At 36.2% G+C, this 66,226-nt stretch overlaps 2 protein-coding genes and 1 non-coding gene across 4 annotated transcripts; 2 read left to right on the top strand and 1 right to left on the bottom strand.

The window, feature by feature from the left end:
• Positions 1 to 5,811: 5,811 nt before the first annotated feature.
• Positions 5,812 to 44,058, bottom strand: Taf7 (TATA-box binding protein associated factor 7). The gene is made up of 9 exons (XM_081752617.1): positions 43,846 to 44,058; positions 35,933 to 36,064; positions 31,861 to 31,941; positions 24,844 to 25,017; positions 22,190 to 22,394; positions 19,499 to 19,650; positions 15,603 to 15,837; positions 13,307 to 13,479; positions 5,812 to 7,916 (listed from the first exon to the last, which is right to left on the bottom strand). Exons 1-9 carry the CDS (start codon positions 43,945 to 43,947, stop codon positions 7,881 to 7,883), a joined length of 1,290 nt encoding a protein of 429 aa, XP_081608743.1. The 5' UTR covers positions 43,948 to 44,058; the 3' UTR covers positions 5,812 to 7,880.
• Positions 19,316 to 19,388, top strand: TRNAT-GGU (transfer RNA threonine (anticodon GGU)). Its single transcript has one exon. It is a non-coding gene; the product is annotated as a tRNA-Thr (tRNA).
• Positions 44,059 to 45,307: 1,249 nt separating the features above from the next.
• Trs20 (trafficking protein particle complex subunit 2) lies at positions 45,308 to 62,265 on the top strand. Of its 2 annotated transcripts, none has more exons than XM_081752615.1 (4): positions 45,308 to 45,477; positions 50,283 to 50,403; positions 55,458 to 55,691; positions 61,917 to 62,265. In XM_081752615.1, exons 2-4 carry the CDS (start codon positions 50,314 to 50,316, stop codon positions 62,013 to 62,015), a joined length of 423 nt encoding a protein of 140 aa, XP_081608741.1. In that variant the 5' UTR covers positions 45,308 to 45,477; positions 50,283 to 50,313; the 3' UTR covers positions 62,016 to 62,265. The 2 variants fall into 2 exon arrangements, with proteins under 2 accessions (XP_081608741.1, XP_081608742.1); XM_081752616.1 differs by having other exon boundaries at positions 45,332 to 45,351.
• The last annotated feature ends 3,961 nt before the right edge of the window (positions 62,266 to 66,226 follow it).

The following is a 66,226-nucleotide window of genomic DNA, read 5'->3' as shown; positions in this document are numbered from 1 at the left end:
ATTTCTGGACAGAACGCTTCCCGTTCTGTCGCATTTTGCTCCATGCTAATTTGTCAGACTACTGAGCACAATCATCATTGTTTAAACTTGTCAATCCAGTCAGTGTTGCCTAGCACGTTTTCAAAGTCCAGACGTTATTACTGATAAATATTATATATTCTTTTCTCTCTTCGAACTTCGTTATAAATCTTAAGACCCGTTCAAAAATTTGATGAACATCCTTAGCGGGGATGAGAGGAAAAAGAAATTTTATCTCTGCCCTATCTAGAGGTATACATGCTGCCAATCACTGGAATAGGATTGTTTGTAAAGGATCAAGATCATGTCACTTATTCACCGGTTGAACGAAATAATAAAGGTATAATTAAAATGCTACAATAGCAATTAAAAGCGCCTGAGCTCGAACCTATAACTTTGGCTTTCAAATCTTTCATTTACGGTCGTGTGCGATTTCACGTTTAACAGAGACAAACATTTTGAGTATTTGTACTTTAAATAGTCTAAATTAGTTAACTATATCTTTTTCATAAAGTTTATGATATAAAATTATTGTTCAAAGCCTTTGTATTTTAATAAGCCTTCTCTTACCCTTTCGGGATCCTGGGTTTTTGGGGTATTTTTTAGACTTTCAGTCAAGCAGGTACTGCATCGTCACTATTTATCCTAGGATCATAGTTCATACCTCATTCTCTTCAGAATGGAGCTGGCTTTCAAATGGTACCACTTGCATGCTCATACCATATACCAGGAGAGGGAAAAGTGATGTCAAAGGGATTTTTTTCACACTTTGGGCCCCTCTGGAACGGCCCTGTGTGAAAGTAGAGATCTCAAAAAAATCTGATAAATAGTACTTGATATACTGAATGTGTGTGCCAAATTTCAAGTATCTATCTTGAATACTAAGGGCGGGAGAAATTTTATCAAGAATCCCCACAATGCCCCAAATTACTTTAAAACACCATGATCTCAGGTAAACAAATTTCTGAGACATCTCTATTTACCCTAGGACTATAATCCGCCAATCATTCTCTTCAGAATAGAACTGCCTTTCAGGCGGTACCATTCACGTGTCTCCATCATGTATCTAAGGGATTTTTTGGGTCTAAATATCCTTTTTTTCAACTTTTAGCCCCTCTGGACCCCCCTGTTTTAACGCAGAGATCTAAAAAAATCTTATAAATACTACTAGGTGGGCTGAATGTTTATGCACAATTCCAATTTTTCAGGTGCAAAAGTAAGCCCGCCAAAAAAGTATATACCGACAATATCCCATATTCCCGTATACAGAGGGAATTTTTTAAACATTCCCTGAGACATCCCTAATTACCCTAGGATCATGGTTTGCACATCATTCTCTTCAGAATAGAACTGCCTTTCAGGCGGTACCATTCGCTTGTCTCCATCATGTATCTAAGGCGGGAAAATCCCGTGAAAGGGATTTTTTGGTAAAAATTTCCTTTCAACTTTTAGCCCCTCTGTACCCCCCTGTTTTAACACAGAATTACGAAAAAAAATCTGTTAAATACTCCTCGGTGGACTGAATGTTTGTGCACAATTTCCATCTTCTAGGTGCAAAAATAAGCCCACAAAAAAAAAAAAAAAAAACGAAAATGTCCAAAATTCCCCTATACAGAAGTATATTTTGATAAAGATTCCCTGACACTTCCCTAATTACCCTAGGGTCATGTTTCGCCCATCATTCTCTTCAGAATAGAACTGCCTTTCAGGAAGTACCATTCACATGTCTCCATCATGTATCTAAGGTGGAGAAATCCCGAAGAAAGGGATTTTTTGGCAAAAATATCCCTTTTTTCAACTTTTTGCCCCTCTGGATCCCCCCCTGTTTTAACGCAGAAATCTGAAAAAAAAAATCTGGTAAATAGGCCCTACTACTCGGTGGACTGAATGTTTGTGCAAAATTTCAATCTTCTACGTGCAAAAATAAGCCCACCAAAAAATAATAAAATATATGTATATTTTAGAATTATGACGTCATCACCTCCTATGTCTCGACGCAGGAAGGTGTGAAACCATACGTAAGGTCTTCTACAGTGCCTCTGGACTTGAAAAATAAAAAAATTAAAAAAAAACGGAGGAAAAAGCTCAAATAGGAGAGTTATAACGCAATGTACCATGAAACACCCGTATGGTATAAATTGTTACCAAAGGGCTAAAATTAATGCACGTGAATTGTGCTTCCATCTTCCGAGTTCTTTTAAACTATATATTGAGGACGTTTATATGTTTGTGGTCAATCCTTTCGACAATGAGATCTCGGAAACTACAGGCTCTAGAAAGATGACGTTTTCACTGATTGATTGCAAATTTTGCATAGATTGTCCAGTTCTAATTGATTAAAAAAAAAAACATGGTCATTATTTTTTATTACATTTTTAGGGCACATTGAAAGCGTTGAAATTAAAAAAAAGCAAGCTTCATATCCTATGCATTATACATTCCAACACCACATTGTTGTATATTGGGGTTGTATATGTCTCAGGCGTTTGTTTCATGGCCAAATAATTATGAAAAAGGAAGGATAACCATTTCTCGAGTCTAAGATAAATCTTTATTTTTTGTGTGTTTTGCCCAATGAACACCATATACAACTGACATTATAATTAATTGTGTATGTCAGGGGTGCCCACAAGGGGGGGTTATGACGCAAACTGCGTCATTGAAATATTTGGGGGGGGTTAAAAATCTATATAAATATGTTTGACGGGGGGGGGGTAAAAATTAATCGAAAATATTTTTTTCATGGAAGAATACCTATGGATAGACAATTGCGGGGGGGTGCGTCATGGACATAAGGGGGGGTGGGCACCACTGTGTATGTAATGTATTTGCTTATTACATACAGCATGCAAGAAGAAGGAAAACACTGGTCATATATGAATTAGAAACTCCAACCGGAAATAGGCTCAAATCTTGCAAACGGTGCGAGATATTGAGAAAAATAATCAAAAAAATCTCCCCTTTGATACCTCTTGCCGATTTTTTTATTATTATTATTATTATTATCAAGACGTCTTTCACTTGTGCCTGTAAAGGGACATATACATATGTTGTGAGGAATGAGAAGGAGATTTATGCTCCTATGCGAATGATGCGCTGTGTAGAGAGCGCAGGTTCAGCTAGTAAAGGTATAAAAATAACAGGACAATGGAAGTTAGTACACAAGCGCGTGTATAATGTTAGAAGAGACATCTGACGTAACCATACTGATCGCAGTCCCTGGGAATAACGTCAAATCTGATAGCTGAACTAATGGCAAATCAAACTTCGATATCCTGCTTGTCGGGCGGATGATCTGCGAATCAAACTATCGGCATATTGTGTTTTTAATGCTTTATTCCCCAACAGCCAATCAGCCAGCCACTTGCTGGGAAGTACTTAATGAAGGCAATGGTTTTTAGCAGGTGCACAGCTACTTTCTGTGCTGTCTTCCGAAGGTATTGCCACATTTCTTATTTAAGATACCACAAGATTGCGCAGCTAGCTTTCTTTGCTGACCAGTTTTCTTTCTCTTCTCAGGTACATCTTCCTGCACGGAACCAGCTTTCCAGAATCAATTTTGTTCTTTTGCGAGATGTATGCATTAATGTCCTGCACTTGCCTGCTACTGCTCTCGTAAACATTCATACCGTGCAATTATTTTACTGTCGCATGTCCAGGTCGTAGTTCCCAACTTCAGATCGTTTCTTCGTGATTGCCCACCATCCCTATCCATATTTTCTACAGTCAGTTCCCATCCAATCCGTTGCTCATGTTTTCTCCTAATTTGATTCAAGTATTGGATATTTTTCTACCCGAAACAAATTAATTGTATACAATTGACAATTTCTCGTCGCTTTTTTTTTTCTTCAGATGTGCGAAATATCCTATTTTTCTTTGGGGGCTACCCTTGCTTCCAATAATGAAATCTGAGGTACGAATATTACATATTGTCCTTGATCAGACCATTGTCCAACATTTCATTCTGGAGTTATGGCCATTTTTATCCCATCTACGTCATTCATGAGGTGGAAGAGTGTTTTAAAGCACAATGTACAGACTTCTATAATAACGGTATTCGTAAAGTGAAGGAATGCTGGGGCAAATGAGTGAATCTGAGCGTTGATTACACCGAGGGGGGTTAACACCTACAAAATCCCTGTATCTTTTTTTTATTTATTTTTTTTTAACTATGATAATTAAAACTCTTGGATACCCCTCGTAAAATCAACGAAATTTTTACTAATTGTACTCGCTAATACCTTTATAAATATTATTTTTAGTAGCCTCCCTTTATTCTAGTTTTCATGTGCATTTATTTTCTAAAACAATAGACATTGCACTATTTCTTGACTGAACTCAACACGAAGAGTGCTAAAATAATAAATTCAAAATTACTTACCTTACGAACTGTAATAATAGTAATAGCAGCAATTAAAACATTTCACACTTAAAAGTCAAACTTACTTAACGATATAATAATGATAAAATAACTAGCACTTACTTATCACTGCGTCCATATTGAATATTCTAAATGGTTTCGGAACGTTGTAGTTTTTTTCAAGAAAAGAACTTTTTGTTTTCAAGTTCTTTACAAGAATGTGCTTTTCATTAGAAAAGTTGCTCAAATACAAGGAGTTGAGTTGATTTTGAGTTTAACGTCCCTTTCAGCTGCGAGGCTATATGAGAGGGAACCTACTGACTAACGTGGAATCCGAACCACACATGAGCTCCCGCCGGGAATCAAACCCGGGTCTCCCACGTCAAAGGCGCGTACGCTAACCGCTTGCCACGAAGGAGCTCTCAAATGCAAGGACTTCCTTATTAAGTTTTGTTGACTTATTTTTGGTTCATTTTTCAACTATACACACACAAACACACTCAAGTGCAAGATGTCATTGTGAGAAGGAAATGATTTACCAGTAAGTTATCCAACTCTACTGAAGAAGGTAGCAAGTGCTACCGAAACCGTTTACAGTAGAATATTCAATATGGAACATAGTAAACACATTTTTGTCATTTTTACCTACAATAATTTTGATACATCTATCTATCTATCTATCAATAGAGGTAAGCTCTTCAACAGTTCCTTGTTGAAGTTTGGATTTCTTTCTTTCAAGTTGCAGTGTTTTCTGATTTTTGGATCAAAAGATCCAATATATTTCGGGCAAAAATTTTCTTCTAGGCCTTATATCTCTAGAACTACATATAGTGTAGTCAAACCAAAACTAATAATTTACTCAGTATGGTGTGCTTACTCCGTAAAATATACGAAAACTTGATTTAGGGGCCGTTCAAAAATTTTTTGGCCCCTGATTCAAAAAATTCAATATATTTCATTCAATCAAACATTTTTTGTACGCCCCATATTTTGAAAACTACGCATCTTGTATCTAAACCAAAATTAACAATTTACTCACTATGATGTGCTTATTCCGTAAAAATAAGAAAATTCGATTTAGGGAACGTAAAAAAAAATGTAGCCCCTGATCCAGAAAATCCAATATATTTCATTCAATTAAAAATTTTCTTGTACGCCTCGTATCTCGAGAACTACATATAATGTTGTCAAACCCAAACTATCTCTTAACTCAGTGTGATGTGCTTATTCCTTAAAAAAAAAAAAAAAAAAAAAAAAAATATGAAAACTCGATTTAGGGGCCGTTCAAAAATGTTGTGGTCCCTGATCCAAAAACTAATTATTGGCCAAGTTCGCAATCTTTTGATGCATTTTTTGGATCATTCCTAAAATTTTTGTTTGTTTCGCTAAATTCCACTGGAGGAAGGAAAAGAATAATAAATAAAAAAGAAAAATACAAAAATATCATTACTTTAATGCCCCAAAGTAGAATCGATTTTTCGATACAAACGATAAAACCATGACATAAAAGGCAAGTGAAAATACAATGCAGGGTGAAAAAGGCAAGATTTATTAAGTAGGATCTATTATTATTACTGCAGGGTGTCCAGTCGCCTCCTTAATATCACGTTGCTCCTGCTGACGGTTAACTTTTTCCCTAACCCATAACTAATCTCCTAATCCAGAGCTCCTTCGTGGGTATATGGTCAGCATATGCGACTTCAGTTCGATTCTTGGTGAAAGCTCATATGGTTTTGCTCTGATTCTATGTTAAGCTGTAGGTCTATATCATACAGTCTCGGTACTGAAAAGGACGTCAAACTTCAAATGAATTAACCAATTACAATGAGTTTTCTTCATCAGTCCTTATCCAGGTCAACTGTGGTATTCACTGCACAGATTTCCTTCCTCAATTTAGCATCTGAGCACAATGCCATGTAACCAGCAAGGTGCGCCAATACCGCCAAAGCCTCCATACTTTTAAATCTTTAAGTTTAGCATCCCATTCAGTAACGAGGCTACATGAAACGTGGACCTACAAATTAACGTGGGATCCGAACCCACGAATGAGCTACCACCACGAATTGAACCCGGATTTCCCATCATGCCACAGGCGCGTACGCTAACCGCTTAACCACGAGGAAGCTCTGCTCCATACTTTTGTATAGCCATCTTTCACAATAACAAAATTAAACGTATATTGTACCGAGTGCAAATATGTATTTGGAATTATATATAAAAATCTACACATTAAACATTTTGTAGTACTCACATACCAGTCACATCTTTATCTACTTACAAAATATGTACATTATTTACAATAAATAAAATGTGTTGTACCCATTTCTTACACAGACACATTAAAAAATATTGCAATTCTCTCTTAAAATGAGAACCCCTTTATACTACCCCAATGTGGACCTCCAAAAATACAATGTTGTAATATCTTGTATTCGTAAAATCCACACAAAAGGCACAATATAATTATACGAGGTTTGTTCAAAAAGAAAACGAAGTTTAAAATAGTGCGTCAACCGGCAAAGGGATCGCGCTCCGGGTACTGAGCGCACTTAGCGGCGAGTTGACACTACAAACTGCCTCGTTTCGCTATGATGGTTAGTCGCTGGGCTACAGCCACTGAAGTGAGCACGTGTACAAGCTGTTAGTCGGATTAATGATACGGTGGCAATGAAAAAAGTTGAAGAACAACGTGTGTGTGTGGGAGTTTGTAATTTTGGCAGATCATTTACAGATACATTTCAATTGCTTTTTAATTCGTTGAGGGTCTCCTCGTCCAAACAAAGCACGCATGAGTCGGTCCAAGATCAAAGTGATATTCTGTACTGTACCATGTGGTCAGATGATAAATCAACAATTTTTAGCGTGATTGAGGGATGTTCTGCGCAGGAAGGGGCCTAAATTGTAGGAAAACCAGACCTGGATGGTGCACCGTGTCAAAGCGCCTACTCACGCAGTTATCTGGCAAAACATCAGACTCCCGTTGTGTTCCATCCACCCTATTCTCCGGACCTAGCCCGAATAGACTTCTCCTGTTTCCCAAACTTAAAACCACGTAGAAAGAACGTAGTTTCCAAATCACAGAGGAGATTTAGGACAATGTGACAAGAGACCTGCGTATCATCCCACAAAGTGCACTCCAGAAGGCTTTCCAAAACTGGCAGAAACGTTAGGAACGGTGTAATACCATTAGAGGGGACAGTGCTTAAAATATTGTGCAATGAGCAATAAATATGTTACACCGAAAGTTCAGTTTCTTTTTGAACACACCTCATATTTTCGAATATTACTGTACCTTTAGCAAATAATTACATCTTTATATGTAATATACATTTTATACACATTGGAGATCACGGAGCACTATTCTTTTATATACATTATAGATACAGCTCAAGTCCAATGAATTACTTTCTTGTTCTCGTAGAAATAATACTTTGTCTCATCAGAGGAGAATTACTTCGTTATTCTCCTCAGATTCCTTTTGCTATTCCTTGTCAGCCGTTAGTCAAGGAAGATGCAGCAAGGAACTCAATTCTTGATACTGAAAAATAAGTTAATAAATTAATCTAGTAACATTTGAGGAAACAGTACCTTAGTCAATTTTGTTACTTCCTAATTGACAATTAAAAGAAATACAAATACAAGAATGGTGCATAAGCCAGACTCAAAAAATAATGACGAAAATGTATAATACCAGAGTTTGCCAAAATTGTAAAGAAAAAAAGATGAGCACTATATACGGGTAGTAGTAACTTTGTATTTATATAAATGTTTTAAGGTCCAAGATGAGCAATATAAACAGTACTTATGTTTTGACGCATCTATATATTAAAATTTTAGGTTTATATGTTTGTGTCTAAAAAAAAGTTTCTATGTTTCTCTTCAATTCTTTCGACAATGAGATTTCGAGAACCACAAGTGCTAGAAACGTGCCGTTTTCACTGGTCGAGTTCAAATTTTGTGTAGATTGTCCAGTTCTAATTGAATATTTAAATACGTGGCCGTTATTTCTTTATTACATTTTTAGAGGTACTCTGGAAGTATTGAAATTTTAAAAAAGTAAAGCATAATACCCTACGAGTTATACATTGCAACACTACATAGTTATATAGGGGTTATATGTCTCTCAGGTATTTGTTTCATGGCCAAATGATAATGAAAAACGAAAGATAACCGTTTCTGCAGTCCATGATGAATATTGTTTGGAGCGTTTTGCCCAATGAACACCATATATCACTGACATTATAGTTAATTGTGTATGTAATGTATTTGCTTATTACATACTGCATGCAAGAAGAAAGAAAACACTGATCATACATGAATTAGAAACTCCAAGCGGAAGTAAGCTCACATCTTGCAAACGGTGCGAGATATTGAAAAGATAATCGAAAAAATCTCCCCTTTACGGTACCTCTTGCCGACTTTTATCAAGACATCTTTCACTTGTGTCTGTAAGGAACATGTACAGATGTTGTGAGGAATGACAAGGAGATTCATGTTCATATGTGAATGATGCGCTGTGTAGAGAGCGCAGGTTCAGCTAGTCTTTATACAATTTTGAGTGCCCATTGAAAAATGGGGAGGAAGGTCTTGTTAATGTAAATTCCTTGTATTCGAACAACTCTTCTTTTGAATGATCTACTACTGCTAATACTTTGCACTGCAAAATAAATTTGCAAAATGAAAATCTGAGATGAAAAAAAAAGTTACATGTGAGTTTCCCAGACCTACTGACAAAAGCAACAGAGAGTGCTGAAACAGTTTAGTGCAATTAAAATCTGGGCGCAGAAAGTTGTCATACTTTTTATAAAAAAACATAAATAGTATGCCCGTTTGGCCTTAAGCCGAAGTTTAGCAAGGGTACATTCTGCATCCCTGTTGATCCACCTTCCAGCGCTTATGGCATTTCTAGGGAACATGTTTGGCACTCTCTTTAATTTCGGCATGGATACATGGATTTCGGCATGGATACATGTTCCCAGAAGCACATAATTGGCCTCTTCAAATCTGTTCTCTTGCATAGGTTGTATGTTTACACTGGGAACAAACACAAGTGAGAGAGATCTAGTTAATGAACAGAACAGAACTACGGTGATAAGACCAGCATGAATCCTTGCACGACATCCACAATCACAACGAGGTACTCAAGATAATGATTAAACATGTAAAGCATTAGGAGAAGCATTACAGGGCTCATAGTTGTCTGGTCTCTTCTAAATAGTTGAAAAGTGACTAAAAGCACATGAAAAAGTTACCAAAATCTCATCAAAAAGTAACTTTACACCTTGCTGCCAAACGCCATAAATTGAACTTTATTTTTTTAATTTTTATTTATTTATTTTATTTATTATTATTTTTTTTTTAAAGCAAAAGAGGGCCGGTTGGATCATAGCTGAAATACGTAATGTTTTAACATGTTAAGATTAAAATTATTTTACTCAACTTTGTCGGCTAATAAAAAAAATTTGGATTAGTTGTGTTTAGAGGTTCGTTATTAATGACATACTTTGCATGGTTTTGCATTTCAACTTTGATCTGAATGGGGTAAAGCTAAATTGCTATATTTTCATTATGTCCAATAATACAAAATTAAAATAGTGTATTTAATGCATACAATCTAGATTACCATTAACTGGCAATAACATTTTGTCTTGTACGATTGGTTTGTTACAAATTTTGTTTTGGTACCACATGATTGGTAGTAAATTGCAAACAGGTAATATATGTCTTCTCCTTTAACACAATAAGATCAAAGCAAATAATGTGGATTATGTTTATACCCTTATTATGAATTTTTAAAATAAATTACAAATGTTAACTAAAAATACAGTTGCATACAAAATTAAATAAAAATCAGTAACAAGAATGTATGTCCATAACGTACGCTAGAAAACTGTCAATGCAAAACATAAATCACATGAAAAAATTATTTTACCTCCCAAAAAGTAACTTTTAGTGATAAACTTGAAAAAAAAAAAAAAAATAATAACTTTTAGTGACCAACTTGAAAAAAGGTAACTTTTAGTGCCAACTTGAAAAAAGTAACCTTTAGTTAAAAAAATGACTTGCTAAGAGCCCTGGCATCATCTCGCGGTGGGGAAACTACCTGCCAACATTCCTACCTGCGGTGCAGAAATAGTACAGAGTGAAACGATGAATTTAACAAGGATTAACCGCAGCTAACAAAGCAACACGAGCAAATGTCTATTTCGTTGATGTCTCGTAAAGCAAGGATTCATTTCTGGACAGAATGCGGACGTGCGATGTGAGAAGTGGATTCTTTACGATACTTTATGGCGCCATCATTAGTTGGCACTATATGAACCCACAACTGAACACCAGGAAAGATAAAAACTTCCCAAACTGGTTCTTTGTTGCTATAGCAAGTAAAATAAAATGCTTCATACTTACCACAGTAATCCTATAAATTAAAAAACATTTTTGAGGAACAGGGTCCTTATCAGCATTCTTAAATCTGAAAATTGTTTTAAAAAGGAAACACATGTGGGAAGGAGAAATGGATTAAAAATGATTCTAAGTAAATACTCCACTTTACATAAAAATTACATGCGAATGAAACGTCGTAATACTAAGAACCTATCACTGTTCGTTGTTCATTCCATGATTATTGTTATTCCTTTTTCTTTTCAACCAGCGGCAGAATGAGGTGAAAAGGTAACTCCAAATCGTATTAATTTCCTCTTTGTCCAGATCGACTGCAGGGTATAATTTATTCATGTAAAGAGACTCCTTAATTTTGAGACCAATGTAGTTTTTGCTTTATCCATTAAACGCACATTAGCAATATTAGGTTTACTTTCCCCAAGATGTAACGACAGTTCATATAATTGTTGAACGCTGGAGTCCTGTAGAGGTCATTTTCACTTTCCCACATGTTTTTACGTTTTTAACCTCTTTCAGGATTAACAAAGCTGATGATAAATATCGTATTGCTCGAAAACGTTCCTTAATTCTTGGGATTATTGCGGTATGAATCGTTTTATTTTATTTGCTATGTATCACTGCTCGCAGTTTATGCTTCCATGGTAATTTGTTGATTGTTGAGCAGGGCTTGGCAATACTATTTCAGTACTAATATACTATGTATACATAATCACGATAGCGCGAGATAAATGCAATAAGAATATACGCCTTGTACACTCATGTCCAAAATTATTGTCGCATGTCTATAAATATGTTGTTTTAGGAATATAATTTGATAACGAATTCGAACGATATTTCTTTGTAATGATAGTATGTGTATAATCGGCAAAGACGTGTATGTGGTAAATTTCATGTCAAAAGAGCGGTAAATAACAATAAAACGAAAGTAAAAATTTCTCGGCCATTTAGCAACGTTTTGTTTTACTTATTCTAATTTTCGTATTTATAATTATTTTCCTATGAAATTTACCACAAATATACATTTCCTGATTATACACATAGTATCAGTATTAAAAGTACCCTGCAAAATCATTATCAAATTATATTCTAACAAAAAGACAATTATAGATATGCGACAATCATTTTGGACATGAGTGTACATATGCAGTTTTCCTTCAATCTCCCCGAAAACACATGTTCAACCCTTAGCAGAAGAAAGGGTCCTTTTGATTTATATTTCTCGAATCTCAATGCGAACAAGCAAAACCGGTTTCTAGAAAAACCGGAAACTGACACTGTGTGTTTATCGTATACCGCCAGTTTTTAGGTTTACACACACACACACACACACACACACTCAAAAACTACGCATGCGAATTTACACTCAACAATATAGTTTTGTTCAGCTTAATGAGACCTATGAATTAGTAAATGTGACATCTTCCGACATTTTTTTAATTATACGGTATTAATATTGTAAAACTTATATCTTTGATACTATTAGGCAACTAACAGACGAAAACCATATTCACGAAGAAATTAAATGTCGACTAAAAGCAGGGAATTCGTGTTGTTATTCAGTTCAAAATCTCTTGTCGTCGCGAATTCTGTCGAGGAATTTGAAACTTAAAATATATAAAACGATAATCATGCCTGTTGTTCTGTATGGTTGCGAAACGTGGTCTCTTACTCTGAGGGAAGAACATGGACTGAAAGTATTTTAGAACAAGATCCTGAGACGAATATTCGTACACAAGAGGATCGGGAATGGGGAATGGCGGAAACTTCATAACGAGGAACTACATAATTTATACGGTTTACCAAACATTGTTAAGGTCGTCAAGTTTAGGAGGCTTAGGTGAGTAGGTCATGTAGCCAGGGTGGAAGAAAGTAGAAACGCTTTCAAAGTCTTGACTGGAAGACCAATCGGAAAACGACCATTAGGAAGATCTAGGCGCAGATGAGAGGACAATATTAAGATGGATCTCGCAGAAATAGGAATACAAAGCAGAAACTGATCCAATTGGTTAAGGATAGAAATCAGTGCGGAGCTTTTGTGAACGCGGCATTGAACCTCCGGATTTCACAGGCCATAGAGTTAGTAGTTAACTATTATGTAACAAAAATCATATTACAGATTATTTAAATTACAATTGAAGGGTAAGGGGAAAAAAACAAGGAATGTCCATGTATGTGCTTTTTCAGGTGTCCATGTATGTGCTTTGTCCTATATGTTGGTGACTCTTGGTACTATTTGACTGTATATGCCATGCATACGTAGATGTAAAAATGTCCATGTAAAAAGGAGCAAAAGATGTAACTAACCCTATTCTTCTTACGCTGTTTTCAATATTAAATCGCAGTTTTCTCGAAAATGCAGTTTTGTGACATTCCTTCTTTTTTCCCCTTATCGTTCAATTACATACTCAGAGGAAGGGATAGAGTTAAGCGATGAATTATTCCATTGTAAGCAACCGATTTTTAAAGTGTTAAGAGAGGTTCTATTGCGCTAAATGTAAAACCAAAAGTTAATGGAGTCTCCCTTACCTCTTGTTCCTTCTGGAGTTGTTCATTCAAGAGAGAATCAAGAATCTCCTGGAAGCGCTGCCTCAATGCGAGATTTTCAATATTTAACATTTCCATCTCTTTTTGCTGTCGATTGGCTCTCAGTTCTGCCAACTGTTGTTGCAACATCTCTAATCTGGCTCTAACCATGGTAGCTGAAAGGAAAGAAAACTTCTTAATAACCATCTCTATTTATACATTATTAATTTAACTATTCCATTAAAACAAAAGTACGTATCGTAGAATTACAAACTAAAACAACTTATTTTTATTAGCAGTAAAATGGTAAAAAGGAATTACCCAAAAGAAACCTAACTTATTATTTTTAACTTATTTATTCAAATCTTCAATCACCTTCACTCTCCACTTACACTAATACACCTTTTCAATATTTTATTCCATTTTTCAAAACATTGTTTAAATTTATCTTTTGTGATGCTTGACAGCGCCTCCATCGTTGTTTCTTTCTTTACCTCAGCAACATCAGGAAAACGTTTTCCTTTCATATGTCTTTTCATTCAGAAAAAAAAGTCTAGGGGTCATTCCATATGAAATCACCAAATTTGAAATTAAAATGTGGCTCATATGTTTTAAATTTTATTCAAATTTTGTGGTACTCGAACATAACACACCTGTAAAATGTTACAACTCTACCTCAAAGGGAACTGCTGTAGGAGCCATTCGAAATTTGGGGGTTTTGTGCAAAAAACCACTTAAGTCCGCCTTCGACTTAAAGTACTGAAACTGCTAGATCTCTGGAGAGAAACTGCTAGATTTCTGAAAGAGGCTCACCTAACACCAACCTCAAATTTTCAAACTAAGTAGCTCTGGTGTTCCTCTTTAACATAAAAAAAAGGAAGGGAGGTTCAAGTTGGTATGTTCAAGAAAAACAAATTATGACACAACGTAAGTTGAGGGCGGATTTAGGCACTTTTTGCTCAAAACCCCCAAATTTCCAATGACTGTTTCCAATTTTCCGTATTGAAAATGTTTATAATTGTCAAGACTGAAGTGATTGAATAAATGAACTGTGTCAGAAATTTGAAACTTCAAGTACCATTGCTGAAAAGACTCAGATTCTGTCATTAGTTCCAAAATCATGAGCGACCATGAAAACTGTTGAAACATTTCAAACCACCGAGTATCTCGTTCGTAGACTCATCCAACCAGATGATAGCCTTTCACTGCTCCATTGTCCAGTTTTGATCGGCGTTGCACTACTGTCTCCGTATAGCAGCATGGTCAACAATCATGTGATTTGGGAATTGCCATAAATAGCCTGCTTGTGGAGTTCTCTTCTGACTGTTTTAATGCTAACAAGTTTTGTAAGCACTGTTTTCAGCTTAGCAGTGACTTTCGGCGCCGTGGTGATCTTCTGCTTGGTCACAATCCTACCCAATGTGCGTCTGTCTCTATCAGCCAACATACACTTGCGTCCACGCTGGTGCTTCGCTGATGCGGCTTTTCCGGAACACTTGTAGACAGTCATGATCTTCGAGACTGTGTCTCTTGATAAACCAAATATTTCCGCTACTTTCGTTACGGAAGCTCCCACTATACGCACACACATAATTTGCCCTCTTTGAAACTCGGTCAGCTCAGGACGATAACCTGAACGGACCGGTCGTTGAACTTAACTGGCTGGTCCATCTGTTCGATTGGCAGGTAGTATACATCATAGGATGTGCCAGTGACCACAATGATACCTACCATTCAGACGCAAATCGTGTTTAAAATGGCTACCTTTTTTATAGCAAGTGTTTCCATATTTTTGTCCATTCCCTGTACTTGTTACTAATTAGTATTTCCATGTTTATATTTAAATTGCAACATTTTTTGTATACGAGGGTAATCCCAAAAGTAATGTCTCCAAAGCGCTGAGGACGCAAAAGAAAAAAAATGTTCGTGAGGATGTTGGCAACACTGATGAGTTTGTTGTTTTTCTTCACTCCCATACAAGACTGCGCTCAGTTCTGGTTTGACAGCCACTTGTAATGGAGCTCCCGCCTGGCGTCAGCACCAAGTTTGAAGTTCGCGCAGGTATTCGGTTTTGGAACGTAAAAGATGTTAAATCGATTGAAATTCATTGCAAATTGACGGAAGTGTCCCTAAAGGTATAATAATTACAATTTGAAAGAGTAAATTAACACTCTGAAAACATATGCTTGAGAACACTATGAATTTCTTTAAGTGCTTTCGATTTTTTTTTTTTTAATTCTAATTTTTGTATATCTACAACATAAAGACACATCGATATAACTACTATATATTGCCATACCTTTAGGCACTTGTCCAGAGTGGTAATCATCACCTTCCGACATTTCATTCTTAATTTCAAAGTCAATTGCAAGAGGGTCTGATTTCAGACTGTAATTGGTTTCCATTACCTCCGATGGTTCTTGCTTCACGGAAGATGTACTTGGTTTAGGAGATGGCCGCTCATACGGTGCTCTGGAACTAAACATTTCTTTGCTGAACTGAGTCACCAATGGTGGTCTTGTATCTAGAGGATCCTACAGGGTTAAAAGAAAAATATTATTAACGATAACCAAAACACTCGAATAATATGATAACAGTATTTCTCTATGATCATTCCTATATATTATACAAAACAAAGATTGTCTATTGCAGTGGTTCTCAAAGTGGGGTCCGCGAGACCTAGCCAGTGGGTCCGCGATGCCTAAAAATGGAAATGTGTTGTAATAAAATGGAACTCACAGCTGTACCTACGTTTGTAAATTCAATGTTTTCCTACTTTACTAAATTTCTGCCTGTGAGTATGAAGAGTTATCTAAAAATACATTGCAATATTTGATGCCTTTTCCTACCAATGTGAACAGACCTTTTCTGCTCTTTGCAGTATTAAAACCTTAAAGCGAAATCGTCTTCATGTGGAAAAGGACATAAGATTGATGGTTACGAAACTTATTACAGATGCAATTATGGAAAAATAGAAATAATTTAATTTCTCACATTAGTGACCCCACATTTGAGAACACTTTTATCAAGTGGATTACTTAAAAAAAAAAAAAAAAAAGTATTGAAAGGTACTGTATTTTCAATTGAAATTTCGTTCACTAGGAAACAATCATGTATCTTTAGAGTAAATTACTTATTGCATTATTTTTCTTGATCTTTTTCTTGTCAGTGGTAATTTTAATTAGTATATTTTTTAATACCATACGATATTTCACAGAGCGTTGCAGGGGGTCCGCAGATCACTTTCCGAATGATAGGGGGTCCGCGTTATCGAAAAGTTTGAGAATCACTGGTCTATTGTATTACTATAATGTAAGTCGCTAGAGGAGCAATTTTATAAATAAACATACAAAGTATTGTCTTACCTTGCTCTTACCTCTATCCTGTTAAACAAACAAACAGTTTAAACATATATTTTTCGCAAAACATAGATGTAAATATATATGGGACTTACAACACATTTTTCTTAGTTCATATTTAGCTCCTGGCGAACTGAACTCAACAGCTCTGTCAAGTATGTTAAAAAGATTGATTTATATGACTACAAATGGGAAACTTGAGGCTTGTTCGTCATATCTGGTTTTGGCTAGATACATCCCAGCAAATTACTCGTTGTTGGGAATGGATACTTGTATGGCACGTTCAGATAATTATGACTTGAAAAATACACTTCTGGTATAGTCTATACGTTGTCTCAACATGCACTATTGAAGTAATGAAACATAGTTGTTCAATCACGTTATGCAAGAACAGGGATCTTGCAGGTTCAATTATATATATATATATATATATATATATATATATATATATATATATATATATATATATATATATATATATAACTTGACTTCAGAAGTATTCTATAACAACATGAAATTCTTGTGAAGTTGGCCTCCTACAGTCGACTCTTCCTCACCAAGTTCACAATTTCTCTTCAGCATATTTTTCTTTACTGATTTCGGTTTTATTCTCATAAATATTGCCATTTTTTTCGCTTTTTAAAAAGATTCCATAGCTGTCTGCGAACAAAATTACGTATTTCTACATAAAACACGTATAAATATGGTCAAAGTTTTCAAATAGGAAAAGGAAAACAGCAGTTTATTTGAATTAAAACTAATTAAACAAGATTAATGCAAAATCATGACCAACACTGACCTTCGCGCCCCGAAGTTACTGAAATTTACAAGCAAACCGTTTTCTGCTTTTTCACGTTCGGTTTGGTATCAGTGGCTAGCTCGTTTTAATCACTTTTCTGTTTCAGACGTATGTTGCTTCAAGTCTCTCAGTTACGCAACCAACATCCTCTTCTCAGCTTCCTTTTTGTTGTGCTCACTTATCTTTTCCTTCTGGTGGTTCAGGGACTCTTCGTAGCGTCTCCTAGAGCCTTCCATATAAAGCATAATCTTTCTGTTCCGCGTGTTTAATACCTCCTGCCTCTTGTACTTGGTCATGAATATGCCTTTGTACTACAATAGTCTTTACATGCATATTTTCCTTAAGAGTGATTATGACGGAAAACACTCCTTCGACCGTTGAATTTCCATGCGACAGTGACAGCCCAATTTTTACTATCTTTCTTAAATATCTGTATTCTTTAGTGGCAGCAAGACTCTTGTAAGCACCATCAAGTTCTAAATCGTTCGAACTCTGGAAGCTGAAGAAAGAGATGCATTCTTTCGTATAGATTCCAGTAAACACACCATCTATAATATCAGACATATGAAGTTCGTCTAGAAGAAGAGAAAACCTCTTGTGACCTAGATGGGATGAATATTGAATTACCTGAGGATCTAACGAAGACAGGTTCTTAACTTCTTTGTATTCTAAAGAACTTACAGACTTTTAACTGTTTTCTATTTTTAAAAAAAACTTCTGTTGACGTTCGACAATCACTGAGGTTAGGATCAAGTGGCAATCATGTAAAAATTCACGTTTCAGTTGTTTTTTTGGCCTCTATTTCTATTTGTGCGAGAAAACGTCTGGCAGCAAACCTAATATCAACATTTCTGCTTACAATAAGATTTTACGTTTCTGTTACATTCAACATTTAATACCCCTATATGTGTTCATTTCAGCAGTATTGTTTTCACACATAGGATCATGAGATCTTGTAAAAGTTTCCCTATAGCATCAAAGACAAACGGGGCCATTTGTCTTAAAATCTAAAACGCATACACGAAAGGCTGGCTTCAATGGGTAACATTTTGCAGAAAGTCAGTTTGCATTTTATAAATGGATCGCTTGCTACCCTCTTCAGTGTTTTTATAGGTCTTATATGTTTGGCAGCTTTTGCTGTAGAAATTTAACTACTTAGATCCAAATTTCCACTGTTCTCTGAGAAAATAAATAAATAAATAAATAAATAAATAAATAAATAATAATAATAATAAGCATAAGCATTTTCCAACCAACGAACGCCGCAGAACTTCACAGGAAATTCTGTACATCCCGTGATCTCAGTAAACTTTCCTCCTGGAGATTCACTGAATAACAAGTTCAACTGATATGGTAGGTTACACATATTCCAGTCTACCGATTCATCGTTAACACCAATGATTCATAACATTATATGCAAAGAATTGTGAAGTTACTCCTTGACCACCTTTATTAATGGCTCTAACATCACTTACAGAATGGGGGTGGCTACCAACTCGGATTAAGCGCCTATTGTCTTGGAATTCCTAATTCCCTAGCAAAATGACAGAACTGATCGAAAATTTATCAATATCAACGAAATTTCATAAACCAGCACGATAAAATTTCTTAACAATCTAAAATACTCACCATTCTGCAAATTGAATTTCAATAAATTTGAGTGTATTCAAAAGCACCAGCCATCTTTAGCACTCACTCAAATATACTGAGATGCTGGTTTATAAAGTGTGGGATAAAGATCAACATAGATTGTTATCACATATGCTTCATACGTTTATTTACATGATTTTCAACATTTCCAGTGGAAAGTCCCGACCTCGAGAGTGAAAGAGTGAATGGCTATTCTAGGAAGAGGACTGGGTGGCATAGTGGTTAACGCATCGGCAGGGTATGCCGAAGGTTCCGGGTTCGAGTCCCGGTCTAGTCGGTTACTTTTTCACTCTTTGTGCGTTTCCAGTTTAGTTTCACTTCAAAGCTAAAAAATAAATAAAAAAAAGTATATAGTTGTTTGTTATGCTTAGAAAATACTGTACTCACTTGTAAAGATGTCGCTACAGTCGAATCTGACATCCTGCTATCTTCTGCGGACAAACGACTATTCTCTTCTTCTAGCTCCATTATGTTAATATTGGTATTCTCCTCCTCCTCTTCAGAATCGCTCACAGGTTCTCCAAATATATCGTGTTCAGCTATAAATAAAACATTAGAAATTTATTACAATGTGTTGTTGCAACCATGTCTAATTTATTGCGTCTCCACATTTATTAACCCTTTATTGGGCAGTGTTGCTCTCAATCATTTAATTGGCATTATTGCTTTCATACAATATTCATATAAATGATTTGCGGGTCGCTTCTTTAGATACTTCTAATCTTTGTCAACAGGAGACAGTCAAATTTAGTATTGTAGAAGCTTTATCTCTTACGTTTCGCGAAAATTCTTTTTATTTATTTGTTTATTTTTTATTTGTGGTTTCTTGCTCTGTAGGAAAATATTTCAATGAAACTGTTGGTAATTACTGAGAGTATTCTTATGATATTTTACCATAATAGTGCAATGCTGCTCAGTAGCTACACATAAGACCTATTTTATGACAATGTTGCTTTAAAATAAACACCCTGTATTTTGTAACCAAAGTACAAATATACTTTAAAAATTACGAAATTATGCTCAGGAAGACATGGTTCAATCATAAAATCAAACTAAATATTTTAATGGTAATGCTATTAATGTTGTCCATTAAAGGGTTAAAAAAGGCATGAAAACGCAACTTTAAAGAACAAATAGATCAAAGAAATATACATGCAGCGACATACATTTAAAAAAACTTGTAATTGAGGCCTGCGGACGAATAACGAGACAAACGCCAGCAAGAAAACTGTGCAAGGAGACAATTAAAAGGCTTCAACTTATTTTCCACTCATCTATGACGACAGAAGAGGTAATTTAAAACTCTTCAGCTCATTTTGCACCCACCTAGGGCGACACGAGAGCCAATTTAAAATGTGTCAGCTCATTTTGCATCCACTTACGACGACAGGAGAGGAAATTTAAAGAGCTTCATCTCATTTCGCACCCACCTAGGGCGATAAAAGAGGCAGGCAATTAAAAAGGCTTAAGCTCATTTTGCATCCATCTTGGACGACAGGAGTGGCAATTAAATAGGCTTCAGGTCATCTTTCATCTAAGACGACAGAGGAGGCAATTTAAAAGGCCTCAACTCATCTTGCATTTACTTAGGATGGTCTGTACATATGCCTCGTTGTTCCACTCAACTTTTCACGAATAAAAAGGTTACAGTAATTCATCTCCTCTCATCAGTTTTTCCAGTATCTCGACGCTGCTCTGACAATCTCAAATTTCGTCGATTTGGCGCTTGTCGCTTTGCTCGTCCGAAGGCTTCCATTGCTGAAGGAAAACAAGAAACTTCAGTGCGCTTTTGTTCTAACAGAGAGGTCATGGATACTACTCAGAAACTGATTAAATTTTTATTTATATGTTCTCTCTTTCGTATCGTTTGTGGCCAAGTGACTAGTGAGCATGCTTTCTGTACTCGTGGCCCTGAATTCGACTACCTCGGATATAAATTCGAGTACTGACTCGAACCAACTTTAAACAGTTATCTCTATCGTATAGATTCAATACTGAAAAGCGGCACTAAACTTCAAACGATCGATTTTCAATCTCTTCAACATCAGTTTCACTTAATTCTGATGAATATTATTCTTCGGAAGCAATTCATTCGAGAAAACAACTCGATCAGAGACTATTATACTGATTTGTATATATATATATTTAACGCCTTAGGCATAGAGCTCTTTGAATCTTATTGTATTCATAAACAACCGAGGATGGGGCATGAGAAAAAATGGCTGTTTCCGTATTAATTTTTCGGTTAGGCTCAGAGACTATGAAGGAGCATTTTGTTTTATGATGTGGAATTAGTAACGTCTCCTTTTACATAAACGCAAACTGCCCGACTTTTAATTGTGAAGATTTTATTAAATAACTATGGCGTAAATAGTTATGACTTTTTGGAGGTAGATAATAATTAAAGGTATAAAATCTGCTTTTATATATATATAATCAATAAAAACAAGTTCATGGAGTGACTGTGGATTGTTTTGTGAGGAGAAAGGATTAAATTGAACCTAATGTGAATTCTAGTAGTATACCAACAGTTTCTCCGTATTTTAGATCGACCAATGAAAGCAACAGAGTGGCTGTTGAAATTACTTCAACATTGAACTTCATAGAAGCATGAACCACTTAATGAAATATTTACCTAACTATTGAGAGAACGTTATTTTGACTCATTATAGTAAAGTACTATTTTGACGTACTTAAAGACAAAGAGATTAGCGGAAGACCATGGCAGAATATTTATGATGATGATAATGATAGTAAAATATGATTTTCATACTCGGAGATACAATTTCCTTCAGAGTGGAGAGTGAAGTATTGAATCTCTTACACTTAAGCTTCCTTGCGCTTCACCCAAGAAGGGTTACGGCTAGTGAGATGGCACAGAATCAAGTGAATAACATACGGTCAGTACACCACCTTCCAATTTCATTTTTTCTAGCTTTATAGGCTGGAGTTTGCTCCTCCGTGACAGAAACAATTCTCAATTACCTCACAATAATAGATCAAAATAGAAAATTACGTATCTTCATCGGGAATTGAAACCAGACTATATGCGCTAAAACAAGTACATATTTAACTTACCGAATCCTCCACTATGTTGGTTACTCGTTTCAAGCGAAGTGTCTCCATCCTTTGTGGTTGTCGTGCCTCCTTCCTCTTTGACCAATCCTTGTCGTGCTCCTTTATCATCATCTTCGTTAATTACCTCCCATTTCACGTTCACTGCATCATTGTCTACTCGCAACAGACGCTTCACTTCCTTTTCGATCTCAGGAGCTTCCACGTACTGAAAATTTAATTCAATAAATAAATGATTTCTATACATTAAATCACACAAAATAATTCCTCTCATATTAAATTATCCTCTCAAGTACACCATTTCCAGTCAGCAAAATCTCAACAGAAGATGTGAAAAGAAATTCATACACAAAATCAATGTTTGCAACCTAAGCCTTATATATATATATATATATCCCCGGTTCTGTTGTGAGCTAAAGCATGCGCATTGGCTATTTCTGTTTTATTTTGTTTATAAATACAGTTTTTCTTTTTTCAATCAGCAATGACAATATCGGCGTACACTTACTTCAGGAAATTCCACTATGTGACGACCGTTCATGCTTTCTATTTAGTGACCCTACACTCTGGGTATCACTTGGCAGCGAAGTTTCGATTGGAGAAGGCTGGCACGCAGTTTAGACTTACCAGTTTCTTCTACCACTTGTTGATGGCAGAGGAACTTGGAATGAGAGGTGTGGCTAGATATTTTGGCCTTGATGCAGCCACACCCAATTTGGCTCCCTTCCAAAAAGGCGAGGAATATCATGGCAATTAAATGTCAACACGTTAGTCTGATAATAATTGGAATTCACCGGTATTTGTGACGACATGGTGTATCTTTAACTCCCCTGCAACTAGCATGAATCCTTGTCGAAACATCCTCTACAATGAATATCATTTCTGAATTCTTTACTATCACATTATCTGTAGAAAATTACACACGGGCTGTTGCAGCCATTTTAAGGTAAGCACATGCCTCGTCTAGTGTGACAACGTATTACCATCCGTTGCCCGCTAGATGGTGCTCGCAGAGCAGTCGACGATTAGGCGACATTCTGCAATGTGTTTTGAACATGTTCCTTTAGATGCTTCAACTCCAAGTCACGATGAATCATGGTGTAAATTTTCTCGAAGGATGATCCAACACAGTTTGCAATAGGTGATAAGAACCTGTACTTTCTGAATAATAGTTTGTGTCTCGGTCGTAGCAGGACGGAATTGGCTTATTTTTGCCCTAAATGAATCATCCCACTCATCGCCTGGACATCTTCATTATAGCACTAGAACTATATTTGGCATCGAGACGCACCGTTATGTAGCCAGATGAATCTACCATGGGATTCTTCAACACGAACATTCATCACACCAGTCAAGGATAAGCCGAGGCTCAATGTATTTATACGATGTAATTCACTTCACTCTTGGCGATAGTATCGCTCGTGAAAATTATCAGATTGGAAACAACCTGCATAGGTTTATTTCAATACCTACTGCTGCTTGTAAATCAGTAAATAATTTAATTTGACACGATCAACAACTCTATAAACAATAGGAACTGAGGGGGGGCGCGGTGACTCAGTGGAAGAGCGTTCACCTCCGGTGCTTGGGGTCCTTGGTTCGATCCCAGCTCGCGCCGTGTGGACTTTGTGGTGGACAAACACCGTGCTTATGGGTTTTTTCGGGGTTCTCCCGTTTCCTCCTACTTTCTTCATTTTACCATTTCACTCATGTCTCATCATCACCGTCTGCTTTAGCCTAACCGGCATAATCGTGGGACGTAAAACTTAAAAGATTTCATTTCATTTCAATAGGAACTGACTTAACTAAATGCAATAATGTGGCTTAGAGAAATAGAAATAAATTAGATGATAAAGTTTGGCAACCTCGCACACCTAATAATTCATTTAGCTAATTTTTGAAGGAGGATTAAAAAAAAAAATGGATGGCACGGGTTTACGGAGTGAAGTTATCACTTGTGCTAGTCATATTGATTAGTACAGAAAAAAAAAATACAAATTCGGAGATCTTTACTTTGTCAAGCAGCAAATCCAGCAGAGCAGGGGAATGTTAGTAAAGGAAGAGTTAAAATTACTTCTCTTTGCGTATATTTAGACCAAGAAAACGATTTTATTATTCATTAAAATTTACCAATCTCTCAATGTGAGCGTTTCGGCAAAGAATTACTGTCTTCTTCAGTATATATCTTTTCAGAAAACTGACGCTGACTTATGACAAACCACAAGCAGTAAAAAATCTATTGAATGCACCACGTTATTAACAAGTAGAACATCAGAGCTGTTTATAATCTCAAAGTGACAACCGTGTATTTATTACATCTTGACCATACAGGGAAGTTTTGAGTAACATAGTTTCAGAGTGGTTCTATCAAAGTTCAAACTTTTAAGAGCACAACTTTTTTACAGATAATACAGAGATATTTCTATATATTTTTATTACCAAAAGAAACGTTGTTCTGATACATCTATACCACAACGATGAATGAGAAGACATGTGATGAATTTGCTGTAGATGCTTTAAGAAAATGTTGTTGAGGAAGATACAAGTTCTCATTGAAAATGTCGACAATTACTACATCAAGATTAGTTCAAGTGAATATATTTGTAATCATGCATCAAGTTATTTTCTTGAAGGGTGAAATAAAATATTTCTCTTACCTTTTTCTTGAGTGTTTTTCTGAATCTGCGTTTCCGAACGTTCTTCAGCGGAGGTGTTATTCCGTGGGGCCAGAGGTACTTTTTTTCTACTTTATTCGGGTCCTTTTTCTTTGTTTTACTCGGAGACTCTTCATCCGTAGTGGTCTGATCGTCTTCCTCTTTGCATATCAACATCTACAACCAAAACAGAATTACTAATGTCAATAACTGTGAGATACAATTTTGAAATCGAATTCTCTTGTGCACTCAATGAAACAACTAAAAGCACCTGTTTTACATAACAACCAAATAAGCTAGGCTAGTGGTTCCTGCTTTTGCCACGCTATCGTGAGTTTCCGCGACCACAATCAACTAAGATTTTCTAGGCTTTTTCTTCCGTTCTACCTGATATACATTTTTAGCCTGACATATTAAAAATAATACAAAATTTATCATTTTTCTTTCCCTTCTTTATCAAAAGTGAAAGGAGATAATGAAATGCAACTTACCATAATCATTGATAATGTTATTCTACAACAAAAAATATGAACCTGAAGAATTGTCAGTGTTGCCATCCATAGAAATTACAATGTTGCCAGAATAACATTTCTCCCAAAATTTAAGTTAAGCCAACGACTAGAGGAACGAACTCAACTGCATTTGATTACGTATTATGTTGTTTTGGAATTCTGTGAACTACTTTTTAAACAACATTATTATTTAATTTTAATAACTATATGTTAAAACTATTTTGTTTATTACAAACTAAATACGACAATTCTTCAGGTTCGTATTTTTTGTTGTAGAATAATATTATCTATGATTTTGGTAAGTTGCATTTCATTATCTTCTTTCACTTCCTTCCTTCCTTTTAGTGACAAACAAGCAAAAGAAAAATGATAAATTTTGTATTTGTAGTATGTCAGGCTCTTAAATGAATACCGAGTTGGTACCGTTACATGTAGTCCCTGATCAACCTTCTTCATTTTCTCACTACGTTGAAACGAGACAATAATGAGAAAGTGAGCCAGCCCTCCAATCGTAAATAAAATATTCCGTAAAAATATCGTAAAATACTCCGATTTTTATACAACATAATGTGCATTTTGTTCGACATTAGGGACTTACTCGTACAGTTGGATTGAAACTAGTGACAGGGAAGTGGATTAGTCGTTTGCTTTTACAATGTACGGCATTACTAGTTTAGAAAAGAATACCATAAGCATTCTTAAAATAAAGCGATATACCGTATTTGAGCGAATATAAGCCGCACCAAAACTTTCGACACAAGATACGCCGCAGTACTAAATTTACGAGAAAGTTCAATTAGACAGTATTTTGCGATGCATCTCTCTCCCTACCCTTCTTTAACTCCCACATAACTAAAGGTGACTCATGAATATGACCTTCTTTGTGATAGTGACTCTGAGCAGCATTATGTATTGTCTAGCATGGATGGAGAATCAGAAGCTGGTGATACTGAGATGGTAGGAAGTGTTGTACTTGATTTCGGTAGGTACAAACAATAACGAACAAATAGTGAAAAAGTGACCAATTGGACCGGGACTCGAACCCGGGACCTCCGGCATACCGTGCCGATGCATTAACCACTATGCCATCCATCCGCTTCCGAGAAGAGCCACTCACTCTCTCTGTCTCGAGGTCGGTGCTCTCCACTCGAACCACATGGGTTGTACCAAAGACCCTCATGTGATTTGATAGTCCCTGTCCATATATTGAGCACCTATGACGGTTGTGATCTTATATAGTCGATTCGGGTTCAGGTTCGAATCCGGTCCAGTCGGTCACTTTTTCACTCTTTGTACGTTATTGAATCCACATATATAGAGGATATGGTGTGTTAAAAGATCGGTTGTTTCCTCTTTCATTAATATTGTAAGGACCCCCACGTCGCCGTACCATGCAATAGCCATGCGTAGTACACGTGTTGATAATAAACACAAACAAGCAGACGACGATCCCGAAGAGGAGTCGCCCACCATCGCCAACAGTCGGAAGGACGAGAATCAACGAAGGAAGACGACAATACAGGATAAAAGGGAACTGAACGCCTCGACCAACATCAATCTTCCCGGATTGATCGAAACATCTATAACCCCTCTCACGACGCTTGGTCACCGAGAGGTACCCATCCTTAAGCCCACGACGCTTGGTCACCGGGTTCCTTTCCTTTTTCTCACGACGCACGGTCACCGAGAAAGAAACACCTAATCTAGAACCCTCTCACGACGCACGGTCACCGAGAGTAACTCACCTCAAAGCCCACGACGCTTGGTCACCGGGTTCCTATCTTAATCTTACCCAAGTAGATATTAGAGGAATTACTTATTATAATTGTGTATATAAGAAGAATTTTTATAATGAAAAGGTGAAGGGAAAGTCCAAATCCCGAGTACATTTTATTGCTTTATCCAAGAAATTTTACAATATCTATATGGGTACAAACAAGTTGACGCAGATTTGCGAAAACAAGATTCTTTTCCTTTTTCAAATCAGCTACTGTATATAAATATACCGTAAAGTTCGGGACATATATAAACGATCAAAATCGTCATTAATTCTAATGTCATTTTTGGTCGTTTCTTTATGTCTCGTACTTAATATGTTATATATACTGTACAACAAAGACACGTATTCCTGTTACTAAAAGTATTAAGTGTACAGGTACTTTTTGTGCCACTGTAAGGTGTTACCGGTACCGAATGAAGGTGGCAATTTTTGAAACAAGGTATGTTTTTATTCTATTTCCTTCTTAAGTCTTTGATGGTTTACAAAAGTAACTGTAACTTGTAATGGTATTAATTTCAACCTATAAGATACGTATACATGTCAGTTTGAAATTGAAGATTTATGATTTGAGGAAGGAAATATCTCGATTATAGGCTGCATAATGGTTTTTCGAACCAAAATTTAAGAAAAAAAAGCGCGTAGCCTATATTCGCGCAAATAAGGTAACGCTAATTTGTCCTTCGAAACTCCGTTGCTTTATGATTTTTCTTTTGTTTTCTTTCTTGGCGGTGGGTATTGTACTAATAAATCAATAACGTGAATCAAATGTTTGTCGAAATTACTAGGGTCGGATTCCTGTTTTTATGAAGATAATTTGAAATATTTTGTCTTTCGTGAATACCTTGGTGAACTGAACCTATAATTTACATGTTTTGATAATAAAGAAAATTGGGATCACTGTATTATTTCCTCTTTATAACGTCCTTTGCGTCTGGCTTCGTATTTTTAGTCATTCCAGGGTAAGATTGTGAACAGGTGCCCAACATATTTCAACACTGAGATAGTATAACTTTTTCTACATAATTTCAACTTTGTTTTACCTCTAATTATCACTACTCTTTTGTTTATTAGTTCAATAATTTTATTGTAATTTCACATAAATTTATGTATTTCTTCATTAATCGTTCTCTCTCCCCTACCACGCGATACATTCCAACACAGCACACAACGCTTCTCCTACTTCTTCCGTGTCCTTTATGATGAAATATTTAGCGAAAGCGTTAACTTCTTTATTACTATGTAATATATGTTTTAATATTTTGTGGAGCTTCTTCGTGGCTAAGCGGTTAGCGTTTGCACCTTTGCCATGGGAGACCCAGATTCGATTCTCGGCGGGAACTCATGTGGTTCGAATTCCACATTAATCATTAGCTCTCGTCTCATATAGCCTCGCTGCTGAAAAGGACGTTAAACTCAAAATCAATATTAATATTTTGTGGTTGTTTATTGAAGTATAGCGTCCCTTTTTACCGAAGCTAATCAGACATGGGTCTGCAATTTAAGGTAAAGAGCAAACTCCGAACCCCATGGCTCAAACGCGCGCGCACTAGCCACTAGAACACTAAGGAGGGTCTTTACTTTTTGGGAGTACGTAAGTTACATTTAAATACATTTACATAAATGAATGTTGAAACCCGCCTCTTTAGCCCGACAACCTACTTTATATCAGGGTATTGGACTCGTTATCGCTTTAACCCCCGTCAGAGCTTAGTCTTCTTAAAAATTACATTACATAACCGTATTTACGCGAATCTAAGACGCCTTCAAATGTAAGACGCACCCTTGGCGAAAATGAAAAACCTACATTGCATTGATTTTAATGAAAATAATAATAATAATAAACATGGGAAAACAAATAACATTATGGGAAAATAAAGAAACATAGAACTTCCTGATTTACTGCTGGAATTTACGGTATAATCATGTAAATCTGCTGGTATTTTTTTCTAATGTAATTACGGTACAACACTTGCTTCCGTGAGATTTATAGCAATTCATTATCGGTATCATATTATACCAGTATGTATATTATACTGATATATTATACCAGTATGTACACTCAAGCCCAAAATTATTGTCGCGTATCTATAAATATGTTGTTGTAGGAATATAAGTTGATAACGAATTCACCCGGTATTTCTTATAATGTTAGTGTGTGTATAATCGGCAAAGACATGTATGTGGCAAATTTCATCTCAAAAGAGCAGTAAATAAGAACAATAAAACGAAAATAAAACTTTCTTGTCCATTTAGCAACATTTTGTTTTACTCATTCTAATTTTCGTATTTATAATTGTTGTCCTATGAAATTTACCACAAATATACATTTCCTGATTATACACATAGTATCAGTATTAAAAGTACCCTGCAAAATCATTACCAAATTATATTCGTACAAGAAGACAGTTATAGATATGCGACAATCATTTTGGACATGAGTGTACACACACACACACACAAACACATACATACACACAAACAAACAAACAAATATTCAGCAATTACTTAAACTTGTTTCTTTTCTTCTGTTTTGCACTCACACTCGCAAAAAACAACACTGACAGGTTAGCTCATTCTTTCCAGAATCGTGACTAACGGGATTAGCAATTTTTGGTGAAACTCCATCTAATCTGGCCTAAATTTGCATAACTCAAATCTAAGACGCAGCCTGATTTTGGTAGAAAAAGTGCGTCTTAGAATCGCGTAAATTCGGTATATGTTGTTACCCCGTGAAAAATTTCGAAAAACAGAATCTGAACCATCTTATAACTACACACAGTGCAAAACCACGCTCAAGAATTTTAACTATCATTCTACTTACTGATTTCTGGAATTCCTGAATTTCTTTTAAGCTTAAGCTTGAGTCTTGGTCACGGAGGTTAAAAGCAGGAAGGAAAATAATAGAAACATCAAGGAATGAAAATGGAACGGATTTACCAAGAGAAGAGCTGTGTTCTACTTGACAACGTGTTACCGTACAATACAGCTCTTTCCTTAGTAAGTCCGTTTCATTTTTATTACCTTGAGGTTTCTATTTTTTTTCTTTCTGTTTTTAACCTCCGTGACCAAGACTCAAGGGGAGAGTCGAAAACTTAAGCTTAAAGGAAATTCAGGAATTACAGGAATTTGTAGGGTAAGTAGAATCTTATAACTACTTATCGAGCATATAGAACACAATGCAATAGCAGAAACATTACTAGATGAATAATTTGATGACACTCTATAACTTTTTTTCAGGTTACTCTACACCGTTTCCTTTTTTTCTTCTTCCTTTTTTTTTTTTAAATTTTTGTTGTTAGCTAGAACTTTTTATATAAGTTGTTTTTGTGAAACCTAGATAGTTACTTATTGATATACACATCACTGTTCTTCTTTCCCACAGAACTTGTCGAACCACTGTTAAGTCAATGTTTCCTGCTTTGAAACTTTCAGCAAGTATACCTTTTTAAAAATTAAATTTGCTATATTATGGTTATGCTTAAGTTTTATACTTGAAATCTTAATTGGGGTGCACTGCGAAAGGTTTTGTAACTTCAACATAACCAACTCTCTACTATACTCCAGATAGAAGAGTTATTAAATAACAATTAAACATGAATAAAAGACACAAGACTCAATGTATGATTGATTTAATGTTTCTGATTAGTTATGTGGTATTTGTGAATTATTTATGTGTTGAGACATATACTTGGCGGTTGACAGATTCTTTTAAGCGTTTTTTATTGAAGTTATTTGTTCTACAAAACAGTCACCTGGTGCACAATCTGAGCGCAAGTACTTAATGTTGTGGAGATCCACAGAGAGGTCTGATGTAACTCTCACTTTTTCCGAACTTTACCACATAGTAACTATGATGTTTTGGAGTTTGAAGATAAGATGTGATTCTAGTATCCGAGTTACATCGATACAGCTAACGATATAATATCTGGCAATACACCATATCATCCCAGAAGTATATTGAGGTTTTATACTCTTACTTTTACTGAGGTTGTTACCCGAAGTGCCCGTGTTTGTGAAGCAGAACCACGCCACCGAAAAAGTGACCGAGAAAATCGGGTTCACGTACAAGAAGGATCAACGCAAGATTTACATAATGAGGAAGTTCATTATGTGAGTCAAAATGTCTTCAGCACATAAAACGAATTCTCAGACAAAATTACATAATAATTCTTAACATTTTATAAGAGATTTTCTGACCTGAAATTATGTGAAGGAATCTTTTCCTTGTTTTGTTCATATTCTTTGACAATTAATATTAAATCTGAAATCAAAGTAAAACAGAAATAAGTTTATAAGTGGCTGGTTACAATATGTACGTACGTGACTTTGTATTATCAATCCCACTCTGTCGCGTTGATTAAAAAAAATCTACGGTCATTAAGACCCAATAAAGTATTAGCAAAGCCTTTTAACGTGCAGAAAAATACGCATTAAAGTAAGATTCCGTAAACGAGGGCAGAGTAACAACATGTGCAACCATTATGTTAATGAATAAAGCTTTTTAGACTAAGTACTGACGAAGGTTGCAACCATAACTGATATAGAACAGATTGCACAAAATTTATGTGATCCTATACTATGTATTGGTAAATATACACTTACACAAAATTGCTCAAAGATAATACTGGACGCAGATTCAAATTATTTACATATTCACCTATAACCATCCTACAGTATTATACGAAAACTTATAGGATAATTCTTTAAGAACACAGTTAGATACTTTACCTGGCACAAATCAGCTGTCTTGTAAAAACTTTTGTTGTCAATTGTTTTGAGAGTCTCGATAATTGTTGGCAAATCTACAAGCTAAAAAACAAATAAAAAAATATATAAATATACTGTATTTATATTGTACAGAAATAATAAAAAAAAGCTTTTCATTTAATAAAAGAACACGTTGAAATGGCAACGTAATCAGATAACTATTGATAAAGGATTTTTCTGTTTACACGTTCCAAAAAATATATAATAAAGTAATCCAAAAATACAAGGGCTGTCCAAAAAGTCCCAGACGTTTTGAAATAAAAAAAGTAACGGAATGAACAAACCAAATTATATTACACAAGAGAAAGCTACACTCTTAGTGTATTTTACCATATAACTAGCTGAACCTATGCTCTCTACACAGAGCATCATTCACATATGAGCATGAATCTCCTTGTTATTCCTCACATCTGTACATGTCCCTTTACAGACACAAGTGAAAGACGTCTTGATAAAAATTGGCAAGAGATACCATAAAGGGGAGATTTTGTTGATTATTTTTTTCAATATCTCGCACCGTTTGCAAGGTTTGAGCCTACTTCCGGTTGGAGTTTTTAATTCACATATGATCAGTGTTTTCTTTCTTCTTGCATGCAGTATGTAATAAGCAAATACATTACACACACAATTAATTATAATGTCAGTGATATATTGTGTTCATTGGACAAAATACTACAAACAGTAAAGATTCAACTTAGACTGGAGAAATGGTTATTCTTCATTTTTCATTATCATTTGGCCATGAAACAAACGCCTGAGATGTATGCAACTCCTGTATACAATTATGTGGTGTTGGAATGAATAATGTGTAGGATATGATGCTTTAGTTTTTTTCCTTTTTCATTTCAACACTTCCAGTGTACCCGTAAAAATGTAATAAAGAAATAATGGCCATGTTTTTTGAATATTCAATTTGAACTGGGCAATCTACACAAAATTTGCAATCGATCAGTGAAAACGTCATCTTTCTAGAGCCTGTAGTTTCCAAGATCTAATTGTCGAAAGGATGGACCACAAACATACAAGAGCCCACAAACGTATAGTTTAAAAGAACTCCAAAGATGGCAGCACAATTCATTTGCATTGATTCTGAAAAAGTCTTATTAAAATATAAAGGCTTTGAACAAAGGTCTACTTAAATAATTTATTTAAAGTACAGAGTTCAAAATATTTGTTTCTGTTAAACGTGAAATCACAAATAACCATAAATCAAAAGGTTGAAATCAAAGTTTATAGGCTGGAGCTCAGGCGCCTTTGTTGCTGTTGTAGCATTTTAATAGATAGATCGTCATGCAAATTAAGACACTTATCATACCGTAGCACAAGTTTTCCAATACCATCGTCTGCGATTTTAACCACTGGCTTACACCGGCATGCAGTTCGGTGTCAGTATCAAAGCATTGTGTAGCGAGCCACGTATTCATCGCTGTGAAGAGGTGGTTGTCGCTCGGCGCCAAATCCGGACTGTATGGTGGACGATCGAACATCTCCCATTCAAAACCATGCAAGAGTTCTCGGGCACGCTTAGCCGTATGTGGACGTGCGTTGTCGTGAAAAAAAAACCACACTTTCGCGCTAAGTCTTCCCCGGCGCTTGTTTTGAATCGAACGCCTTAACTTTCTCAGTGTTTCACAATACCTAATATCAGAACGCACTTTACAAGACGCGGGATTATCTATTGTTAACACGTCACAGAAAGCACAGTAAGAGCGTCATAGTCCTCACGCTACCACAGTTGCATGCGTACTAGTGTGGCAACATTCTGACACCAAGATGACGACTCTAGGCCCGCTTACTGCCACGACAGGCTAAAATGTCTGGGGCTTTCTGGACGGCCCTAGTAGCTACTGGCTAGCATTACATCTGCGTTTGAGGATGATTTCAGAGAAGATTGAAATATCGTTAAGATAATAACTTAATCACCAATTGATGTTAAGGGGTACAAAGTAGGATTTTGAGTTTTAAAATATGTACCCAAGACTACAGTTTAGCAATTATACGGAAAATTGAGCTTCATTATACCAAATGAAAGATAAATAAATTACTAAAGTTAATTCCAAAATTCACAGCGGAAACGTGCAACTGTACCGAAAGCAAACTCCGATTTTCACCTTACCGTACAAATAAACTATGTAGACTCCATCGTGACCGCTCACACACACACTTCCACTCTGTCGTGCAGTCAACATTCACTGAATCAATTATCAATTTCATTTGATAATCAGTGTTGGTAATAAGAGAATGTAAAAAACACACCTTTGCATATTTTATTTTGTTGGATGGTTATTTTGGATTCTCTTTATTGCTTGAACCTTCGTCACATCCTCTTCGCTTTAAACTAAAGAAAATGCACAAAGATATGTTTCTTACATTCTTTTATTATACCTAAAATCGTATTAAGCAAAAATACAGTGTTGTCAAGTTCATGTAAAAAAAATCATACATATAAAACAAACAAAGATCTTAGCTGTTGTGTGTATATACGATTGTAAAGTTATACTGTATCACATATTGTCTGATGAAGCCAAAGAGTTAGTTGGCGAAACTGTAACACGTGTTGAATTTTAATGAAAATATATAGTTTTGCTCAGCAAATAATTAGTATATATTTAATTAAAACAAACATGTATGAATCGATAATACATACGTCGTTCAATATATGTTTCCCTAGGCTGTTAAAAAAAACATATATTTGTAAACTATACGTACATGAATAGGTAGGTCCTTCCCTACCTCTCCACAAATCCCCATTGAGAATTAGGCATTTGTCTCACTGTTACAACAACTTGTCCAAACTCTGCAAAAAATCGGTACCGTTGTTTATGGCACTATCCTCACATCTTGCTTCGACGCTGTATGGACAGTTGGGGAGTCGTTCCCACACAAATTCTTCAATTTTGTGTCTCGTTTGCGTGCTGAGTGGGCGGCATTATCGTCAAGAAGAAGACCAATTTGCTTATGTCGACTTGTGCTTCCCTGAAGAAGAGTTCACGTTTGATATAAGCGACCTGGTCTCCTGTCTACTGGTGATGAAAAAGTGAACCGGAAAATGAGGAGAATGCTAAATAGTCAGAGTCCTGATTTTTTGCAGACTTTGGACAAATTAGTGCAACCGTGAGACAAACGCATGAATTTCAAAGGGGATTATGTGGAGAGGTAAGGAAGGATCCACCTACACAACTATGAGTACTTTACAAATCTATCTTAAGCCAGTTGAGAATGCTCCAAGAGTATGCCAGAATGAATTTAAAAACAATTAATTTTTCTTATTAACTTCTAAAGGCTTTATACCAATTGTTCTAGGTACTTTATTATTATACTCATTAAACAATTCTTGTAATGTATCTATCCATTTATAATTTCCTTAACTACTAAGATTTTTTCCCCACGTTTTAAGAGTTCTGTTAAAACGTTCTACGATATCTTGTTTTACGAAGAAACATGCTCAAAAATAAAAAAAAAAGAAAAAAAGAAAAAAAAGAAAAAAAAAATCACAAAATATAATCTCTCTATGACTTGCGGTTCCCGAGATATAAAATAGCTCCTTAAATCTCCCGAAATCGGAACATTTTTGGCCAATATCTCGGGAACGGTACGTCACAGAGAGATGATATTCGTGTTCATTAATACCTTGGTTACTATTTGGTACCAAAATGTTCACCATCCTCTTAGGTATAATTGATCAATACCAATATCATCTCTCTATGATTTACGGTTCTCGAGATATGGCTCCTTAAATCTCCCGAAATCGAAAAATTTTTATAGGGAAATATATATATATATATATACATAGAAAAAATATATATAGGGAATTCAGTAACGAATTTTTTAATTTCGTTGAAAATATTTTTTTACAGCTTAGGGAAACATATATTGAACGACCCATGTAATTTGCTTGCTTGTACATTGTTTACAAAGTAAGTATTTTCTTTACATAATTGTTATTGTAAATCGAACTTGACAATTAATATTTTGCATTATATTCACATGAGGAATACAATCTGTAAATTTAAATAATTTAAATAAACTGTACCTTTGCGTGCATCAACCAATGATCAAAACGAACTTCTCCATATCTCATATCATTTTCTAATTTGATGTTCAATCTGTCTTTAACGTTCATAGTTCCACTGCGCAACGCCTCTCGGAGGGCTTTTGCTGGTTCCTACAATAAAAGTAAACTCATCAATATTGAAACAAAAAGATAAATCAAAGATAAAGCAGGGTGGAAAGAAAAAATGATCAGTTTTTAAATTTAAATCACATCTTTTTCCTTAGATATTTTTATAAAAAGGACTTGTGTCCATCTTTAACATAAATTAAACATAACTTTCTTACAAGGCTGTCTATATTCTTTATTATAAATTAACGAGAAACGTTACAGTTTCGGAAGAGAGAAAAAAAAATGATTCTTGATTGGTAGAGATAACAAATTATGTTACGTTATCTATGATTTCAGTTGAAATAGTAGTCTGAAGAAGGAAGTGATATACTTCCGAAACAGTAACGTTTCTCGTTAATTTATAATAAAGAATATAGACAGCCTTGTAAGAAAGTTATGTTTAATTTATCTTTTTCCTTGTATAATACAAGTCGCGAACTGAAGAAAAAACATTAGTAATTACTGTTAAATCTTAATTATGCCATTTAAGTGAAAGTATTCAGGTAGAATTTTGAATTAATCCTCAGTCGTTAACCTATTTCAATCCCAAACAATGATTCTTAAGCATTAAGGAAAAAGTACAGCAACGAGTATTAACATGGCACTTTTTTTTTTTTAACACAAGATATTATTTTGCACGGACATATTTTAAAACAATCGGGATGTCTAGAACTAGCTTGTGGCACGAAATACATATAAAATATGTAATTTCATCTAAAATTAAAAGACGTACAAAATTCTTAAGTTTCGGAGAGGGGATTGGACCCCCCCCCCCCTTAATATGCCCATATTATCTGGGAACAAACAAACAGACGTGCACACAAAAGAATTTTCGTTTTAAATGTCGAATGGTGATTTCCCCGGTGGAACAGTTAACGATTTACAAACACTATGTTTGGAAGAAAAGAAAGCAGGATTGCCCCGTTACCCGTTCAAAACGGAATTTTACTTAATCATCCTCTGCATAAAACACTCGTTTCCATATTGTGCTCTACATACATTTCAATTTCATTATACTATGATTATTATCTTTCATAATCGAAATAACAGAACAGAAACGGAATTTCACTTATTTTCAATTCAAATTAATTTATTTCGGAATTTGATTTAAAACAACGGTGATTTAAATCAAACCACCCTGAGATGAAGTTAGTGTGATCAACTCAAATCAAAGCAAGAAAATAACAATACAGGTATAATGCGGTAACCGATGCAGCCAAAATGATAACGTGTGTTATGAAACATATTTTCATTAGTTCAATTTAGGATAAAGCCATAAAAATTATAACCGACATACTCTCACTCCCGAGACACCAACATTCCGAATGCACTCTCGATTCTGGTTATTGTGACTCCCCAATCTGTTTTATTTATTACTAAACATCGGATCTTTAGGTAAAAACCTATTTTTTTCCTTAGTTCAAAACGAAAAATAAAGTCGTATATGGACGTTTTATGACAAATAAAAGCACAAAATAGTTTTATTTTGCCTAAAAATGCCTAACTGAACGTTAGATCCTATTTTTGCCTATTTTGCGCAATGTAAACGTCTGAAAATTTTCAAACGATTAAACACGAGAAAACCACGAAAAAATTTAGTAGAGGATGCTTATAGCTTACTGCTACCAAAGAGATGACGAATGATTCTTTTATCCCTACTGATTTGGCATATATCCGATCACACTACATATTTCTTGTTCGGGCTATTGCAGAATTAGAGAACTGGAAATACCATTTTCTAAGAATATTGAGCTTATTCAGGAAGTGAAGCAAAATATCGTGGAAGTGCCCGGTGAAGTTGGATAGAAAGTAAAGGTAAAACTTGAAAGTGTATTGGGAAAGAACTTGAGACTCAAGAGTTTGTGTGCAGCTGCAGATATTTTGGCTGGGAAACAAAATTAATACAAATGCGAAATACCAATCGAACATGTACCTAAGTTGAAGTTTGACCCAATCACATCAATTGATGTGGAACGTTCATTCTCTGTGTATAAGCTCATCCTTCCCAACAAATGTCACTGTGTCACCATAGAAAACCTGGAAAAAGTGCTTGTTATTTACTGTGAGGTCAATTACGGCTTATGTGGTACAGAAATGTGAAGGTGGTGTGTTTTGTACTGAAGATTTATCTACAAACATGCAGTTTTATTTAAAATTCTTAATTTCAGCAACATTTCAATATTGAGCAGGTTAAAATGTAAGGTTACTTGACATCTGTGCGTGCATTAATGTATCTTAAGGTTGGTTTAAAGGACAAGTTTTGCCGATAGACGCCACTACAATTTTCGTATCTCATTCATGTATTTTTTTTTAACGTTTTACGAAAGTTCACGATTTCTCTTACAAACTTCAACCTTGAGAAGAAACTTCATAACCTATCGAAAGCAACAATCCGTGCCGATTTTTTATTTAGAATTTTCTTCATTGTTGAAATTGATATTCAAACCTTTAACAATATTAGTGTTTCATTCAAAAATGAGTATCTTTTATAAGAACTTTATTTTTTTTATTTTTAATGCCTAATTTATTACTTTGGGCACCTATTTTAGGCACCTAAAACATACTTTTTTAGAAGCTAAACATCCGATGTCTATTCATTACCCATAACAATACCGGAATTTAGGGTTATATATTTCTGATCATTTCTTATGGAATCAATACACGTATTTAGAACCTAATGCCAGAAAACAAACGTGCTATCATTAGAGAAGTCATCAAGCTTGGCCTATGAAAAAACGGGACCTCCTTTTTAATCTGTTCTCCCGCCTGCTTAAATAATTAAATAGAAAATTAAAAGATTCCTCACATCAAAATAACACACACAGACAAAAAAAATTAAAAAAAAAAAAATAAAATAAAATAAATAAATAAATAAATAAATTCATATGGACCTGTTGTCAGAAGTGCATAGTTTCGTAGTTACAGGGTGCCGAAAACGTGAAAAATGAACTTTAAAGGGGTCCATAGTTCCACTACTATAGAACCGATCGCAGTCGGGTCAAGACATCACTAAGGAACTAGTATGGGAACTATCCAATCAGGGTGGAAAAAATCATGATTTTTTTTAAAAAAATAATCATATTTGTTGATTTTTTTGATTTAAATCAAATCTTTCTCCTCGTAAATTACAAGTCGCGAACTGAAGAAAAAGCATTAGGAATTAGTATTAAATGCTAATTATGCCATTTAAATGAAAGTATTAGGGCTGAATTTTGAATTAATCCCCAGTTGTTAACCTCTGTTAATCCCGAACAATGTTTCTTAACCCTTTTAAATTTTGGCTTTTTTTAAAAGGAAAATTATGGACTTTCAGTCAAGCAGCTACATCATTATCCCTATTTATCCTAGGATCATGGTTCATACTTCATTCTCTTACGAATAGAACAGCCTTTGAAACGGTAACATTCACATTTCCCTATCATGTCCCTGAAGCGGGAAATTTTGAGAGAGAATAGGATAAATTTTCAAATTTTCATCCCCTCTGGACTCCCTTGTGTTAACGTACATATCTCAAAATCAACTGGGAAATACTAAGGGTTGTACTAAATGTGTGTATAAAATTTCAAGCTATCTTGAATACTGAGGGCGGGGAAAATAGAATGAGCTAAGAACATCCCCACAATGCCCCAGATAACCCGCATGTAGTATAAAAATTTCCTCAGACATCTCTATTTATCCTAGGGTCGTGATTTGTACATTATTCTCTTCAGAATAAAAACGATTTTCCATTGTACCATTCAAATGTCTCCATCGTGTATCTGGGGCGGAAATATCACGGAAAAAGGGATTTTCTGTTAATTATATCCTCTTTAGTTTTTACCTCTCTGGACCAACCCTCTGTTTTAAGGTAGAGATCTGAAACACTGAAAAATACTAAGGGGTGCATTGAATAAATGTGCAAAATTTCAATCTTCTAGGTGCAAAAGTAAGCCCACGAAAAATAATATCCCCCAAATACCCCAGATTCCCGTATAAAAGAGGATATCAGGTGACAGTTTCCTGAAACATCCCTATTCATCCTAGGATCATGGTTCGTACGTCATTCTCTTCAGAATAGAACAGCCTTTCAAACGGTACCATTTGTATGTCTCCATCTGAATCGCGGAAAAAGCTATTTTGTTATTTTTTATCTATTTATTTTTAGATTTTCCCCTCTGGACCCCGCTGTTTTCACGAAGAGATCTGAAAAATACTAAGGAGTGCACTGAACGAGTGTGCAAAATTTCAGTCTTTTGAATGTAAAATGTAAGCCTGCCAAAAAATAAGAATAATAGGCATAACAAAAATATGTTTTTAAATTTATGATGTCTCGACGCAGAAAGGCGTGAAAGCATATGTAACATGGGCATATTTTTAAAAAATTGGAACTAGCTTGAGGCACGAAATACATAAATTTCGCCTAAAGTTATAAATCTTTAAAAAATCGGAGAGGGGATAAGACCCCTCTAAATACGCCCTATTATCTGGGAACAAACAAGCAGACGCGCACGCGAAAGAATTTTCGTCTTAAATATCGATGGTGATTTCCCCGTTGGAACAGTTAAAGATTTTAAAACCCAAACCCATTGTTACGAAGAGAAGAAAGCAGTATTGCTCCGTTACCCGTTCAAAACGGAATTTTCCCTAATCATTCTGTGCATGACGCTTGTTTTCATACTATGCTATACATATTGTACATTTGAGTCTCATTGTATTATGATTATTAACTTCCGTAACCGAAATAACAGAACAGAAACGGGATTTTACTTATTTTCACTTTAAATTATTTTATTTCGGAATTTGATTTAAATCAACGATTTTTATTAAAAAAATCAAGTGATTTAAATCAATCCACCCTGTATTCAATACTTACACAATCATTTGTAGAGGGGTTGTTTGGGGGTACTTGACCACACTCCACCTACCTCTCTAAAAATTGGTGTGCAAGTACTGGATCATTCTTAAACATGAATATTTGGATAATTCACATACCAGTTCCTCAGAGATGTCTTGACCCTACTATGATAGGTCCCATAGTAGTGGAGCTATGAACTTTTAAAGTTCACTTGTTTCAAGTTCTCGGTACCCTGTAACTACGAAACTATTCACTTTTGAGCACAGGGATGGCTGAAGCTGCTGGAATCTAATTCTAGGGAGCAGTCGCGTTAGCGACCGTGAGTATGCGCATAAATGAAGATAGTGGAAACATACTACGTTCCTCATATTATTAAAGCCTTACCTGTCCCTCTTTTTTTAGTAACACTGGGGTGCTATCTCATTTTATGGGGGCACAATTTGTAAAATTTAAGGAGAAAATATGAATTCTGATTACGAAAGAGGAACATTTAAGAAATGGAAATGAAATTTTTGAGTTTTGCGTTCCATGTTTATGCCAGCTACGCTAATGGAGACGGTAATGATGAGAAATGAATGAAACAGGGGAATGAATAAAGTGGGAGGAAACGAGAGAATCTCGAGAAAACCCACGCGCACGGTGTTTATCCACCACAAAGTTCACTTGCCGCAAGCTGAGATCGAACCAGGGACCCCATGCACCAGAAGTCAACGCTATACCACTGAGCCACCGGGGACCCCTATATATATATATATATATATATATATATATATATATATATATATATATGTGTGTGTGTGTGTGTGTGTGTGTCAGAGTAATTTTTAGAGCGTAAAAAATGGCAGCTGGAAGAAATGGCGAAAGGAAAAACAAGATGTAAACTGTAAACATATAACATATACACGTAAGAAATCATTTTCATACGGCATTTAGCCGACTGTCCTTTCTAAAGTGCCGGTTTGGTTTATTGCAATGACACTAAACATTTCCTAAGACAGTAAACGCGCATTTGTTGCTTAGAAAAGTCCATATTTCGTCAATATAAGGGTGCAGATTTACTATACGGATCCATGGATATATAAAATTTACAGAAGAAATTTCAAATAATATTGTAATAGAGTAGTATGGAAATATGGTGTGCACTTACCTCCGAGATGCGTATTTATGTGGAAATATAGACATGAAAGTCGAAGGTGGTATCCATGTATTCTCTCATAAGGTAATTACAGATAAATATGTAACTTTGTATGAAATATTTATGATAAATTATAACTAATATTGTATTAAAGTAGTTTGTGGGTTTACGTCCGACACGGATTGCTACCTAAAAAAGGTGAAAATGAAGTGTAAAATTTCACTCAAACATTTACGTTCAGGCAGCCATTATGCACAAAGTATACTGATTGAAGGTGAGTCAGGGCATTAAAAGTAAAGAATTAAGAAAAATTGAAATCTTGTTGATATAGTACGTATATATTGGAAGATTATTACTTGTGTCCATTTTTAGAATCGAGTAATGTCGATGATGAGTGATGTAGTGCATAAATATCAGTGCAAATTGAGGAGAAAATTGGAACTTCGTGACATTGGGAAAGATACAACGTTGTGTAAATTGAGATAAAGGTAGAAAAACAACTAAGCTCTGTAGGGTTTCTAACTCCTTGCTCGCTCGGCTATGTTTTGAGAAGGTAGCATTCATGCTGTTTACTGGCCACCTTATTTTTGTGTAAAATGTGATAAAGGTAGGAAACAACGAGCCCTGCGGGGCTTCTAACCCCGTTGCTCGCTCGGCTGTTTTGTTAACATAACATTCGTGCTTATTAGTGGCCATATAGCACAGGTAGGTTGGTTTTGGGAAGAACCTCTTAAAGTGAATCTCTTAAGGGAATAACCTCTTAAGACAAAGAGGGTGTTCACTCGAGCAGACGGTTCTACCAAATATAAAATTTATAGATAAAATATGATTTGAAACATTTTTCGGGAAGGAACGAGAGTGTGAAAGCATCGTATGTGTAAGTGTGCTCTTCAACTATCCTCGTTTATGCGTATACCCCCCATCGCTGACACGTCTGCTTCCTACGAACGCACCCCGTTCCTAAACCTCGGGCTCCCCTGCCCTGACTCGGTTAGACAGCTTTTAGTGGCCACCTAACGCAAGTTGGTTCGTGTTTTGTGCACTATTTTTATGCCATACGTCCACACTGTATTATCATACCGACCCCTGCTGAAGTCAATCTGAAAGTAATGGAGCTTCTCACTTAGTGCATATTCTGCTAAAAGAAATACAAACTTATAACCTAACCTGAAAATGTAAAATACCGGTATGTCAAAATATTGTAGAACCGTCTGCTCGAGTAATGTCGAAAGAAGCATGTCTTTCATGCATTTGCATATAGATCCGTATAGTAAAACTGCACGAATGTAAGTTTACTGTTATAAAAGCAACGGCACGTTTATTTCTTCTTTCTTTTTACTGCCATGTCTCTAATCTAAACCTAGGTGTAATTCTATGCAGGGCCGGCGAGAGCGGTCGCGGGCCCCGGGGCTGAGCAATCCCGGGCCCCTTGCATGTTCCCTTATAACTTTTTACGTTCTTACCACTTTGGACGGAAATACACTAAAATGAACATTAAGGCTTATTTTGAACTCTTCATTAGACCATTAATGCGTTTAATTTACATGTTAAACAGTATTGCTATATCTCCAAATAAGTGATTAATAAGAATTCTGAATTTAGCCTATGTTTACTATTCGCTGGATAAAAAAAAAAAAACTCATTAATTCACTATTTATGATTTTGTTTAGACCCGGCATTTAGTAATTCTTTATCCTCGACCGTCGGGCCCCCTTTGGAGCCATGGGACCCAGGGCTCTGGCCCCTCCTGCCCTCCCCTCTCGCCGGCCCTGATTCTATGTTATTCTATTACTAGAATCTACACTGTTCACTTACTGGCGGTAAACGTAGAATGAATTGTGATTCCAACTCAGCTGGAGGTTCTACATCTCTTCTAGGTTCTGGATTGCGAATTAGTGGTCCTGTCAAACGTTGCATTTCTTCGAAAAAAGAACTGGAATTTAGCCTACAATTAATATCAGCACTCTTCGATATCAGCACTGACTGTTTACGAAGTCAATTCTTCTTCTTCTTTAACTGCTCTATGTCACACTTCTGAGATAGTCTGTGTCTTAAAATTTCATAGTAAATCAGTATAAATTTTATTTAATATTGATTGGTTACTATTTTAGCACAAAATAATAATTCCTTTCTCGAGAGTGTAGTCAGACAGATACAAAAATTCTCACTGTTATTAAAGCTAGCAAAAAAAAAAAAAAAAAAAAATAAAATAAAAATAAAAAAAATAAAATGCAGTGTGTTTAAAGTGTTTCTATTTGTTTGAAACGAAATGTAAAATATGACTTTATAGCCTAACCTAAGAAGGTGGTCGTCGATGACTTGCTTAGTGTAAGCATCTTTAAAGATTCATCTCAAGTCATCATCTGTTTCTTTTGTTAACACCGTCCCCGGAGAGCCCGGAGGCTTATTTGCGGATCCCAAACGTTTCAGCATATCCTCTGATCTGATTGGTCGATACAGATGCGATATCAAAGACATGAGCTACATATAACACAAAATAAACAAAAATTGCTGTCGGCTCTGGTAGCCGAGTGGTCTAGCGTAATGGGGCGTTTACACTTGGTCGATTTAGTCGCACGACTAAATCGACTCGCTGCATTTGCCACTAAATCGAAGCAACTAGGCCGAATCAGATTGATGGATGTGTTCAATTATTTCAACCACAGAAAATAGAACGTCTTTTAATTCAGTTGCCAGTCGATTAGTCGCCTTCGATCAACAAGCGATTAAGTTGAAGTCCCGTTTACACGGTCGATTAAGTTGAAAGTGACGTCAATTCAACTGAATCGAACGCAAATCGACTAAGTGTAAACGCCCCATAACATGCGAGCAACAAGAATATTTTTGGCGAGGGTTCGAATCCTGCCTACGGACAGTTTTTTTTACTACTTTTAAAAATGTTTATAACACTTCTTTCGTTAAAATAAGATTTAAAATAATATTCAAAAAGTGATTTAACGATGATTCTTTTAAAATTTTCATTAAACTTCTTTCATTAAAATAAGTTTGCCCTTGTACTATATAGATCCACAGCAAATGTAGTAGTAGTAGTAGTACGTTTGCCCTTGTACTATATAGATCCACAACTAATGTAGTAGTAGTTGTAGTAGTAGTAGTAGGAACGGGTTAGAAGCCCCGCAGGGTTGTTTGGATTATGTTTTCGACTTCAAATTGGCAAGAATGCTGAAACTTTTGGGATCGGCAAAAATGCAGCCCGGAGAGCGATCTTCGCTAAGGCAAGTTGCAACCGCAGAAGAAGAAGAAGAAGACTTGCTTAGTGTCGTTCGTGTTTTGTTCGATATCTTCAGCTGGTGCTATATGGTACTTGTAATTATTTGTAGTAAAATCTTGAACAAGTTTTGTAAGAAGTTTACTTTGGTAAAACTGAATATGTAAGCCAGTAAAGTGGGTTACTTGTGAACATTGAATGCATTCAATTCGTTAAAGGTAGGAATAGACAGATTAAGCAAAAACATCAAATATAAAAATGACAAGCAATATAGGTAGTGAGTGTAGTAGTACTAGCTATGTGATTAAGCGTTGGTTTGATTTAGTTTTGTTTTCATAAATTTCAATAATAGAATTGCAAGATCAAAATATTGAAACGTGCAGGTTAAGTTTAGGTAGACCACTCGAAAATAATTCGAATAATAACGTACTGATTTACTAATCGGATCCATTTATTGATATATTTTACAGCACAAATTTGGGGTTATGTCGGCTTTTGGGGGCTAAAAGTAGGGGGAAAATGTGTACAGGAAGAGTGAGTTTATGGTAGGAGAGGGTAGGCCTAATTGACGTGTGAGTACTCTGTGAAGTGAACAGAATGGAAACGCAGTGTATATGCAATGGAGGAGTGGTAAATGTTGCAGGGACTATTTGCAGTTAGCGAAAAAGCACGTAAGAGCGTGCAGTTTTGTTATACGGATCAATAGTTTAAGTATTAGTAGTAGGAATGGGTAGAAGCCCCGCAGAGTTTGGTTCTATTCTCTACATGATGTGGGCAACTTAAAGACTTCCCCAAAATTTTCTCTACATTTTACAATCTTTGGATCCGTATAGTAAAACTGCACCTGTAAGAGTACAAATTTAAGTTACCGTAAAATACCAAACATAAATTAGCCTTACCTAACCAAAATTAGCCAATATTTAACAAAATAGTAACAATTTTTACAAAAAAAAAAAAAAAAAAAAAAAAAAAAAAGCTGCCCACCCAAAGCTGATATACCGGTATGCCCAAACTTGTAATAATATTTAATAGACCAATGTGTCAATAATCAAAATTATATTCTGTTTCTGTTCCTGAAAGTGTTTTTGTGGCATGTACACTGTTTTGCATTATTCTTGGTTGGGAGAACTACAATACACGCACCAGTTGCGCATTGATAGGTAGGACCACTTTAAAAGAGTATTTTAAAGTTTGGTAGGGTAGAGTAGAGGAAGATGGGGATAAGAAGGATAGGGACGGGTTAGCCTAAGGTTAGGCAAGTTTTGACCCATTTTCATAAAATTAATGGTGTGTAATTTCTTCTTTCTGTGTAGTGTAAAAGTATCTTTTAAAGAGAAAAATACAGAGACAACACTAATAGGAAAAAATAACTTCTGTGTTCACAGTTTACTTATGCAAATAACACGAAGCATTGTTTCAATGTTTTCTGGTGTTAAATTTGTCGGTATGTCATTGTAAGAAGAGCAAGCCCTCTCCACATCAACATTCGAAACTGATATGTACATTTGTTGGAGACACTCTCCAGCGATTCCTGAATGCTCATCTAACATACCTCGTAACACTCCTCCTTCCATACTATCCACTTCACCAGTAGAAACCTTTTGGAGCTCATTTTGTAACTGCATGTAAAATTTCAAAATTCATGGTTGTCTATTTTCTCAAAAATGGGAATTTTCATCACATTGCTAGTAACTGCGAAATAATAATAATAAATAAACCGTAAAAGCGTCGAAAAATTGTCATTTTTGCGTAAATTTCGTGGAATATCAAGAGTTGTTGTAAATTTCGCTAATTCGACAGAATTTCTCTTTTAATCGCGAGCGTTATATTGCCTAACAAATAGTGAAAAATTATATATTTTAGATACATAACATTTTCATATAAAAGTGATATTTTTCGCGTGTCAACAAAAAATCGTGTCTCTATACATTGCATACACAATTAATTATAATGTCAGTGTTCATTGGGCAAAACACTCCAAACAGTAAACACTCCTGGAGAAATAGTTATCCTTCGTTTTCATTATCATTTGACGAAACAAACGATCGAGTGATATACAACCCCTGTATACAAATATGTTGTAGTGGAAAGTATAACTCATAGGATATTATGCTTTTTTAAAAATTCCAACACTTGCAGTGTACCCTAAAAAAATGTAATAAAGAAATAACGGCCACGTTTTTTTAAAATATTTAGTTAGAACTGGACAATCTACACAAAATTTGGAATCGATGAGTGAAAACGGCACTTTTCTAGCACTTGTTTCTAGAGACCATTGTCGAAAGAACTGGAGACAAACATACAAACCTAGCATTTTAATATATGGATATTTGGTATTCATATTTGGCGAACGGCTTCTAGGATGACTTGTGTTCGTTTATCTGCCTGTATCACACACACTACAGGGTACAGCTTTCGGTCTTTTAAGTTTAAATTTTCAGGGTACAAGCACGAGACACTCTAAATTTCCTGTATCGATTTTGGCGACATACCAATGTAAAATTTCAAAATGGCGGCCATTTTCCTCAAAATAGCGGGTATCCACGCTACAAAACGCAACTTTCAATCTTCAAGTTGAAATTTTCAGATTAGAAGTACGAGACACACTAAATTAGCTGTATAGATTTTTTCGGCTATCCAATGTAAAATTTCGAAGTGGCGGCCATTTTTCCAAAACAGCAGTGAATAGAAAATTTTTGCAAGTTGTGACAATGACAATCTTGAAATATAAATCACATGTTAACACTTTTACCCGAAAGACATTGAAATATTTCGAAAAAACCCAGTTAAATCCGAAAAAACCCATATGGGCTCAGGTGGGTTGATTTTTTTTTTTTTTTTAGAAAAACCCGGTTTTTTCAAACCCTGCTAAAAGAAACTGATGAAGTATAAGTGTCACTGCTAATATTAAACAAATTGGAAATAGTTATGGAAAATGTATTTGTCAATATCGGTGTCCATTTGCCGATACCGATACTCCCAAAAGTGGCTGATATCACTGATACCGATATATTGGTACATCCCTATTTAATATACCCGACGCAGTTACTCCTGTTTCATTTCTCTTCTTCAGTTGTAATTATTTAACCAAATATTTGTTAATTTCCTGCTTTCTTTGTTCTTCACTAACTATGTGTGCCTCCTTGGCAAACTCTATTATATTCAGAAATAACGAAAATATTGTTTGGGTTAGGTTCTGCTGGTGGCTCCTTAAATTTACAAAATTTACGAGGATTTTTTCTATGTGGCTTATCTTAACTGTTAACTGTAGTAACATCACAAAAGAAATAAAAATCTCTGAACAGAGTCGGTTTTAATTAAAAATAGTAATTGTGTAAAAGTTTCGCCAACTAACTAAATTCTTTGCTTCATCCGACACTGTCTGATGAGCCAGGATGTTTAGTTAGCTGTGGGAATTAAGTAAATTATACAAAATTTAATCATCATAAAGCGAAAAAAGGTACTAAAGATCATACTTGTACGGTGGCTAATTACAGAGAAAAATGGAGTTTTATCTTTGACTCTATGAAGGTGCGTAGCGAGACCATATTAGGTAATATGACAGTAGAGCGTTATGTTTCAGTGTTTGAAACTCTCTATCTTAGGAAGTGTATGATGCAGCAGGGGAGAGAAAGGGTCAATTGACTCTAGCAACACTACAATTTCCCATCTTATGTCGTCCCTTTTGAGGCTTAGTGCTATCTTATTTTGAGGGAGTTTACATTTGTAAAACCTACTAAAGAAATATAGGAATTGATTTCCAATAGGATTGTATAAAAAATCAAAATATATCGGGATATTACTTTTCGTACGTTTAACAAGGTAGAAATGCGAAGTGAAAAATTGAATCCTTATCATGTAGTACTCCATAAGGAAGACATGATGAAGTGAAGTGGTGTGTGTAGGCAGTGTACAAAGTGGGCACAAATCTGTGCTACACGCAAAGCATGTGTTTTTATACCATATAAAGTATTTTTTCATGCGTACTAGGTGAACCTGCACTTTCTACAAAGCGCATCATTCACATATGAACCTGAATCTCCTTGTTATTCTTCAGAACATCTGTACAGACACAAGTGAAAATCCTTTTGATAAAAATCGGCAAGAGGTATCATAAAGGGGAGATTTTTTTCGATTATTTTTTCAATTTCTCGCACTTTTTGCAAGATTTGAGCCTACTTCCGGTTGGAATTTCTAATTCATGTATGATCACTGTTTACTTTCTTCTTACATGCAGTATGTAATAAGCAAATACATTACATACACAATTAATTATAATGTCAGTGATATATGGTGTTGATTAGGCAAAACACTCCGAAAAATAAAATCTTGTGCATCTTAGACTGGAGAAATGGTTATCCTTCGTTTTTCATTATCATTTGACCATGAAACAAATGCCTGAGAGATATATAACACCCTGTACAACTAGGTGGTGTTGCAATGTATAACTCGTAGGATATGATGCTTTAATTTCAATAGTTCCAGAGCACCTCTAAAAATGTAATATAAAGAAATAACGACCGTTTAAAAAAATATTCAATTAAAATTAAAGAATCGGCACAAAATTCGCAATCGATCAGTGAAAACAGCATCTTCCTAGCACATGTGGTTTCCGAGATATCAATGTCAAAAGAATTGGCCACAAACATATTAACTTTTCTTGATCACAAAAGTATAAACCTAGCATTTCAACATACAGATACTGTATTCACTGTCACTGACGAATTTACTCCCTACGGACGCACTACCGCGCGGGCCTTCCTCCTGTACTTCTTTTTTAACTTGGTTAGCATTCGTAGTTTTTAGTGGTCACCTAGCACAAGTTGGTTTGTGTTTTATGTCATGTTTACACGCTATATTTATGCTTAGTCCTCCTAAAGTTCAATGTGCACCCATTAATGCAATTCGTACCTAAAATCTGTATACAGAGAGATGCATAAATAATAAATATTTTTAAAATGTTCTCTATGCGCGCTACGTATGTTGCATTATTTTCGTATTTTTGTATTCTTTTGTATTGCAGAGGTGGTATCTCAAGGAAGTGAGCTGCAGACATGGCTGGAACCTACTACTTCGTGATAGTTGGACGCTACGATAATCCAATCTTTGAAATGGAATTTACAGCAGCTAATAAAGATGTAAAGGTAAGTTTGCCTTCTAGATGTTTGGTGCTGAGAAGGGAGCACGTGTTTAAGATGCATAGTAGTAACAACATGAATACGAGAAAATTATAGTACTTTACCTTCGCGTATTTGTGTGTTACGATATGCTATTTAATTACTTTTTGAAGAAAACAGTGTTTATAATTACTTATTGTAAACCTGTGTAATTCTCAAGAAATGTAATTACAGTAAAACCTGTCAACTTGACCTCCTCTCTTAGCTGGCCATCTGCTCATCTTGATCTTTTTGAATCTGCATTTTCCCATAAGGTATTCGTTACGTATTTCCCTGTAAGTTGACCGTTTGTCTATCTTGGAAGTTGGCCGCTTTGGAGCAGTGTTTATCCTTTGATGATAATGATAAATTTATCTGCGTATCTTTGCCATATTCCTATATGAGAGGTAGATGTTCTGTATTTGTGACTGGAGACAAAGAAACATGGAGTTCCACGATTTGTTCTTGAGATCAATGGCCAGAACACTACATTGATAAAGTGGCGGTGAAGGAAGATGTGAATAAGAAAAAGCACGTACAGTAATTCAGAAAAGGTTGTACGTATTTGTTTATCCTGTCTGTTTTGGTAAAACAATGAGCTATATATTCTTTGCTCATCTGTGAGGAGCTTTAGTAATTCCGGGAAGTTCTCAAGGTTAAAGTTAACCATCTCAATTGTAAACTATTGGCACCTGTCGGCTTGTCGAAAGGTAGCGGAGGTTTTGAGATATGAATTCCCTTAAAATTTTCTCAAAACATCTTTTGCTCCGAGGGAAACTGTAACTCACTTCCCATTTGAAAACACTTGTAGCTCATTAAGAAGAAGTACGTGGTTACCTACAAAATTAGAATATACATATGTGCCAAAAAGAATAAAAGAAATACGTCTAGAATGAAGCACCATTAATAAATTTGCTATTACGTGTAGATATATTAAACATACTGTAGTATTATTTTCTGGTGCTGTATATTGTTATGATTACTCTATATAGTCTACATTATTTAAAAGTAGCTGTTGTGCCAGTGGTTATTAACATTTTACAATCAAGTAATACTAGAAATCCTATTCTAAAAATACAACAATCGTATTTATTTCCTCTAAGTTGGCCACTTTGCAATGCAATCGATGATGGCCAACATAGACAGGTTTCACTGTAGTAAATTTTGGCGCTTGGACAAATGGAAGTTGAGTGCTTTTGGCATGAATTTTAAGCCTTCGGACGAAAGTGGAAAATTAAAAAATATGTAAAAATCAAACAACTTTATAGTCTTCACGTGTATCGGGGCCCGGAAAAAGATGTCAACAGAAGAATGTATAGATCGAAATAAAATGCTATAATTTACTCATATTTGTATACGTAAGTGCATATTTTACAAGCATGAAAACCTCAAAATACATAGTATTAGTTGTTCGTAGGAGAAACTAACAGGATTCAAGACGTCTATAGGCTTGAATTTCTGCGACTGGAAGAGATTATTGGACGCATAATTCAAATATTAAAACACTTACCTAAAGCGTTCGATTATTCAATTGACCAAACTGTATGAACGGAAAATCTCAATCTTCATTGGTGGAAGAGTGAAAAACTTAAGCTGCAGACCAACGCATTGTAGAGTTGCCTCCAAATAACCAATACTGAAAATTATATAGATGAAATGAAGAAAGTATATAACACTTCTGATAGTTTTTAGTATTGGTGATTTGGAAGCAACTTCATAGCACGGTGTGTTGTGCAGTTTAATTTTTTTATTCTTCCACCGATGAAGACAGAGGTTATCAGTTCAAACAGTTCGATCAAATGAATACTAGAACTTTAGGTGAATGTTTTAATATTTGAATTTCTCCAGTTCGATTGCTTATATTAAGATTGAAGAATCAAAGGTTTGATACCAGACCATGGCCTTGTGGTGAGCAGAGAGACCGAACATTCATTTTCTTCTTCTTTTTGTCAAAATTATGGCCTACTTTCAATTTGCTTCTGTCCTCTTCCCCCACGCCTGCACAGCACGCTCAAAATTCATTTTTATTGCAAGCGAGCTTATATATATATATATATATATATATATATATATATATATATATATATATAAATCCTGGTTAATCCGGACTAATTGAGGGATAAGTTAACCGGATTAACTGATATAAACAAAAAGAGCAGTAGAAAGTGCATTAAAACTTTGTTTATACCAATAAAGCATCTGTTTATGTGGTGCATTTAAATGGAAACTGAAATGATTTTTTTTAGTTTAACATCCCACGCCTATGCATTTTAAGCTAAGGAGATACATGATTAATGAAATGGATTGATTGTGTAGTTAAGTTTTCAATGCTCTCTCACCGGGAATGGATGAATCCGGGACCACGTGCACCAAAGGCCTACACGCTACCCTTAGACCTGCAGGAAGAGCTATGGTGCAGTTAAAAGGACATAAACCTAAATATATGTATATACAGTACTGTTATACAGTAAAATATAAAGCAGCACAGTGCGTACGTACAGTAGACCCTTCGTATTATGGTGTGCCTCAGAGGGAACGTAGTTCAGTGGTAGAACGCTTACCTCTGATGCGTGGGCTCCCTAATTCGATCCCCATCCAAGTAAGTTTGTAGAGGACAACATTCTCTGGGTGTTTTTTCGGGTACTCCTGTTTTCTCCCCGCATTTTCATTCCAGCAATTCTTTCATCATCATTCACTTGCCTTAATTATCCGTCTCCCACAGCATAAAGGGCATAATCGTGGGACGTTAAACTGAAAGATTTCATTTCATTTTTAAGATGTGCCACAAGGATGTAGTACAAAGGTGTATGGGTTTTGTCATGTTATGGCCGTTGTTTTTATACTGTAACTATGCTAAACTTAGTAGGAGTATCTGTAGTATATCTGTACAACCATTTAGCTAGTCAATAAACTGCGTGGTTTTTACATAAAATTACTGACCTGAGAAATACAAGTTTTTTTTTTTTTTTTTTTTTTTTTTTTTCAACTCGTGGTGAGTAAATTTGGCGACTTCGTTGCCTATAAGCCAAGACTCGCTGCTAAAGAACCACATTAATCTTCCTCATCATTTCCGACAAGAGGTCATGATTAATTAGTCAATGACCATAAAGAACGTATAGTAATGTTCCTTTTTTTAGAAACCTATGTTTTGTGATATTTCTTTCTAGAAGCGCTTCTCATCCTCATGCGACTTTGATTGCGTAGTTATATTTACTTACAACAAATGTCTGGGGAAAAGAACTTACGAAGATAAACTTTAAAGAAATTACGATTTTTCTTATTTTATTCTTTTTAGCTGCAGTTTGCTAACATTTTTTATTGGTGCTACTTTTGGTGAATTGTAATGAAAGAATTATCGTTCTGACACAGTGTGCACCAAGGCGAATATCGACAAAAACTGCTAACAAAACTGCAGAGTTGAGATTACAAAAGAAATAATCAGGATCCTTAGCTAGTAATCATTAGGCGCTACTTCTTAATAAAGTATCTAAATCTATATCTTGTTAATAAAGTATATAGAGAAACTCTAAATGTTTACCCGTCATTCATGAGCTACCAACACCACATTTGTTTTCATAACCACCCAGATCCTAATCACAATAGCAGTTAAACTTAAGGAATCATAGAAATAAAAAGACTTTCAAATTTAGAGAATTATTGGAAGTGGATAATTCAATGCTTCAACTGTTGGTTTTATTCACCTCGATGTTTGTGTTAGCCAAATATTTAATAGGAATTGTAATATGTGCTTCCTACATTCTAGAACTAATTAGCTTTAATTGTTGTTTGTTTTATAGTTTAAAATCTTTTTTTTTTTTCTTTCTTGATGCAGCATTATCCGGAATCATGACTAAAAATGTTCAGATTATATATTATGAACAGTAATAAAAGAATGAAACGTTGAAGTTCATGTTTGTACTCAAATCTTTTCCTTTAAAATGCACTTTGTAGGTTCAGTATGGTTCACACGGATAATTGAGTAGACATTGTACGGTAATTACTTATCGAACCTTTGGAGCACATTGTACTATCTCAAATTATTCACTTAGTAATGTCTCCTCCAATATTTAGTGTGTATTGTGTCTTAACAGTGGTAATTAATGAAAATTGCGTAAATTTATCTTCTGTCTTACCCAATAGTTAATAGATTATTATTATTTTACTATATACAATAACAGCAGAATACCGTTCTTTGCACAGGGAGAGTCTGTTTCATTTTGGACATTAAGGGGTTAATTTAGATTTAAATGGCATCGAAAGTGTCACTATTCGTCTCAGCGACCCCGGAAACTATGAATTCGACATTAATATCGCTCAGTCCCCCCTCTCCGAAGTTGCGGGGCGGAATTTGGATTTAAACGGCCCACGGGTTTGGGACTCAGGCTCCAAAATTACTCTCGAAACCCTCGTTTCTTAACAAAGTTTTATTCATTTCGTCTGCACATGTACTCTCATTGGCTGAAGCATTATCGTGACGTATAACCGAAGTCTACGAGAGTATGTTATCGCTCCAATTCCTACGGATGAGGTTCAAACGTTAACAAAGAGTCTATTATAATGTAAAATGAAAAGAAATGCAAAAATGAAAACTAAATGCCCTTCTTTAAGACCTTTGCACAAAATAAAATGAATGTTGTAAAAATTGGTTTATAATGAAAATCTCTATATACATCCCTTGTTTATTGCATCTTTTAAGAGTTTTGTGAATGGTTTCAGTCACTTATTTTGTGATCGTTCTAAACAGTTGTCACACATGAAGTTTGCTCTATAGGTTTATGAAAAATTACTCACTAAAATTATTACAGACGTAGTAAACAAGGTAGATCCACACTACTACCTTTCAAAATAGTTCCTATATATCTATCGAACCATTTAAGTTGCATGTGAGGCCTCAAAACTAATTGTTTCAACTTTTGTAACATTATAACTGAATGGAAGCATTTTCTGACCCATATTTATATGTTTTCATTTCATTTATTGTTGTTTGTAATTGGCCACACCTATATCTGTATCAATCTATCTATATCTTGTTCTATTTTCAGAAAGAAGATCACCGTCATTTGAATCAATTTATTGCTCACGCTGCTTTAGATCTCGTAGATGAGCATATGTGGAAGACAAACAACATGTACCTCAAATCTGTTGACAAGTTCAACCAATGGTTTGTGTCTGCATTTGTTACAGCGAGTCACATGAGGTTTGTGATGGTCCATGACGCTAAGAATGAAGATGGTATAAAGAATTTCTTCATGGAGATGTACGAGACGTACATAAAGGTAATTGTATAGAGAGAGAGTGGAAAAACTATTGTGTTTGCTTACCGTATTTGCTGTTATGAGAGGCATTCCATTTTCTGAATTCATTGGGATTTTGCCAGACTTTAATCCAGTGGCGGCGCTACAGGGGGCGAGGAGGGGCGACCGCCACCGCAATATTTCTTCTCTCCCCCCATTCGCCCCCACCTATTGTTCTATGTACAACCGGTGAACTCGATCACGAACTGCTGCTATAGAATTTGCCTGTGAGATCTATATGACATTAAAATCTTTGTTGTTCATTGACGTGTTTACTGATATAGAAGCTATCTTTGTTCATTAACATATTCTTTAATGCTGGTTCTGATCCCTAATTAACTAAGCTGTTCTGAGTGTGGCTATCCACTGAGTATTTCCATGTTCTACGTTGAACATTTTACAATCTCTTTGTACTTCTGTCTATTGATAACTATTGATAAACTGCAGCCACATGTGTATTAATAAGTTAAATCAATTTCTGCAAATAACAGAATTTCGTAATTGGTGATACGAATAGCAAAAAGAATCATGAAAATACTCGTTATATTAAAAAAGCTACAGCGGAACTCACTTAACATTAAAAACATATGGCAAGTTGCTTCCTGACACGAGCTGAATTGTAAATACGAAAATTAGAATGAGTAAAACAAAATGTTGCTAAATGGACAAGAAAGTTTTTTTTTTAATTGTTCTTATTTATTGCTGTTTTGACATGAAATTCAACACATACATGCCTTTGCCGACTATATACACACTAACAATATAAGAAATGCCGGGCAAATTCGTTATTATATTATATTCCTACAACAACGTGTTTATAGACATGCGACAATCATTTTGGATATGACTGTGCATTTTTATAGCATGTAGGCTATAGGCATAAGTGCTTCTAACATTTAGAATTCGTTTTACTTTATTTGTGTGATATTCTTCTTTCAATATTTGTTGTAAGTTTATGTTCCTGTGTTCCGTTTACATTAAAATGTGTCCGGAAATGTGCCGATGTTCATTTGCTACCCACAAGCATAAAGATGTGCAGTCAGAAATGAATTGGATTAGTAGTAGCTCAGAATTTTTAAATAATAATAATAATAATAATAATAATAATAATAATAATCACAGCAAAACAAATGTGGTTGTCTCGCCTCTCCATAATTTTTCTTGCCTCCCCTCTTGCCCTTCCTACTATCACGGGCCTAGCGCCGCTACTACTTTAATCCCATGTAGGTGGGTGATTGGGAAGCATTAAGGAAAGGATACACCATGTTGCATCAAAGTTAAATCATTTTTGTGAAAGTTATCAAAGAAAATTATTTTTTTAATCATATTTTAATAATGAGGCTTCGAAATTTGTAGGAATCATAAGAAACTTATACATGAACCAACAAGTAAGTGTTAGGATAGGGGAAGAACTGACGGAAGAGAGTGCAATTGGAAGGGGAGTTCAACAAGGATGCTGCCTCTCGCCAACACTATTTAATGTCTATCTAGAAGAGATAGTGAAAAAGAGCCTATATGATGATGACGGCATTTCGGTAGGAGGTAGAATGATTAGGTGCATAAGATTTGCAGACGATATGGCGCTTGTTGCAGAATCTGAAAAGAAAATCAATAAAATGTTAGAAAATATTAGGAAGGGCTTTGAAGAATATGGGATGAAAATAAATGTTAGAAAGACAAAAGCCATGGTGATTGGAACGAAGGGGTTTGTGTCAAATATAAAAGTGGAAGGGGAGAAAATAGAACAAGTGAATAGTTTTCGATATCTGGGTAGTATTCTTAGTAATAACATGAAGTGTGAGACCTTGAATAAAGAGTTGAGAAAAAGACTCATAAAATGCTTCGTGTGGAGTGTTGTATTGTATGGGACGGAAACGTGGACATTACGTAAAAGTGATGAAAATGGACTAGAAGCCTTCAAAATGTGGATGTGAAGAAGAATGGAAAGAATGAGTTGGGGTGAGCGGAAAACGAATGAGAGAGTGTTAGAAATGGTGGGTGAAAAAAGAACACTTTTAGATATTGTTAAGAAGAGGAAGAGAAACTGGTTGGGACATTGCGTAAGAAGAAATTATATCATGAGGGACGTCGTAGAGGATATGGTGGCGGGAAAGAGAGGGAGGGGGCGAAGGAGACTACAATTAATGGATGATATAAAAACAGAAAGATCATACGCGAAGACGAAAAGGTTAGCGGAGGACCGTGGAGCATGGAAGCTTTTCAGCTGCGGCAAGTGACCTGCCAATAAGGGCAGAATACCTATGATGTGGATGATGATATGAAAATTTGGAACATTGGGAAGATTTTATTCCCTTTTACCCGTATTCATGATAAATACTTGCAACATCAAACAATAAGATTGTTTTGAAAGCTTGGAGGAAAGCTTATACCAAATTTCATGAGAATCGAATAAACTTTATCAAAATTATAGTGAAACACACGGACAGACACATAAATGCTGGTTGAGTCGACTGGTAGAAACTCGTTGCGTTCTTTTCAATTACGCGTATATTTAGTTTCGGTTTATTAATAGAAGAAAAATGTAGAACACAGTTACTGTTGATCTAGCAGTATACTTGCTGCCTTATATTATTATTTTAGCAAAAATGCAAGAAAAAATGTAATAGAATGAAACTAGATCTAGAACTGTAATACTACATTTATAGCTATTCTTTCCACGAAAATTAAAAAGTGTACTTTATGAAGATTCAAAGATGAACCAGCAGACTTGAAGGTAAAAGCGATACTCACCATGCCAAATATTCACGTGCTGTACTTTTGCGATAAAATTTAAACATTCAAAGGATGTTTATATTGTAAAACTTTGTGTAATTTCGTCTCATATAAGGAAGAGGTAGAGCAGTTAATAAAAAGAGTGTCCGGAATCGACTCCCACTACCAGTTTTTATTATAAAAATCCACTATATAAGAGTATTTGTACAAAATACTATACAATTTGTTCTCTATTTTAAAGGGTAAGTAAAAGGTAGTCTTTGACCGTAAGGTCGCAGACAGGATCTCCAACAAAGCCCCGAAGCAGGCAAAGTGGAGTGGAATTAAGTTCCCAAAGCTCCGAAGCAAGCAGTGGGTAGGTTAGATGGCCAACAGAGCCCCGAAGCAGGCAAAGTGGCTAAGGTTTGGATTCCCAGACAGAGCCCCGAAGCAGGCAAAGCCAGGAGAAAGGATAGGCGTAGTCCCGTAGCAGACTAGAGGCCCTGGGATAGGTTACTCCTAAAGTCCCGAAGCAGACAGTAGGAGGGTCACCAGAAAACTGGTACTGAGCTGGATTCTTCTGCCCAATTTATAGCGTCCCTTGGGTGGCGGTGGCGCTTCTGCTTCGATTTTGTCTTCTGCTCCGTGGGAGGGACTAAATGTCGTCTGCAGGTGATTGCAGGTCCCCCTGGTGGAAGTTCCTCGTGATGAAGCACGTGGTGTTGTTTATAAACACTTGATGCATGTATTTGTTTTTAAACAACTTCACATGGGATATTACAATATTTTTATTGTATGGAACTTAACATGTAATTTTCTCTGTGCTTCCGTAAATTTCATTTGCAAACATAATATGTATATTTTGTTTTTCTTTTATCAACATTAAGAGCTTTAAAAGTTTCAATAAGATTAGTGAAATGCTTACATGAACTGATATTCTCATACCTTCCATTACTACAAGAGGCAAAATTGACTATCCTTAAAACCTGTCTTGGACTAAGATTGTATCATTTCACTTTTATTAGAATGGCTGTTCTGAGGAGGAGAAGGAATTTCAGTGTGTGCCAGAAGTAGACTATCTCAAGAGCTCCTCATGTTAGAGAGATGAAACTTGTTGTATAATAAACTCCTTATCAAGAAGAGAACATGTGCCCCAGTGTTTTCGAAAATTCTGCTTTTAAGAGGAAGAAGAAGGGCAATGTTCGATTTTTTTATCAGTAAAAAATACATCAAGGTTGTCAATATCATCATTGGGAAACGGATGATACGTTTATTTTCTTAAACACAAACAAACTATTTGCTGAGCAAAACAATATATTCACATAATAAAGTACATACGTGTTACAGTTTCGCCAACTAACACTTTGGCTTCATCAGACACTATCACTAACACTTTGGCTTCATCATCAGATAGATAGTGTCTGATGAAGCCAAAGTGTTAGTTGGGGAAACTGTAACACGTATGTAGTTTTTTTATGTGAATATGTTGTTTTGCTCAGTAAATAGTTTGTGTTTAAGTATATACAAAGCAAAGCTTCTACTTATGGAAAATATTACAGTTTATTTTCTTTTTAATTGAGTTAGCACTTGGCTCAGGCATGTCATTTGTAGTAAAATGCGTATCGTAGGGGAAAGAGAAGCTTGAAAGTTAATGCAAAAAATAAAATTTGACAGAAGCCCCTCGTGCTAGGGAAATTAGCCAGTATATAAAGTCATTATTTAAAAAAAAAACGAATACTTATCCCAGCTTTTCTGGAAAATTCGCGTTTACGAAGGGGAAGCAGTGATTTGAAATAACCTTTCCTGACGTTATGTGTATTATGACGGAAAACTACATCACTTGAAATTAATTTTTATGAACATAACGCGTTCTCGAGCAGTTGTTTTATAATGTCGCTTTTATTAAGCTGAATATTCTTAGGGAGGAGAAAAAATTCAAAATGTATGTGGAAAATAGAGTATCTTACTAACCCCTTAAGTTTGTAAAATGAAACTCGGAATTTAGATTGCTTGTTAATGTGTCAAAGCGTTCTCGAAACTTTCACTTCTAAAGAAGAAAGTGTACAATTTCTATGTCATTATTTTCATTTCCCAATTAGTATTCAGAAAATGGCAGATACATATCACAAAAAATAACGGCAGATTTTCCTTTGTATGCTGTGAAATTTGATGGGTTATTAATTGGATTAAACATATACAGAAAAAAATAACTGCTTTACATATTTTGGACAAGTTACGTTAGACAAGTTAAAAACGTATTGTGTTTTTTCTGTAGAATTCATATAAAGTTGTTCAAAGTGACGTTCACATTTTCATCATCCTCATAAAAATATATCCGAAAAATAAAGACGGTATCATTCTCAATGGAAATATATAGCATAAACAAAATTCCATAAGTGTATAGGTGTGAGTAGTAGGTGCTGAAGCAGGATCCAGAGAGTATAGATATTATACATTAACTCAAAAATTTTCGTAGGATACAGTGGTGAGTTTACGATTTATTTATGAATGACAAGTGTAGGGGTAGACTGATTTTGAGAGCACATAAAATTTCAAGAGATTCGGACAATTGTGTAATTTTTAAAACTTTTGGTGTTACCCTCGTACATTTTCAGTGTGTTTTAAGCTAGGTTACCATGCTGCAAAAATCTTGTAGTTGTCATAAAAAAAATCTTGCAGCTCTATAATATTTCTCCATGTAAACATAGCTTTGAAAGGAACATACAACATTTTTTCATCTTGCAAAGAGTCAAACTATGTGCAGCTTTCTGGGTCGTCTTGTTTGCTACCTGCTATCGCCCTCTCGCTTGACATTAAAAAAAATAAAGAAAAAAAAAAGTTTCGCCGCTTCCGAAACGACGGATTCGTTTGACGGGGAGGGGAAGCGCGCCAAAACACACGTTTTTAATTACGAGATTCACTATTTATCCACTACAGCTACTGACAGTTACAAGATTCTTGTGAAGTGACAACCTAGCTTTAATGAGGAGGTTCACTATTTGTCCACTAGAGTACAGGGCTATATGGGTGGAGATAACTTTTCAGAAAGTTATAATGTGTAAACAGTAAATGGAAAGATGGGGTTGCAAGACACTTTTATGAGAGCTACAAGATTCTTGCAGCATGGCAGCGTAGCTTTAGTTTTTAACTTTCATGTAATTGTCTTGTATTTTTATAATTAGGATTAATTGCTTTCGCCTCTTTTGGCTACGGCGCTACTATTGTGTTTAGTATACCTTAAGGTTGGCAATGTTCATTCCAAGGAAGTTTTAAGCAATATATATTTATGGATGGGGTAAATGTACATAGAAGAGATCTTGGTTAATTTGTTTGTATGTTCTGCAACAATTCTTTTTTAATTTATTTATTTAACTCTTCTTATTTTTTCTCTAAAGAGTGATTTTACGTTGCTTATGCTTTGTTAATGATGATGCTGTCTGATGATGAGAACTGAACTGTTTAATTAAATACATTTACTTTTATTTATCTTTTCAGTACTCTATGAATCCTTTTTATAATCCTAATACTGCTATCAAGTCTCCTGCATTTGAACGGAAAGCACAGTTCTACGGAAGGAAATATTTGACGGGTTAAGGACTAGGATGTTCGTGTAAATGAGAAGTGTTTGCTGATCACACAGATCACAGCAGTGGGGATAGTGAGTAACAGTATCGTCCCAATTGTAAATTGATCGAACTGTCGAAACTGGTGGCAAGAAATGAGCATTTCATTTGTATATAAGTAAAAATCAAGGCATGTACATTATTGAGTTGCATTGTGTATATTCCATTGTTATATATTTTTTGTTACTATTATGAAAAATGCAATAAAAATTTTCAAATAATTTGATTGTTTGCCATGTTTAAACTTGTCCCGTTTTGAGGGTTGTAAATGAGAGCGTTCACGGGGCGGGGGGTTCACCGGGCCCGAACTGATCATGACTGTACCAGAACGAATACTTTGCATGTAACTTCTCTCTCTATATATATATATCAGATTCACGAATGAGGAACAGTCAAAATGTTTCCGGAACGTAGTTGTAGTTCTGGCATTTGCGATGAATCACAATGAATCTTGTGCGATATAGTTCCTAGGTTGCCTAATTTTGAATTTAATAAGTATGAACACATCTTAACAGGCAGTGTGCGAATAGTGTAGCTAAACAGAGGAGTGTCTAATGATCAGTTTGTGCAATTTCACAGATCGAGCAACGCGCAAACATCAAGTTCTTGTGCAAATTGGGGAATATCTGATTCAAAGAGTTTGTAGTATTAAAAACAGTTTAGCACCATCGAATGTTTGGCTTTTCCCAAAGCTAAAAATGGGCTTTTTTTTTTTTTGTTTCGCCAACGTAGAAGAGATCAAAAGCAACTGCGACATCTGAACTTCGGCAGATACCAAAAGAGGACTGTCTTCGATGTTTCTACCAATCGCAGGAGTGGTCTTCGGTGTTTCCACCAATCGCAGGAGTGGTCTTCGGTGTTTCTACCAATCGCAGGAGTGGTCTTCGATGTTTCCACCAATCGCAGGAGTAGTCTTCGGTGTTTCCACCAATCGCAGGAGTGGTCTTCGATGTTTCCACCAATCGCAGGAGTAGTCTTCGGTGTTTCCACCAATCGCAGGAGTGGTCTTCGGTGTTTCCACCAATCGCAGGAGTGGTCTTCGGTGTTTCCACCAATCGCAGGAGTGGTCTTCGGTGTTTCCACCAATCGCAGGAGTGGTCTTCGGTGTTTCCACCAATCGCAGGAGTGGTCTTCGGTGTTTCTACCAATCGCAGGAGTGGTCTTCGATGTTTCCACCAATCGCAGGAGTGGTCTTCGGTGTTTCCACCAATCGCAGGAGTGGTCTTCGGTGTTTCTACCAATCGCAGGAGTGGTCTTCGGTGTTTCCACCAATCGCAGGAGTGGTCTTCGGTGTTTCCACCAATCGCAGGAGTGGTCTTCGGTGTTTCCACCAATCGCAGGAGTGGTCTTCGGTGTTTCCACCAATCGCAGGAGTGGTCTTCGGTGTTTCCACCAATCGCAGGAGTGGTCTTCGGTGTTTCCACCAATCGCAGGAGTGGTCTTCGGTGTTTCCACCAATCGCAGGAGTGGTCTTCGGTGTTTCCACCAATCGCAGGAGTGGTCTTCGGTGTTTCCACCAATCGCAGGAGTGGTCTTCGGTGTTTCCACCAATCGCAGGAGTGGTCTTCGGTGTTTCCACCAATCGCAGGAGTGGTCTTCGGTGTTTCCACCAATCGCAGGAGTGGTCTTCGGTGTTTCCACCAATCGCAGGAGTGGTCTTCGGTGTTTCCACCAATCGCAGGAGTGGTCTTCGGTGTTTCCACCAATCGCAGGAGTGGTCTTCGGTGTTTCCACCAATCGCAGGAGTGGTCTTCGGTGTTTCTACCAATCGCAGGAGTGGTCTTCGGTGTTTCCACCAATCGCAGGAGTGGTCTTCGGTGTTTCCACCAATCGCAGGAGTGGTTTTCGGTGTTTCCACCAATCGCAGGAGTGGTCTTCGGTGTTTCCACCAATCGCAGGAGTGGTCTTCGGTGTTTCCACCAATCGCAGGAGTGGTCTTCGGTGTTTCCACCAATCGCAGGAGTGGTCTTCGGTGTTTCCACCAATCGCAGGAGTGGTCTTCGGTGTTTCCACCAATCGCAGGAGTGGTCTTCTGTGTTTCCACCAATCGCAGGAGTGGTCTTCGGTGTTTCCACCAATCGCAGGAGTGGTCTTCGGTGTTTCCACCAATCGCAGGAGTGGTCTTCGGTGTTTCCACCAATCGCAGGAGTGGTGGAACAAGTGTGTATATGTTCCTAAGGTGCCAACTTTGAAGGCGATTAAGTAAATATGGACTAATATTATAGTAATAAATCGCTTCCCCGATGGCAGAACTTTCTTTGTCTTTCTGCAATGAGCTTTTATTAGTCAAAAATTTTCTGCAGAAAAAACACTTGTGATTGTTAAAATACGCTTTACACGTCGTAAAAAAACAGTTTAAACTTTATTTAAGACATCTACACATATCCCGGCGTCGGGATGTGGCGCCCCCATCGCCCAGTTCTTAGGAACTGCAATCAGCCACTGGTCCTCCAGGTTGGGGGTTGTGCCGGGCCGATCCCCCGGCATCTAAAACTTGCGATCGAGCACTGTTCAAAATAAGCCTCGGATATGGACTGCCTTTTTGGATGACAACCTTGCTATGGACTTGATATGTTTTTGGATTCGATTGGATGACGCCGGACCCGGAGCCATGGAACGGCGGGGCGAAGCGCATGCGCCCCCAGCAGGACCGGAAGGAGTGATGCCCTGAAAGGAAATGCTGGGATTCTGCGGTGCGGGGATCCCCAATGGACCATTGGTTCCTCCCCTAACACGGTGGGACGTGGGTCCTCTCAAGAAGTACCCATCAGTCGGCGGTGCAAGTGGCTCTGCCACCTTGTCATTTTGACTTCGGGTCACAGTCTAGCTTGCTGACAAGGGTCATGCAGGTAGGACCTGCCAGCCTTGTTGGCCGCTTGAACCATGACGGGGAAGCCGAGAGGATTTTGGGCTTACTTGAAATATGGCTATGCATCAAACACCCTCCCAGGCTACTGGATTAGAGAAGCATGAGGAAAAGCTTGGTCCTGTACCAAGATATCTAATAATCAAAGATAAATCGTCTGACACAGCTGGAGCTTTAAGCAAATTATCACCGTTTATTGTAAATCGACAGCTTCATCATATTGCTACTGGCACGTTTCCTCCTGGCCACATTAGAAGGTTACGAAATGGTACCTTACTTGTGCACACGACATCAGACAAGCAATCAAAACTCCTTTTAGCTTGTACCCAATTAGGACCTGTTCCAATTGTGGTTGAGCCTCACCGGCAACTCAACACCAGTAAGGGCGTTATTACCTGTTTTGATTTACGTGACTTACCAGAGGCTGAAATCTGCGAAGAACTTCAGGATTGTCATGTCACGGAAGTACATCGTATTACCACCAAGAAAGCAGGTACGGTGCAACCTACGGATTCTTACATCCTTACGTTTGCCCTACCTGACCTGCCGACGCATTTGAACGTTGCGTATCATAGATTAAAAGTCCGGCCATACATTCCATTGCCGATGCGATGCTTCAACTGCCAGCATTTTGGACATTCCGCACCTTCCTGCAATGCAGCTGGTCTCTGTGGAAATTGCAGTTCTGCAGCCCATGGTCAGGCCCCATGTGCGGCCCCACCGAAGTGCGCCAACTGTAAAGGTGACCACCCAGCCTGGTCACGTGACTGCCCTCAATTTGTGGCCGAAAAGAAAATCCGCGAACTGATGGTCATCGAAAAGATCTCTGCAGCTGAGGCTAAAAGACGTATCCAACCAAAGGTCACCTTCGGCACTAGTTTTTCTTCTCTTTTGAAAAACAGTCGATCCCAAGGAACTCAGACGGTTGACTCTGCCACACAGACAGATGTTGAGGTTCGCAGTGTGCCCGCCTCTCCCAAGGCGTCCCGTGCCACTGCTCAGTCTACAAACTCAGATCTCTCACGCACGAAGCAAAAGTCATCTACTGCTTCGCAACGTAAGCCTCCATCAACGGACCCTTCGCCTTCCAGAAGTGTTAAGCCCACTCCTAAGCCTCAGACGTCTGCTGCTCAGTCTACTAGTACTACATCATCTGCCTCTACTCCATCGATCGCCCATTTTTTGAAGCAGTCCAATAATCAGCCTCCGCCGAAACCCCTGAGTAAAAAGGAACGGAAGAAACAACTCCAAGCCCAGGCTTCCAAGGCTGCCTCCACCTCTTCTGCGGCTTTTTCTGACCAACCAACGAAGAAAGC

This window comes from Thermobia domestica, chromosome 3 (genome assembly GCF_964235325.1).
Source record: "Thermobia domestica chromosome 3, izTheDome1.hap1.1, whole genome shotgun sequence".
Taxonomy (NCBI): Eukaryota; Metazoa; Arthropoda; class Insecta; order Zygentoma; family Lepismatidae; genus Thermobia; species Thermobia domestica.
This window is presented reverse-complemented; position numbering and strand designations above follow the sequence as displayed.

Coding starts and splice junctions, on each gene's coding strand:
- Taf7 (XM_081752617.1), bottom strand. CDS start 43,947: ATGCAACGTTTGACAGGACCACTAATTCGCAATCCAGAACCTAGAAGA. Junction 25,018..31,860: donor AGACAGCTGATTTGTGCCAG/GTAAAGTATCTA, acceptor TTTTGGTTGTAG/ATGTTGATATGCAAAGAGGA. Junction 19,651..22,189: donor CCAACATAGTGGAGGATTCG/GTAAGTTAAATA, acceptor TTTTATTTATAG/CTGAACACGATATATTTGGA.
- Trs20 (XM_081752615.1), top strand. CDS start 50,314: ATGGCTGGAACCTACTACTTCGTGATAGTTGGACGCTACGATAATCCA. Junction 50,404..55,457: donor CAGCTAATAAAGATGTAAAG/GTAAGTTTGCCT, acceptor TTCTATTTTCAG/AAAGAAGATCACCGTCATTT. Junction 55,692..61,916: donor TGTACGAGACGTACATAAAG/GTAATTGTATAG, acceptor TTATCTTTTCAG/TACTCTATGAATCCTTTTTA.